This window comes from Notamacropus eugenii, chromosome 2, assembly GCF_028372415.1.
Source record: "Notamacropus eugenii isolate mMacEug1 chromosome 2, mMacEug1.pri_v2, whole genome shotgun sequence".
NCBI lineage: Eukaryota > Metazoa > Chordata > Mammalia > Diprotodontia > Macropodidae > Notamacropus > Notamacropus eugenii.
Window position 1 is genome coordinate 501,441,972 of NC_092873.1, and position 72,089 is coordinate 501,514,060.

Here is a 72,089-nt window from a genome sequence, read left to right on the forward strand (position 1 = left end):
CATACTTTATGTGATAGGGAGTGGACCTGTGATTATATGTACTCAACATAATGAAACAACAAGAATAATTCACATTAAAAAAAAGCTTTCAGTGAATAGGCCTCTTTAAGAAGTAGTCAGGGGATGGTCCCTTGAAATAGAAAAGGAGGAATAAATAAATAAATCAAGCTGGGAGGGGCAGGAGCCTCGGGACCACAATGGATCATGATTTCCTCCCTGGACTCCATGCTTCATTTGGAGAACTCTTAATTCATGACCTTGTCACTTCATGGTTTTTTTTCCTTGTGAAGAAAGGACTTTAGATGAGGTGATTGTTCAAACCTGTTCCATTCTCTTCAGATGATGATGCAGTGGTGGCTTATGAGTCGTGGCATGCAGTAAAGTGATCCGGAAAAAGAGATAGCATCTCTTTTGTTCTGGGCTCCTCTTGAGTCTTCAATATGTCTTTACTAATTATTAATACTTAAGAAGCACTTGACAATTCCTCAAAATCCAGGAACCTTGAGGTGGAAGGGACTGTAGCAGTTACCTTGGTTCTACCTAGGCCAACTGACCTTGAACAAGGATCCCCTGAACAACACTGCAGACAAGTGGGGAGCCATCCAAACAATCTGTCTAAACGTCTCTAAGAGCTGGTAACCTGCTGCCTCCTAACCCCAGCTTCTGTATGACCACCTTTTGAAAACTTGTAGATCTAATCCAATTTAGGAATCTAATCCAATTTATCCAGTATTTTTAATGCCTGCTTCACAATTGGCCTTGAGTCAGCCAGGATTGTAGCTAACTGTCCCTAGCTCCTGTCCTTGCCCCAGGCCCTGCATGAACTCCTACCATGCCTGCACAGGGAACACAGTGTCAACCCCCAGACCCAGCCACTTGCCCTGGGGTTCTTCTTCCTGGGACTTTTCCTGGTTCCCTGACTCTTCCCACACCCTTATAGTCTTCCTGTCTCAGTTATACTGCCAATATACAAACCCCATGCCCTATCCCCAACGGCTCACTCCCTGATCCCATCTTCCAAAACTACCTGTCCTTTCTACTATGCCCTCTGAATTGTGCTTGTTTTCATCTTACACTTTTTCTTCTTTTCTCCTTTCTTTATTTTTTGGCATTCACTGACATCTAACTTTTTCGTCATAACCTATCAACTGCAGACATCCTTTCCAGTACTGGTCGCAATTTTACCCATGGCCCTGATTCCCTGGTCACAGTAGGGGAATCAGAATACTCCATTTCCAGACTGTCTCTATACCATTATCACTTAGCAACCTCTCTTCCTTTATTGGTTTACAGTATTCAAATTTATGACCCAATCCAGATCATGGTGGCCAATATCTATCGACCCCCAAAACATTGTCCTTATTTTATCAATGAGGTTAGTGCCTGGCTCACAGTCTCTGCATCTCAAGTCCTGCCTGCCTTCTACTAGGAGACATTGTGCCCTTAAAAGTTCCTCTATCTACTCAGTTCCCATTACCTCCATTTTATATCATTCTAAGTTGTTGGTCTGGATGGTAGAATGATAGTAGAGCCCATGACAGTTATCAAGAAGCTCAAAAAGGGGAAAGGTTTGAGGGAAAATATTTTCAATATCAGAATCATTTCCAAGTCATCAGGCACAGCTATTTTTTTCATGTGAAAAATTCCAGGACATGTTGTATACACTGTGACCAAGATAACAAAGTGACTGCCTTCTCTGTATTCAATGTAATTTCTCCACAGCTCCAGTCCTCATGGTTAGGTAACCCAAGGTGATTGTCTGTGAGTAGCTTAACTCTCTCAGACAGTTTTTCTGACATATATCCCCTCCATATCCAAGTGCAGAAAATGTCTCTCTCTAGTCTCACTTACTTAATTGTTCATTTTAAAGAAGTGGATGAGATCTTCTAGCATCAAAACTACCAGGATTAAGTGTCATAACATAATTTGGGATCTATAGAAAGAGATGGCTCAAAGTACCCATGTTCAATGTTGCTCCTCAAGGCTGGTACAGTAATGCAAAGTCATAAATGCTGAACAGAAGCCTAAGTTCTACATTCCTTTCTGGTATCTGAGTCTTATTTTATAACACTTCAAAGTTCTTATTTAGCTCTGGTCTTCTCATCAGGAATGTTGAAAATCTTTGATTCCATTAAAGGTCATTCTCTCTCCCCCGCCCTTGTGCTATCATTCTCAGCTTTATAGAATAAATTATTTTGAGTTTGAAATCTATGTAGGCTTTTTGAATATTATATTACAAGGTCTCTCACTTTTAGTAGAAAATGATAGTTCCATTGTGGTCCTGAGTGTGGCTTTTTGGTATTTGGCCTCTTTTCTTCTGACTGCTTATATCTTTTTCCTTTGATCTGAAGTTCCAGATTTTGGCTAGGACATTTGGGGGTTCTTTCCTTTTTTTAGAAATTCCACAGGATGGGATGGGGGATTCTTCCTATCATTAGATTTTCCTCTAGTTCTAGATCTGAGAAGTTTTCATTTATGATTTCTTGAAACATAGTGTCCAGGGTTTTTGTTTTTGCTTTTTTGTTTTGGTCAGGCTTTTTTGTGTGGATTACAGCGATTCTTTTTTCTTTTCTTTCTTTCTTTTTTTTTTTAAGACAGGATTAAATGACTTGCCCAGGGTCATATAGCTAGTAAGTGTCCAGTGTCTGAATCCAGATCTGAACCCCAAAGTCCATGCTCTATCTACTGGGCCACCTAACTGCCCTGAGTACAGAGATTCTTAAATTGTTTTCTAGGTGGGTTGTTTCTGATATTGTTTTCTTATTTTTTCCCCATTTTTCAATAATTTTATTTCATTCCAATATTTCATAGAGTCTTTGATTTTCTTTTCATCTCTTCTAGCTTTCAGGGAATTTTATTCAGTAAGGTTTGTCATTCTCTCTTCCCTTATTTATTCTCGTTGTAATTCTTTCCTTCAGAGATTTAATTTTATTTTGATCTCTTGCTTCATTTCTTATAGATGTTCATGTAGTCCTTGTGGGAAAACCTGTTTTTTTCCTGAGTTTCTGTTTGCAATTTTATAGAGTTATCCTCTCCTTTCAGGCTAGAGTTTTTGGTAGTTCTGGATTTACAGTAATTTTTTATAGGGTTGATGTCTTCATCTGTTCATTCATCTCTCCAGCTTTAGTTCCTAAATTGAAATTTTGTGCCAGAGCCAGGCTCCATCCCTGCACACTTTTGGTTGGGGTGGTCAACTACCTTTATTTAACTTTTAGTTGCCTAGGTTGCTGTGCTGACCTCTGCCTCTTGGACCTTTGAAGTTCAGAGCACTATTTCTTCTACGGTGTTTTAGGACAGAATATTAAAGACCTTGAATCCTTTGGTCCTGGATTGTTGTAGTCTACACTGGTCACTGCTACTCCCAATGACTTCCAAGGCCCTTGCTATGGGACTTGCACTACCATGATACTTTCTTAGGCCTCTGCTTCTGGATTCAGAGCCTGGAGGAATCAAAGGTTTGCCTTGGTGGCCATAGTCTTCTTTGCTTACATTGGTGCTAGCTTTTCTGGAGGCACCATTTGTGATTGTCCATGGAATTCTGACTTATATTTTTGGTATTTCTAGGGTGGGAGAAGTCAGTTATAGTAACATTTCCTTGTATTTCTTGTGCATTATTTGATCTCAGGTAATTTTTGGATTTTTACTACAGTAGGTATTTGGGAACTGGTCTGACTGCTTCCGTTCAGGCAGCAATCTGGAGTCCCTTAGGACTCTTTTTCATCACTTTTTTTCTTCTTGGACTAGAAGTAAGAGGAAGTAGTAGACATTTCTCTCCTGTACCTCACACCAAAGGTAATGGTAACTTGTGCCAGAAGAACATGTCAGTAGGAAATATGCATACCTAGACAAACCTTAGACTAGATCTCAAGTCTAGGGATTCCTTCTGACTTTTTAAAATTTCATTTTCCTAGCCTTGCTCTATGAACAGAAATGATGAAAAACACTTTTCCAGCTGTGGCAGTAATCATTGGGTTGAGAGTCCAGAGACTGAGAGTCAGACACCAGCAGAAAAAGATTTCCTTAACAGAAGATTTCTCAGAGAAGGGGGCTAACACTTTTGCAGCTGGAGGAGAAAAGAAAGCCATGTGATAGCTGGCCAGGAGATACTGTCTTTGTAAAAAGCTCTGGTATTGCAGGCCTGAGATGAATTGAAAATATCTATTCAGTGGTCTCACAAAGTGTCTTTATAAGGGGATTATAATGGAATATTGGTGTATATTTTTAATAACATTTTATCCTGAGTTCACTAATTTATACTTTAACTTTATTTTTTAAATCAACCAAAATATGCCTTCTCTTCTTCCTATCCACTTGCCAATTGAGAAACAAAGGAATAAAAAGAAATTCCTATTATAAGCATATATAGTCATGTAAACCAAATTTCTGCATTAGTCATGTTAAAAATGTCTCAATTTGCACTGAGTTCATTATATATCAGGAGGTGGGGAGTGTATTCAATCATAAGTCCTCTGGAATTATGGTTGGCCATTATATTTATTAGAGTTCCCAAGACTTTCAAAGTTGTTTGTCTTTACAATATTGCTGTCCTCATATAAAATGTTCTCTGAGATCTGCTCACCTTTCTTTGCATCAACTCACATCTTTCCAAGTTTCTGTGAAACCATCTCCTTCATCATTCTTATACTTTATATCTTAATAATATATTCTGTCCACCATAACTTGCTTGGCCATATCCCAATTATAAGTATCTTCTCAGTTTCCAATGCTTTACCAATGCAAAAAGAGCTTTTATTTTTGTCCATTCATAGAGTTTGTTTTACTTGGGAATAATCTCTCCTTTAATCTACTCTCATTCTAGTGCCTCCCTCTTTCCTTTCCCTCTTGTTTCCCCGTTGGGTATAATGCATTTCTATATCCAGCTCAGCATGTATATTTTTTTCCTCCTTTGGCCAGTTCAGAAGAGAGTGATGTTCAAGTATCAGCTGTTCCTCCCATGTCTTCTTTCTTATTGTATTGACTACTACTTCTGGACCCTGATTATGTGATATAATTTTTCCCATCCTTTCTCTCCGTCTTCCCTCATCATCCAGTAAATGCCTTCCTCTTCTCATCACTTTTCATTCTTCTTTCAAAATCATCGAGACATAACAGAGTCATTTCTAAAATTTTAAACTCTCTATGACCTCTGTTGATGATAAGGTTCTGATGGTGCATATGTATCATCTCCCAATAATAGAATGCAAAATTTTTTTTTCTTTTTTGGTCCCTTGATTGCTCATTCATGTTTACCTTTCTGTAATTCTCTTTACACTTATGTTTGCACTTTAAAGTTTTTATATAGCTCTGGTCTTTTCATGAAGAATGCTTGGAAGTCCTCTATCCCACTAAAGATGCATTCTTCTCTCCCTGCCCCCGCTCCCCATTAGATTATACTTGGTTTTCTTGGCATGTTATTCTTGGTTGTAATCTTATATACTTTGCTTTCTGTTCTATTTTTTGCAGCTTTCCACTCCTTTTTGTGGTAGCTGCTAAATCTTGTATAAACCTACTGGCTTCTCTCTACTTGAATTCTTTCTTTCTGGCTGCTTGTAGTATTATTTTTCTTTGACCTAGGAGCCCTGAATATTAGCTATCCTGGGAGTTTTCATTTTGGTTTTTCTTCCAGAGGTGACTCATGGATTTCTTCTATTTCTGTATCACCTTTTGGTTCTAAGAGATCAAAATAGTTTTCTTTTAGGAAATGAAATTTGTGAAATATGATGTTTTTCATGGCTTTCAGGTAGGCCAGTGATTTGTAAGTTATTCCTCCTCAATCTCTTTTCTAGTCCAGTTGTTTTTCTTTTTACATACCTCATGTTTTCTTCATTTTTTTTCAATCTTTTGACTTTTTTTTTTTTTTTACTATTTCTTGATTCTCAAGGAATCATTAACTTTCTGTTTGGTCCATTCAAATTTTTAGGAAGTTTGTTGCTTGGGTAAGGCTTTATATCTCTTGTGCTAAGCTGGTAGTTCTCTTTCCAATTCTTTCTTTCATAACTCCCATCTCTTTGTCAACATCTCTGTCAATTTTTTTTCTCACATTCTCATTTCATTTGCAAAAATGTTGGAACTCTTTTTGTAAACTCTTGCTTCATCTTTTCCAGGAATGCTGGTTGAACTTGTGCCAAAGCTATGGCTCTTTTTTTGAAGCTTTGCTTGTAAAAGCTGCATTTTAGATAATTTATTAGAAGAATACAGATGGGTTCATAAATGAGCCAAAGAAAAAATGATCTTCTAGTGGGATTGGGTTCCTGGGGTAAACTTTGACCATATAGGCCCAGAATTGCTGATTGCCCCTGAGTGAGGGTTTTGAAAATGTCAAGTTTGAGATCCGTAGGGGACATGAAAGGACAATGTCTAGAAGTCATTTGGAGTTGTGGGACTAGAACTTAGAAGAGATGTGGGAATAATCTGCATAGAGAGGACAGTTGAAGCCATGGTAAGCTACTGAGATCTCTAAGAGATAGAATATAGAGAAAAAAGAGAAGGGCCAAGAAACATTCCTGGGGAAACCAGAGTTTGAAGAGAGTTTGGGACATGGTCGATGATGCTGTGGTGGAGAGAGAAATGGATCTGCCAATTAGAAAGAGAAGCACAAAGAGATGTGTCATAAAATCCTAAGGAGGAGACAGTATATAGTTAAAGCTGTTGATGTGAGTAGATTATTTATAGAAGAGGAAACACAAATAATCACTTGGAAAAAGGCCAGCGAAAAAAAGCTTGAAAGAGAGGCAAATCAAAACAACTCAGCACCGTTGCTTCAATAATTCTAGTGTTTAGAGATACCCCTAAAGCAGAAGTTCTTAACTTGTCGTGTCATGGATCCCTTTGGCAGGATGGTGAAGCCTATGAACTCTTTCTCAGAATAAAGTTTTTAGACATATAAAACAAAATGTATAGGATTACAAAGGAAATCAATTATATTGAAATAAAATTTTCAAAATATTTTTAAAACAAATCCACAGACCCTGGATTGAGAATCTCTGTCCTAAAGTGTATGTTTGTGTATATGTATATAAAACACACACACACAAAAAAACCCCAAGATCTATCTGTTTAAAGATTTTCATAATATTGTTATGTGTAATTGCAAAAATCTGGAAACTATCTATATACCCTATGGGGAAAGGATTAGCTAAGTCATGATATATTGATATAATAGAAGATTATAATAATGACTAGTATTTATACATCGCTTTGTGGTTTACAGAGCACTTAAAAATATTATCTCGTTTTATCCTCACAACAATCCTGAAAGGTAGGTGCTATATTACTACCATTTTACAGTTGAGGAAACTGTAAACTGAAGTAAGCGACTTGCCCTAGGTCATATAGCTAGAAAGTGTCTGAGACAAGATTTGAACTCAATCTTTCTGATTTCAAGTCTAGCATGTACCATATACCTGCTTTTCTCTCTTTCTGTCTCTTTTGTACTGTCATTGTCTTTGTTTCTCCCTGTCTCTTTCTGTCTTTCTCTCTGTCTCTATATTTAGAAATTTAAAATTATATATAATTTATAATGCAGTTTAGATTTAAATATGAGGATTAAAAAGTTATCTGAGAGAACCTTCATAAAGTAATATGTAGTCCAGGAGAATCTTGTCTTATTTTGTTGTCTCTGAATCTAGGGGCAGGCATGATGATTTGTAGAGGGGGCCTTGGTGGACCAGATTTTCAGAAATGACTTTGTCTCTCTGGGATCACAGTATTCAAAGGGAAGTTCTCTGTGCCTCTATCCTCATCTTTTTATTTGGACTTCTTAGGGGAGTAGAATGGAGGAAGTTGAGACTGAGCTTTAGCAACCAGCAAGCTGATGGATGGTATAACCAGTAATACACAGAGTCTGGGATGGTGAATCCCTGGTGAGAGAAGCTGGAATTCTTGTCCCTCTTCTTATTCCTTTACTTCTCAGAAAGGAGAGTGAAATCTCCCTCCCCCATTCCTTTGAGAAGGATAATTCCCCCTGTTCGAAGAACATCCAAGTCAGAGAGAAATGGCCTGAAAGACAGATAATTAGCAGTGGCTATCTTTGATCACTAGAGTAAAGGCCAGTGTGCCATATTTTCATTTTTATTTTAATCTGTCTACAAGTGACTGCCAACATTATCTATTGAGTATCTAAATCTATAGATACTGAGGGCAGAAATTGGAATGAATTACCTTATAGTAGACATAATTACATAAAATATAAAAGATCTAGGAGCTGGAACCAAAATATAATTTTATTTCATATTTTAATATTTCATTTTCTCCCCTACCTAAGGATTCAAGACAGTAAGAACCTAATATTCCCTATCTGAATTGATAGGGCAAAGGAGTTACTGCCATTCTGAGACTGGAAGTGCTTTCTAGTATATGCACAGAGATCCAGGCAGATATTTGGAGAGGACTGCTCCTTGACAACAGTGATTGTTTTATTTTTTTGGTCTTTGTAGTTCGTGCACTACCTGGGCAGGTATTTTTTATAGATTGCTATCTGGCGGTTAATGCCAATATTGAACTCTGAGGTAATTGAAATTCTTCGACTAGATTACCTATTGGATAGCATGTGCAAGCCAGTGTTACAAATAAATATTCCCCTCATGTATGCCACATCTGGTGGGGGTTTAGTACATGCCCAGATCATCTAAGATGGTGTTAACCATGTGGAAGACTCTGAAGACCTGCTTCCTACAGAGAGAATTGGTGAATGTGTGGACATTCATCCTTGGCCTAATCTCATAGTGGAAGCAGCCCTTTTCCATCAGCTATGTAGCTAGAACTCTCCCTGACCTTAAAACTGAATGAGCACAGTCTGGCTCTTTCCTGAATAGACATCTAATAAATATGAAGGATGATTTCTGTAAAAGCAGGTGACAGCATTGGGTAAAAGGGCAGGGCCTCAGGACCTCTAACTTAGACCAAGTGGATGCAAGAAAAGGGTTTTGGGTTTTGGTCCTGTTTCATTTGTCCTTTTCAGTTTTAGGTGCAGGAAACAGAGTCACTGACCAGTAAGTTCAAGCCACAAGAATCTGGGAATCCAGGGATCCAAATCAGGTACTTCAGCCAGTATAGTACAAAAGCCCATGAGGAGCATGGGACTAGGATGCCAATCTTGGGGGCTTTGGACTTGAACTCCATGGGACTTTACTTTGTGGGAACTGAGTTTTACTTTGAGCTTGAAACCCTTTCCCTCCCCAGAGACCAAGGTGATGTAGGAGAGGGAATATGCTACCAGGTGTTGAGGAAAATGTTTGTTCTGTCTATCTTTGAAGTAAATATCCCTTTGTAAAAGCTAATCTAACATCATGTAGTTAATTGGAACTGCGTTGCTATCACTAGCCCTTAAAAAAGAGGGGAATACCATTGATGTGGGTTCACTGAAGCTGACCAAAGAGAGGACAGAAACTCCCTAACACTCCACTTCTCTACATGCACATGTTCTACAGGAGAACTCTGAAGGGTAGGGTTAACATTGACTCTCAGACAGTGGGCCCAGAGTCAACTCATTTTACATACAAGTTCAGAGCAAAAACCAGTAAGGAAACTGGGAAAATTAGAAGGCCAAAACACATGATAATAACTTCCTTTTAAATGAGAATGTACAAAGAAACTGAATGGAGACAAAGGCACAGATTATAACATTTTATCTAGAGATGCGTTTCTTGGAAAGCAAATAGTCACAAGTCAAGTTATTTAATAAACTGACATTAAATAAATTTTTTAAATGGTCAATATGATGACATAAACTATGATAATGTCACAGAGGGATAGCCTGCAGTAGTGGACAGGTTACTCGAGTAGAAGTTTGGAGACCTGCTTTAATTTCCAGGTCTTTCAGTTACTAGCTATATGACCTTAAATCACTTCAATTATTGGGGCCTGTTTCTTCATTCTCAAAAATGAAAGGACTAGACTAAGTGACCTGTAAGGTGTGAACTCCTGGGGGGAGGATGCATTGGAGACACTTCAGGGAGACTATCTAAATAGATAGCTCAATAAAATAGATGTAGAAATATGTAGCAGAGGGTGAACTGGTCTCCAGGGCTATCTCAGGGAGCATTCATCTTGGAAACAATTCAGTCTCCACCACACATATCTACTATAGACAGAATGTTTTTCATATATAGGTATTACTGTTTTTCAAATGTTAGCAAGATATGAGTGGTAAGTTCAGTGTATTTAATTCATGGTAGCCTTTTGTCATTGTATACTTTGTCAAAAGATATTACAGTACAATTACCATCACGAACAACTGGTTGGTTGGTTGGTTGGTGTCCTTAGGCACAAGAAATGATGAAGAAAAGACCCATTATTTCCACCTAGAATTTCAAAGTTATTTGCCCACTCTGCTCCAAACCTGGGTAAAAGCAATATAAAAGAGAGAATATGGAAAGAGTTTCCTTCATTATTTTTAATTATTATCACTCCTTTCATTTCATATATATATGTGTATATATGTACACACACATACATATGTATAGTCGTTCTTCCTTCTCAAAGAGAACCAAAATGACATCACCATGATAAAGTGAAGTTTTGGTGTGTCTGACTATGGCTGATCAGAAAAATACAAGCTCAGAATGCTCTACCACAGATTGGGCACAGATAGTGCATGTGAATATTTGGGATGGATACTCCAAATTTGTGCATCCCACATTTACTTTGTGGTGTTTCAGTTTTGCTTGGCTCATAGAGTACAGTACCCTTTCTGATGTGGGCACGCCATGCTGAGTGGTCCTGTGCCAGTATCTCCCATGTCCCACAATCAAATCCAAAGTTCTTGAGAGAGACTTTGAGAGTGTCCTTGTATCACTTCTTCTGATCACCATGTGATTGCCTGCCCCATGTGAGTTCTCCTTAAAACAGTCTTTTTGGAAAGCATACATTTTGTAGTCAAACAACATGGCCAGTCCATTGGAGTTGTGCTCTCTGAAGCATAGTTTGAATGCTTGGCAGATCATGAACTAAAAAGTTTACAAAGGAATTACCATACTGAAAAAGTTTATGGACAACTGCTTTAAGGTCTACTCCAGCTATAACTTACTATCATGACACTGTATCACTTGCTTTATCTATGTTTACATGTTATAAGTTCCTCTCATTCACGGAATGTTTTTTGTCTCTTTTTGTATTCTCAACATTTAGCACATTTGTTGCTCATTCACTTGAGTCTGACTTTTTGTGATGTCATGGATCATAGCATGCCAGGTCCTTTTATCTTCCACTATCTCCCAAAGTTTGTCCCAAGTTCATCTTTGTAGCTTCCATGATGCTATCTATCCATTTTATCCTCTGCCATTCCCCTTTTCCTTTTGCCTTCAGTCTTTCCCCAAATCAGGGTCCTTTCCTCTTTTCATTATGTGGCCAAAGTATTTAAACTTCAGCTTCACTATCTGACTTTACAATGCATAACTGGAATTAATTTCTTTAAGTATTGACTGATTTGACCTCCTTGATGTTGAAGGGACTCTCAAAAGTCTTCTCCAGCAGCAGAATTTGAAAGTGTTGTTTCTGTGGTGCTTAGCTTTCACATCCTACTTTTACAACCATACAGTGTTACTGGAAAAACCATAGCTTTGACTATATGGACCTTTGTCAGCAAGGTGATATCTCTGCTTTTTAAGTATGCTGTCCAGATTTGCCATAGCTTTCCTTCTAAGGAGCATCTTTTAATTTTACGGCTGCAGCTGTTGTTTGTAGTGATTTTTGAGCCCAAGAATATAAAATCTGACATTGCTTCCATTTCTTCTCTCTCTATAACCAGGAAGTGATGGGACCAGTGGCCAAGACCTTAGCTTTTGTGATAGTAAGCTTCAAGCCAACTTTTATACTCTCTCTTCTTTCACCGTTATCAAGAAACTTCTTAATTTTCCTTCACTTTCTGCTATCACAGTGGTATTGTCTGCATATCTGGGATTGCTGATAATTCTCCTGGACACCTTAACTCCCACTTTTGCTTCATCCAGTCTGGCATTTCCCATCATGTATTCTGCACATAAATTAAATAAATAAGGTGAAAATATACAGCCTTGTTATACTTCTTTTCCAATCTTAAATCAGTCAGTTGTTCCATGTTCAGTTCTAACTGTTGCTTCTTGGCTGGAATATAGGTTCCTCAGGAGAAAAGTAAAACAATCTGATACTTCCATCTCTTTGAGGAGATGCTACATTTTGTTGTGATCCATACAGCCAAAGGCTCTAGTGTAGTCCCTTAAGCAGAAGTAGATTTTTTTTTTCTGGAACTCCTTTGCTTTTGCCATACTGCAGTGAATGTTGGCAATTTGGTCTTTAGTTCCTCTGCCTCTTCAAAAACTAGTCTGCTCTTCTATCAATTTTCACTTCACAAATTACTGAAGTCTAGCTTTGCAGAACTTTAAGCATAACCTGACTGGCATGTGAAATTAGTGCAATTGTTTAGTAATTTGAACATTCCTTGGCATTGCCCTTCTTTAGAATTGGGACATAAATTGATCTTTTTCAACTTAATGGCCACTGTTGAGTTTTTCAAATTTGGTGGCATAGTGAATGCAGCACTTTAACAGTCATCTTTTAGGGTTTTAAATGGCTCAGCTGGGAATTCTTTTGCTGCCACTGACCATATTATTAACAGTGCTTCCTAAGACCCACTTGACTTTATTCTCCAGGATGTGTGGACCTAGATTAGTAATCACACCAGTGGTGGATATCTGCGATGTTAGGATCTTTAGAATTCTTTTGTGTATTCTTGATGCCTCTTCTTAATCTATTCTACTTCTGTTAAATCTCTGCCTGTCTTTTATTATGTCCATTTTTGCATGAAACTTTCCCTTGATATCTCTAATTTTCTTGAAGAGATCTCGTCTTAACCGTTCTATTCTTTTCTTCTATTTTTTTGCATTGCACATTTAAGAAAACCTTATCTTCGCATTCACTTGGATATATCTTTTCCTATCTCCTTTACCTTTTGCTTTCTTCCTTTTTTTAAAATTTTTTTTTTTAGCTATTTGTAAAGCCTCATTATACAGCCATTTTGCTTTCTTGTTCTTCTTTCTCTTTGGGAAGTTTTTTGTTACTTTGTTGCTTCCTTCAGTACAATATTGTGAACCTCCAGTCCGTAGTTCTTCAAGCACTCTATCTACCGGATTAAATCCCTTAAATCTGTTAATCATTTCCACTTCATATTCATAAAGGATGATTCCTACTATATGGTCTGATGGCTTTCCCTACCTTTTTCAGTTTAGGTCTGAATTTTATAATAAGAAGCTCATGATTTAGACACAGTCAGGTGATTATATAGATCTTTTCCTTGTTTGGCAGAAAATGTATAATCAGTTGGATTTCAGTGTTGACCATCTGGTAATGTCCATGCATAGAATCACCTTTTAGTTGGATGGATCACTCCCTTGTTGTGGCAGAGGGGCTTACGTAGCTCAATGAACCTATAAGCTACGCAGTGCAGGGTTATCTAAGACAGACAGGTCTTCGTGGAGAGTTCAGACAAAAAGTGATCCACTGGAGAAGAAAATGGCAAATCACTCTAATATCTTTGGCAAGAAAATCCCATGAATGGTACTAACATGCTAACAGATGACATGGGAAGATGAGGCTCTCCGATTAGAAGGTGTCCAAAAGGCTATCTGGGAAGAAGGGAGGACAACTACAAGTAGCCCCTGTACTAAAGAAGCTACTGGACCAAAACTGAAAGGAAGATCAACTTTGGATGCTTCTGGTGACCAAAGGAAAGTCTAATGCTATAAAGATCAATATTATGTAGGAACCTGGAATGTAAGATATGAACCAAGGTAAGCTAGATGTAGTCAAATAGGAGACAGATTAAACATCAACATCTTGGGGGTCAGTGGACAGGATGACTGAATTTAACTCAGGGGATCCCTACATATACTAGTGTGGGCAAGAATCCCTCAGCAGAAATGGAATAGCCAAAAAAGGGAGAAAAAAGCAGTACGGGGGTACAATCTCATAAATGACTGAATGTATCTGTTCAAATCCAAGGCAAACGGTTCATCATCATAGTAATAAGGTCCGTGCTTCAACCCCCGATACCAAAGGGACCAAAATGTTGATTAGTTATATGAAGACCTAGGTCTTCTAGAAATAACATCCCTCCCCTCAAAAAAAAAAAAAAGATTGTCATCTTCATTAAAGGGGATTGGAATACTAAAGTAGGAAATTAAAACATAATTGAAATAACAGGCAAGTTTGGTCTTTGGCTACAAAACGAAGCAGGGAAGAGACTCATAGAATTTTGGCAAGGTAGCTCACTGGTCATCACAAGCACCCTTTCCTACCAACTCAACATGGACATTACCAGGTGGTCAATACTGAAATCAAATGGATTATACATTTTTTTTTTTTTACCATAGTGCCTGCCACATACTGGATGCTTATTGAATGTGTATGGGCTGCTTACTGTGTGATGTAATATATATATACATATATGTGCATACATACATATGGACACAGATTCCTTGCTACATGTGTGTGTATAAGAGGATATGTGTGTATACATACACACACACACACAGATTTCATCAGCTCTTGGCGTGGAAACTCCCTTCCCCATTGCAGACCCACAACTGTCTGTGTGACTGCGCAGAGAAGTTCTTGGGAACTGCCTGAACAGGATGCCTGTTATCGGGCCAGAGTGGGACCCGAACCCAGGTCTTACTGATGCCAGCCCAGCATTCTAGTTCGCTGCCGCTCCATAAAGTGACATTTCCGCGGCACTGTCAAGCTTGCTAAGCGTTTTTCCTCCAGTATCACCTGTGACCCTCACAACGACCCCTCCAGGTGGGTGCCGCAGGTGATCTTCCCATTGGACAGGTGAAAACAGTGAGGCGCAGAGAGCTGGTGGGTGCAGGAGGCGGACTAGGAACCCAAGTCTGGCACAAATTGGACTTCTTTCCCCTAAACAATAGCCCGGAGGACCCCAGGTTGAGGACCCGCTTTATGGCATTTAGATAAATCAGAGGAGAACCTCCCCACCGAGCAGGTGACCCCCCCCCCCGCCCTTCCCAGGCACCTCAGCGGCGGCTCGTCGCCCACCCCTCTAGCTCCCGCTCTCGCCTCCTCTCCGCTCCCGCCCCGCCCCCACCCGTTGTGGGGGAGGGGCCGGGCCGGGGAGAGCCCTGGAGTGACGTGCCCACCGACTTCCCCTCGTCTCCTCCCCCCAGGCCCCGCCCCATCCACGCGCATCTCCGCCAATCGCGGGCCGCGCTCCCTCGCTGACCTTTTCCGGCCCCGCCAGGCTCCCCCGCCCCCGCAGTCCCCGGCCTCTTCATTGTCGCTGGAGGCGCCCGAGGTGAGAGCATCTTCTTCGGCGTCCTTGGTCTTCTCAGCCGCGGGAGCCGACGCTGTCGCTTGGGGTCCCCCGGCCCGAGGCTCCCGCCCGCCATGGACTACGATGAAGGTGAGCCCCCCGGGGAGCCCGCGCCGGGGCCTGCCTGGTCGGGCCGCCTCAAGATGGCCGGGGCTCTTGGGGGGCTCGGTGCGGCGCCCCGGGCCCGCCGGCACCCAGGCCTCGGCCCGACCTGGGGCGCGGGAGGGGAAGGAGCAGGCGAGGCCGCCCCGACCTCCTCGGCCCCCCCAGAACCCGCCCCGGTCCTGCGGGCGCTTTGTTTTCCGATGGGCGTCCGATCCCCGGGGGCTGGGTGACCCTTCTGTGCACCCCGGACCCCTGGGGACGGACCCATTCATCGGAGCGCACCCTTAAACCTACGGTAGAACCCCAAGAATCACGACGGAGACGGGTCCCACGGACAAAGCACTGAAAGAGAAAGGCTCCCGCCCCGCCCCCTCCCCCCAGCTGAGGACCCCCCTCCCTAGACCGCCGCGCGCCCCCCTTTTTCCTCCCCCCCGGCACAAAGACGGGACGCTCCCCCCTTTTTCGCCTCCCTGGGTGGTAGGAATATTGAAATTCGGGAGCAGGGTGTCCCAGGCTTGATTCCTGAAGCGAGCTGGCCCAGCGTTTCTGTGTTCCTCGGAGATTTAGTGCTGGAAGCGACCGTACCCCCGATTTGTGGAGCCCCTTTTGTATGCCGGGTCTGGAGGATCCCGGGACGAAGCCGCCCCTGCCCCTCCAGGCGCACTTCCTTGTGGGCACCTAGAAAACATGCCCCAGGGCGCCCAGGTAGCATTTTGGGGGTGGGGCTGATAGCTGGAAAGGCCTCTCCTTGGGTGACAACGCTTTCAGGGCCATAATGGTGAGTTATTCTGCAGACGGGAAGATAAACCCTAAATGTTATTTTCCATGGTGGTATTTGAAGTTCATCAAGTCTTCTCGCTTAAATGGGCAATGGTCACCTAGTTGGAGGGGAGTTTTTAGAAGGTCCTTTATCGTGGAAATTCCTGTAGCCATGCCAGAGGTAGAAAGACTGTGATCTGTGTGTGCCATCTTGCAGGGTAGCCTTTGAAATGCATGAGTGTTGTAACAGGCTTTATTGCTGAAGTGGGCAGCATCCTCTAGTTTTCTTCCTGGCATAGTTTCCTTGAGTATGTGTGATCTCTAGGATAAAACCTGCTTTGGAAGGGTGACTTCTAGTACAGTACTACTGACAGTGCTGTGCATGAGGTGTGGCATGGACCAGCTTGAACAGCAGCCTCAGTTCAGATTCTTCACAACAGTTTGAAAAAGTGCCCTTCATTGCTAGACACGTTCACAGACAAAGCAGGTCGTTGTTGAGAGCCCAGGGGGTTGTTAGTGTTGGAAAGGGTTAACAGGAAAGACATCATTTTAGTGTTATGTCCTCCCTTCACCCAACCTTTAGAGAAATTTCCAAAAAAAGAGTATTGATGTATTTGAATTTCCCTTAGTCTCTCTGCCTGCCTTCTATTGATGAAGCTTCTTTGCCTAAAATGATCGCTCAGAAGAGGGCCTGGAACAGTTTATAGATTTCTTCTCATATTAGTCCCCGAACAGCCACAAATTTGACTTTTTTTTAGTGGTTTTTCTAGGAGAAAAAAAAAGAAATGGAAAAACTAATCTTACCTGGTTTTCTTTTGCATTGAAAGGGAAAAAGAAGCAGGTTCACTGACAAATAATTCAAAAATTAATTTTTAATATGTCCTCTTTTGTTTGCCTGCTTTAAATTAGTACTTAATGTGAGAGTGTGTCAGGGAGTGCAATTAACATTGTTGTGAATCTTTCTGGAATTATTAGTTGACATAATAGGAAATAGACTTTTTGTGTAACTCCTTTGCAGTAGGAAAATAATTTGCTATTTGTTGGAAAGGAACTCTTGTTTAGTGTTTTATATCGAGAATAACTTTGACGGCTAGAGATGGTTAGAATTAGGAGTCATTTTTTGAAAGTATTTTTCATGCTGCTGTTGGGAAATGGGCCTGAGACCAACTGCAGTTTGAGTACCAACTTAGGCTAAGTACCATTAAATGATCAGTTTATTTTTGTAGGTTTAGAACTGGAAGGGTCATTAGAAATCATCTAGTCCATGACGGTTAGTAACTTTTTTTGTCATGGATTCTTTTGGCAGTCTGGTAAAGCCTGTGATACTCCTTTCCAGATGGTTTTTAATGCATACAATCAACTACATAGGATTACCAAGGTAAACCAACTATTTTGAAATAGTTTTCAAAACATGGAAAGTAGAAGCTGGCAGATCCAAAGTCAGGGACCCCTGACCTAGTCTGACCTCGTCTGTTTCACGCAGGAGGATGAGCCAGAGATGCATAACGACTTGCTTTAAATTTCTCAGATTGGAATAGGGCCAGAATTTGAGCTTCAGGGCTTTTGACCCTGTATTCTGTGCTCTTTCCACTGAGTCATGACAGACAACTCATGAAACTCTCAGTATTTAAGGTTTTTACAAATTGTGGTACTTTGCCAAGGATATGATTTGATCCAGGGTATGTTATATAACCTGGTGCCAAAGGATTGCTTTTGTGGATAAACATAATATTCTTTCATTAATTATTATTCATCAAGGTAACGTGATATTTCTTTGATTTGAGAAGGGATGTGAATTGTAGTCATGATGCAGCCAGGTAGTAACATAATCTTTGTGTGTCTTAAGATAAAAGATTAAAATCTTTAGTAGAGTTTTAGTGGAAAAGAAGGTTAATTTGGAGGACGTACGTTGTAAGTTTTTAAACTGCTTTAATTCCAGTCTGCTTCCCTTTGTCACTAAACAATACCTCTCCCTGTTGGTAATTGTTATAGATCAGGTAATGAGACTAATTTTTGTGTTGTTATATGCAATATTACAGTTCAGTTCTGCAAAATTTATTGAGAGTTCCTCTGCAGGGTACTTGAAGGGGATATAAACCTGTGTTAGAGAATCCCTGCCCTCAAAGAGCTTATAACACACTAATATAATTAAAATCATAAAAATCTGCCACTACTGGCTGCAGGAAAAAACTGTGATATGTTGTCAAAGGAAACTTAATTAACCATTGGGTTACTTGGATTATATTTGTGTGCACAGTGAACTTCAGCTGCCTCATGGTATTTTGTGTATATGTGCCTCCAGTATTACTAGAGGAGACCTTGTTAAAATGGAAAGAAAAGATTTGCATTTCAGTCTTTCTTTTGTTGCTGTCTTTGTGATCTCAGAGGTAGTCCCGTAATTTTCTCTTCTGGAAAGGAGAAATTAAACTAGGGGCTCACATAGATAAATTGTTTTTGTGTTTGAGTATTTCAGAGGCAAAATAGGAGGTTTTGTTAGTGCAGGAAACTCCCAATGTGGTAAACCTTGTTCACTCTGAGCAGCCTGTTTTCAGTGTTGGGATAGTAGCATGTGTCAGAGGCAGGTCTTCCTGACTTCAAGGATAATCCTTTGTTCACTCATTAAACACTCCACAGAAAATATGGGCATCTAGTGGCAAAGTAAATAGAGTATTGGCCCTGGAGTCAGGAGGACCTGAGTTCAAATCCAGCCTCAGACACTTGACACTTCCTAGCTGTGTGACCATGGGCAAGTTACCTAACCTCAATTGCCTTGTCTGCCCCCCTCCAAAAATAAAAAACAAACAAACAAAAAAGTATTATAGAGTGCTAGCATCCTTCCAGACACCTAACCCTCAAGTAATTAGTTGTAGATGTGTTTTTTTGATTGGGGGGGTATGTAATTTTTGATAATATTTCTGTTAAAATTAGACTTTGTATTCTTTTAAATCTGACTCTTTTCTGTCTCTATATGAGAAATGAGGCCCTATCAGAGATACTTGTTGTGGGAACCCCTGTGGGGGACCCCCCCAATTTTTTGCTTTCCTTTTATTTTGGTTATATTGGTTTTGTATGTGCAAAAACTTTTTAATTTTACATAATTAAAATTTTCTATTTTATATTTTGTAATGCTCTGTATCTTTTGGTCCTAATTCTTCTCTTTTCTATAGATCTAAGAGGTAAACTAGCCCATGCTCTCCTGATTTGTTTATGGTATCACTTTTATGTATAAATTATTTACCTGTTTTGGCCTTATTTTGGTATAAGGTGGGAGATGCTGACCTATACCTACTTTCTACCATACTGTTTTCCAGTTTTCCCAGCAGTTCTTGTCAAATAATGTGCGTATTTGAAACTCAGAACTTTTTAAAAAATGTTAAAAAATTGTTTAACATGTAATTGGGGAAAATTAAATATTATGAAGTAAATTTTTAAAAAGTATAATTTGACTCTTTTCTGAAATGTGCCTTCTTTTATTATGTACTTATATTGCATTTAAAGGCTTATGGTTTACAAAGGATCTTATATATATTATTTTTTATGTCTTTCTAACAGTCTGGTGAGTAGGTCATGCAAGTATTATTCATTTTACAGATGGAGAAACTGAGCCTCATGGAAGTTCAAACTTACCCACTCTCACACTTTACTGCAACCAGAATTGAACACTGATCCTCTTATTCTAAAACTAGTACTTTTCTATTACATCACAATGCATTCTGATTTTTAAGGGTTTTTAGGCTAATACAGGAACTATGATTTCCTCAGGTAGAGAGCTCTGTCTTCCAATTTAGATCACCACTAATCCATGACTTACCAAGTTAAACATCTTGCTCCAGGTTACACAGCTAGTGTCTGAAGTGAGATTTGAATTCAGATCTTCTTTACTTCTAAGGCCAATGCTATATCTACTGTACTCACACTGCCTCTAAGATGGATTCTTAACCTTTTATGTCACAGACTCTTGTGATAGTCTGTTGAAACCTCAGGACTGCTTCTCAGAATAATTGTTTTTAAATGCAAAAGATAAAATGCATAGAATTTTCAAGAAAATTATGTCTAAATAGTTATTAAAATATAAAATAAAATCATATTCACAGATCCCCTACTGTAGGAAGATTTTTAACCAAGGCTTCAAATACCTTCAGTTCACCATCTCCATTTGTTATTTGAGGGCTTCCTCCATCTCTCCACCTCACCTCTACCCCCTTCTCCCCTATTCAGGAGAATGCTCTGAAGTAAAAACTTTATTGGATGGTGACCCTTTAAAACCTTAGCATAAACATTGCTTAACAACACAGTGCCTTGGATGTAGTACATAATAAATATTTGTTTGATTGAGTTACTAAATTTAAACTCCACATCTCATTTCTATTTTCTTTCAATTTTTTAGTATTCTTTTTTTTCCCAATTACATTTCAAGACAATTTTTAGCATTCATTTGTACAAGATTTTGAGTTCCACATTTTTCTCCTGTCCTCTCATTCCCCTTTCCTCTTCTGAAAATGGGTTGGCAATTTGATATAGATTATACATGTGCTGTCATGTAAAATGTATTTCCATATTAGTCATAGTTGTGAAAGAAGAAACAAATCAAAAGGAAAAAGCCATGAGAAAGAATCAAGTGACAAAAATATGCTTCCATCTGCATTCAAAGTAGATCAGTTCTTTATCTGGATGTGCATAGCATTTTCCTTCCTGAGTCCTTTGTGTTTGTCTTGGATCACTGTGTTGAAAAGAGATGAATCATTCATAGTTGATCATCATACAGTGCTGCTAATACTGTGTACTGTGTGTTTCTGGTTCTGCTCATTTTACTTTGCATCAGTTTGTAGAAGCTGTTCCAGGTTTTTCTGAAATTGTCCTACTTATCATTTCTTATTGCACAATAGTATTCCATTGCATTCATATATCACAGCTTGTTAACCCATTCCTCAACTGATGGGCATCCCCTCAATTTCCAATATTTTGCCACCACAAAAAGATCTGCTATAAATATTTTTGCGTATGTGAGTCCTTTTCCCTTTTTTATGATCTCTTTGTTATACAGACTTACTAGTGGTATTACTGGATCAAAGAGTATGCATAGCTTTATAGCCTTTTGGACATAGTTCCAAATTGCTGTCCAGAATGGTTGGATCAGCTCACAACTCCACCAGCAGTGCATTGGTGCCCCAATTTTCCCCACATCCTTTTCAGTATTTATCGTTTTCTTTTTTTTGTCATATTAGCCAATCTGATAGGTGTGAGGTGGTACCTCAGAGTTGTTTTGATGTACATTTCTCTAATCAAAAGTGATTTAGAGCATTTCTTCTTACACCTGTAGAAAGCTTTGATTTTTTCCTCTGAAAACTGCCTATTCATTTCCTTTGACCATTTATTGATTGGGGAATGACTTATATTCTTATAAATTTGATGCAGTTCTCTATATATTTGAGAAACAAGGCCTTTATCAGAGACATATGCTATAAAGATTGTTTCTCATCTTTCTGCTTTCCTTCTCATTTTGGTTGCATTGTTTTTGTTTGTACGAAAGCTTTTAAATTTAATATAATCAAAAGTATCAATTTTATATTCCATAATGTTCTCTATTTCTTCTTTGGTCTTGAATTCTTTCCCTCTCTATAGATCTTACAGGAAGACTATTCCTTGCTCTTCTAATTTGCTTACGGTATCATCCTTTATGTCTAAATCATGCACCAATTTTGACTTTTTGGCATACGATGTGAGATGTTGGTCTACACTTAATTTGTGTCCTATTGTTTTCAAGTTTTCCCAGCAAGTTTTGTCAAATTGTGAGTTTTTATCCCAGAAACTGGAGTCTTTGGGTTTATGACAACTAGGTTACTATGGTCATTGACTATTATGTCTTGTACCTGACCTAGTCCACTGATCTACCACTCTATTTCTTAGCCAGTAGTATATAGTTTCGATGATTATTGCTTTATAATGTAGTTTGAGATCTGGTATTTCTAGGCTACCTTACATTGAATTTTTTTCATTAATTCTCTTGATATTCTCTACCTTTTATTCTTCCAGATGAATTTGGTTATTTTTTCTTGCTCTATCAAATAATATTTAGGTAGTTTGATTGGTATGGCACTACATAAGTAAATTAGTTTAGGCAGAATTGTCGTTTTTATTATATTGACTTGGCCTCCCCATGACCAGTTGTTTAGATCTGACTTTATTTGTGTGAAAAGTGTTTAATTGTGTTCATGTTCTTGGGCTTGTCTTGGAAGGCAGACTCCCAAGTATTTATATTGTTTACAGTTATTTTAAATGGAATTTCCTTTTCTGTCTCTTGTTGCTGGGCTTTGTTGGTCATACAAAGAAATGCTGGTGGTTTATGTGGGTTTATCTTATGTCTTGCAACTTTACTAAAATGATTAATTATTTCTAGTAGTTTTTTAGTTGATTCTCTAAGTATACCAGTATATCATCCACAAAGAGTGATAGTTTTGTTTCCTCATTGCCTATTCTAATTCCTTTGATTTCCTTTTTTCCTCTTATTGGTGTAGCTAATATTTCTATTACTGCATCCTTGCTTCACCCCTGGTCTTATTGGGAAGCTCTCTAGCTTATCCCCATTACAGATAGTGCTTGTTGATGGTTATTCTTTTAATGAAAGCTAGCTTTATTCTTACATTCTTTATTGTTTTTAATAGGAATAAGTGCTATGTTTTGTTGAAAGCTTTTTCAGCATCTGTTGTGACAGTCATAATTTCTGGTGTTTTATTATTGATATGGTCAGTTATGTTTATAGTTTTCCTAATATTGAACCAACTTTGCATTCTTAGTGTAAATCCTACCTGGTCATAGGTCATAATCCTTGTCATATATTGCTGTAATCACCTTGCTAGTATTTTGTTCAGGATTTTTGCAATTATACTCATTAGGGAAACTGGTCTATAATTTTCTTTCTTTGTTTTAGCTCTTCCCTGGTTTAGGTATCAGCACCATATTGATATCATAAAAGGAATTTGGTAGGACTCCTACTTCACCTGTTTTCCCAAATAGGTTATATATTATTGAAATTAATTGTTCTTTAAATGTTTGGTAGAATTCACTCATGAACCCATCTGGCACTGAAGATTTTTTTTCTAGGGAGTTCATTTAATGGGATTGTTCAGCTTCTTTTTTCTAAGGGATTATTCAGGCATTTTATTTCCTGATCTGTTAATCTAGGTAATTTATATTTTTGTAAATATTCTTTGATTTTGCTCAGGTTGTCAGATTTGTTGGTATGTAATTGGGCAAAATATTTCCTAATGATTGTTTTAATTTCTAATTCATTGATGGTGATTTCACCCTTTTCATTTTTGACACTGGATATTTGGTTTTCTTCTTTCTTTTTTAAGATCAAATTAACCAGTGCCTTATCTGTCTTAGTGGTTTTTTTCATAAAACCAAATCTTAGATTTATTTACTAGCCCAATAGTTTTTTCTTTTTTAACTTTTAGTCTTTATTAATCTTACCTTTCATTTTCAGAATTTCCAATTTGGTACTCAGTTGAAGATTTTTAATTTGTTCTTTTTCTGATTTTTCTAGTTGCATGCCCAGTTCATTGATCTGTTCTTTTCCCATTTTGTTTATAAGAATTTAGAGAAATAAATTTTCCCCTAAGTATTGCTTTGACTACATTCCATAAATTTTGGTATGTTGTCTCATTGTTGTCATTCTCTTTAATGAAATTATTATTTGTGTGGTTTGTTTTTTGGCCCATTTATTCTTTAGGATTACTTTATTTCCAATTAATTTTTAATCTATCTTTTTATTACCCTTTGTTGAATATAGTTTTTATTGCATTGTGATCTGAAAATAATATATTTCTGCTTTTTTGCATTCGATTTCCAGGTTTTTATGTGCTAAATCATGGTCAGTTTTTGTGTAGATGCCATGTGCAGCTGAGGAAAAGGTATATTCCTTTCTGTTCCTGTTCAGTTTTCTCCAAAGGTCTGTCATTTTTAACTTTTCTAAATATTCTATTTATCGCCTTAATTTCTTTCTTGTTTATTTTTTGGTTGGATTTGTTGAGTTCTGAGTAGGGACAGTTGAGGTCTCCCACTAGTTTTGTTCTCTATTTCTTCCTATAACTCACTTAACTTTTTTTTTTTTAAGAATTTGGATGCTATACCACTTGGCACATATATGTTTAATATTGCTTCTTTGTCTGTGGTACCCTTTAGCAAGATGTAGTTTCCTTCCTTATCTCTTTTAATTAGGTCTATTTTTGCTTTTATTCTGAGATCAAGATTGCTTTGCTTGCTTTTTTTCACTTTACCAGAAGCATAATAGAATCTGTTTCAGCCCTTTACCTTTACTCTGTGTGTGTCTCTCTGCTTCAGATGAATTTCTTATAAACAGCATTTTATAGGATTCTAGTTTTTGACCCACTCTGCTATCTGCTTCTGTTTTATGGGAGAGTTCATCCCATTCACATTTGTAGTTATGATTGCTATTTTTGTATTTGCCTCCATCCTATTCCTCCTCTTTGTCCTCTCTCTCCTTTCACCCCTTCCCTCCCTTCCCTCCCCATCAGTGTTTTGTTTCTGTTTACCACTCCCTGGATCTGCCCTCCCTTCTGTAAGTCCCCTCCCCTTTTCTTTACTTAATTTCCTCCCCTCCTTCTTCTCAGGTAACATAGATTTCTATATCCAAATGATTGCGTGTATTATTCCCTCTTTGAGCCAATATTGATGAGAGTAAGGTTCAAGGGATGTCCATCGCCCGCCTTCCCATCTTCCCCTCCACTGCCTCTTCATGTGAAATAATTTACCCCATCCTATCTCTTCCTTCTGCACACAGTATTCTCATCCCTTAAATTTTTTTTTTATCTCATTTCCTCAGTTCACCTTATATTCCTTACCCTCTGTCTATGTATATTTCTTCTAGGTGTACTATTAGTGATAGAATTTTTTAAGAATTACAAGTATCTTCCCATGGAAGAATATAAAGAGTTTAGCTTTACTGGATCCCTTATGGTTTCTTTACCTCTTTTACCTGCTTATACGTCTTTTGAGTCTTGATATTGGAGATCAAATCTTTGGTTTAATTCTGGCCTTCTCCTTATGAAAGCTTGAAATCCTCTTTCATTGAATGGCTGTTTTTTTTTCCTTGATGTGTGATGCTTAATTTTGCCCGGTAAGTGATTCTTGGATGTAATCTAGCTCTTTGCTTTTCAAAATATCATGTTCCATGACTTCTGATCTTGTTAATAATGTTGCCGCTGCCAAGTCCTATGTAATCCTGATCGTGGCTCCTTTTTATTTGAGTTGTTTCTTTCTGACCACTTATATTTTTTTCCTTGACCTGATAATTCTGAAATTTGACTTTAATGTTCCTTGGAGTTTTTATTTGGAGATCTATTTCCTGAGGTGATCAGTGGATTCTTTCAAAGTGTGTTTTGCTCTCTAGTTCTAGGATATCAGGATGGTTTTCCTTGATAATTTCTTGAAAGATGCTGTCCAGGTCCTCCTTTTGATTATGACTTTTAGGCAGTCTAATGATTCTAATATTATCTCTCTTGAATCAGTTGTCTAGGTCAGTTGTTTTTCCGATGAGATATTTAACATTTTCTTTTCATTTTTTTCATTCTTTTGAATTTGTTTGATTGATTCTTGATATCTCAAAGAGTCATTAGCTTCCATTTGCCCAATTCTAACTTTTAAGGTGTTGTTTTCCTCAATTAGCTTTTGTACTTTCTTTTCTATTTGGCCAGTTGTATTCTTTGAGGAATTATTTTCTTCAGTGGATTTTTGTCTCTCCTTTTCTATTTGGCCAATTCTGTTTTTGATGCAGAGCACCTGAGAGCAGATCCTTGTGGGGATGACTGTAGTTTGAGGGTGGAAGATTAACCAATAGAAGGAAAGGATTGGTCAGACATGTAACATATATTTCACATTTTAAAATAGCGATTCTTTTTTTGTAGGTTTTTTAGATTAATTTTGCAACTTAAAAAGTAATACAATTTTTTTTTTTATTAAAGATTATCAAGCAGAAAATTGTGAAGCGTAAATCAGGGAGGTAAATCATCTTTAATTAAACAGACATTTGGATATTTAGTCAGGCAAAAACACCTGACATTTACATTATTTTTTTCTTATCCAAGCTCACCAATTTATTATAAATACTTTTGTTTGACAACAAATATACACAGTTTTTACTTTTTTAATGCAGCTGTGATCTGCTCATCACCCATCCTTGTATTCTTTTCGTGTATGCTGTTTGCCCTAGTTCACTTATATATTCTTTGGGGGGTAATCACTAAATACTCTGGGTACCTTCTTATATTTAGTCATACATCTCTCTGGAGACAGCCTTTTTGCTGGTTTTGTTCATTTTGTGTAGTTCCTAGGTGGCAGTGTGTTTGCAGGATCCTAGGTTGCAAGTTGGAAGTAACTTTATGTCTCTTCTAAACCAGTTCCCCTTTTTAATACTTAAAAAGCTGAAGTCCAGAGAAGCTCAGTGACTTGCCTGGGCTCACACAGGTAGCTGGTAGCTAACCCCTTTCCAGCTGTACCATGTGCCCACTGTATGGCCCTCCGTTGCCTTGTAGGTGAATTTGAAGTCCAACTCTTTAGAGATTTTGATCATCTGTTTCTTGTAACCACATACCTCTATTGGAAGAATATCATTGTTATAGCTCTTTGTTTTAGAATTATTAAAGGCATTTTATAATTTTTCAAAGTCAATCCAGGTTTCTGTCTGTCTTTCTTGTTAAGTTATGGATGCGTTTCATTGTTTTATTTATATTTTGACTAAGCTCTGTGTTTTCTCCACCTAATTACATGTTGATTAAAGTTAGAATTTTCACCATTGCTTAATTACTACATCATTTTCCAATGTGATTATAGATTTAGAGAAGTGGTGTGATATAGTGTATAAGGCCTGAAAGAACTTGGAATTAGAAAAACCTGTGTTCTCATCCTGACTCCTTTCCAAGTAGCTGTGGCACAAATCACTGGACAAAATCACCTTATCTCATTCAGCCTCTCTTATCTGTAAAATGGAGATAATAACACTTACTTGATGAGTTTTTGCAAAGTTTAATACATTGTATGTAAAAACCTTTGCAAACCCATAAGCCTCTAAACAGGTAAACTGTTACCTCATATAGGAGACTTTGTTGAGTCCCAGGGCTCGGGTGTGGAGCGGGAGTTTTGACCTAGAGTACATGGCCCCAAGTTCCCCACCCTGGGCTAGGCTAATCAGTTTAGCCTTGTGAGAAACATGCTCATTCTAAACAAAGAGCATTACTCACTGTGAAGCCAGGAAAATGTTTATTTTATTTTAGCCAGGAATTCTACAGTGCTAGTGAACGGGTCTCTCCCTAATGGAGAGTAGACTTACTCAGACAAATGTAACACTTTCTATGCTGTTACCAATTCGAATTTCCCGCTTTGCTCTCTGTTGGCTAGATGCTGCCTCCTGAACCTCCCACTTCATGTTCTCCTCCTTGATAGGTTCCCTGTCAAACAATACATTAAGCATGTGTACAAATTTCTACCCTTTTACCTGATCAGAAGCCTGGTTCTGCTAGGTCACAACTCTGATTAGTACCAGTCACCTCTGACTTACATTCTGCTGTCACTGAAAGCTGGAAGGAGTTTTAATCCTGTGGAAATAGAATTCCTCCTTTGGTTTGTCACAGCATTATGCCAGACAGTACTAGGAGATCATTATAGGAAATCCTTTTTCCATTTAGTCTGTGCATTTGACATCCTTCATGACAGTGGCAGATATCTTTGACATCTTGATTATAAATTATCAGAGCCTCACTAAATCTGTAATATTTCATTTTCAAGTAGTATTGTATGATTTTATCTTCTTTTTTTTAAAAAAATAATTTTTAGTTTTCAACTTTCACCTCCATAAGTGTTTGAGTTTTCAGTTGTATGATATTTATTGGTCACCTCAGTTTTTTTCTAAGCTTTTGATTTGCTTTTCAGTACTTTAAAATTTGAGCCTCTAGTGCTCTGAAAACTGTCTTGCCTCCAGTATGGATTCTTATCAGGCAATGGAGTATAGAATTCTTTCTTGTCCTACTAGAAAATAGAGGGGAAGGGGATAAGAGAAGAGAGACGTGTGATAGAAGGGAGGGCAGATTGAGGAAAGAGTAATCAGAATGCACGCTGTCTTGGGATGGGTGGAGGGGAGAGAAGGGGAGAACTCAAAATGTTGTGGAAGTGGATGCCGAAAACCAAAAATAAATAAATAATAAAAAAGATGTTACTTATCTTTCTTTGCGTCTCTGCAGGCTTTTAAATGATGTCAATATACATTTCCCCCTAGATGTTCTCCTCCATGATTTTTTTATGACACTGTACTTTACTTTCCTGGTTCTTTTACCTGTCTGACTACTCCTTCTCAGTGACCTTTGCTTAATATTTATCCAGGGCCCCTGATCATTGGTGTCCCCAAAGGCTACGTCTTGACCCTTCTCTTTTTGTTCTCTACCACCTTATTTGGTGATCTCATCAGCTCACATAAATTTAGTTATTAGCTTTATTAAGATTAAAATATAAATCTTAAAGTATAAACCTGAAGCCTAAGTCTGACCACTCCCTCTGCTAAATGATTTCCTGTGGCTTACTGTTACCTCCAAGATAAAATATTATAGAATTCCCTTTTATCATTTAAAGGCCTTCACAAAGGCCCACTTCCTACCTTTCTTCATCTTTAATCACCTCTTGTAGTCTGAATCCAAATATATTGATCCTCTTGTTATTCCTCCTGTAAGACTTTCTGATTCTATCCCTTACGTCTGCCTTCGAATTGACTGTTATTTGTCTGGAATGTTCTCTGTCCTCACTTCTGGATAGAAATGTTTACATTTTAAAAGAGGATCCCTGAGGGGATTGGGCAATGCTTAACCCCAAGAGACATAATTGATAATGGTAGAACTTCCTGCATCATTCATTGTAGGGAGACTTTTCTCTTTTTCTGGCAGGCAGTTACCCTCCTGGCACCACAAAGATGGCCTTCCACTGTCTGTGGTTAGAGAGCATCCCTGCATTATATTATTATATAGCCTCATGATTCTCATTAACAGGTCACTGGATATCTTGGGTTTTGAATATAATATTTTTGTATTTAAGAGTTTTAAACAGAGATAGATTTGAAACCACAGGATGTGGTTCCAAATACCTGATCTTCTGTTGACTAGCTCTGTGGCCTTGGTATTATGTTATGCTTATCCCTTTTATCTCCTTTTCTACCTCTCTACAAGGGTTGCTACAGAAATAGGATTGAGAATCATTTAGTATGAGTTGTCATTGAGTGAAAAAGAGTCAGGAAGACTTCTCAGTACTTGACAATAGACTTCTAGTAGTTAGGCCTAAGTTTCTATCTATGTGACCTTGAAGAAACTTGAAACTTAACTCCCTCCTCTTGGAGTGCCACCTCAGCATACTGCATGTCAAATAAGGTTATGAACATTGTGTTCGCTTTACATTGGTTGTTTTACTACTTCCTTGCTCCTTATTTCTGAGGTAAATTGCCGCAGTTAGATTGTGAGCCTGCCTCCCAGCCAATGGGAGTAATGGCCAGCAGGGAGGTTGGGGGAATCTCCACGTTAGGAGTATATAATCTTTATCTTTATTCTTGCCTTCTGTAGGCTCCTCACTCTCCTGATTACTTATCAGAGAGGAGTTGCTATTTCTCACGAGTTTGTAATAAAATCTTGCTGCTTTGCTTCCACCTTGAAAAGTCTCTGATTTTCATTTGAGTCAGTGGTCTCTGACCCACACAGTTTTGGGGGTTCATCTGGGACCCACTCATTTGTGAAGACCCTCCTTTTCTGAGTCCATGGGCAGATGCCCACCAGAGTGTTCTCTGGCAGTCCTTGGAACTTGGGAAGGGTAGCACTCCTCCCCAAGCAGGTAAGATCCTGAAGAGAGAAACTTTATTTGGAGAAGCTAAACAAAAGCAAGTGGTGAAGCCCCAGGGCATATTAGTAAGGACAGAGAATCGGCCTGATTCAGTCAGGTAAGTTGATTTAGTCAGGTAAGTTGTGCATGCATGACCCAGGTAAGCAGAACCAGGGAAACTTAGAGGTCTGTGAGCACCTGGGTGACTGATAAAGGGAGGGTGACTTCTCTTGATAGACAGATTAGGTTAATTAGTTCAGTCTCCAACTGGGAGGGGAGGGTGATGCCCCTCAGTTAAAGTAATTTTGAAATTATAGCCATTATGGGACAGGATCCGTCCTGGACTACTGGTACCAGGAAATTATGTGACATTCCAAAGGATAGTCCTTTGGGAAACAAACTTGAGAATTGGGATGAATTACCAAAATATAAAGGGAAAGATAAGAAGAAAATGATTAAGTGTGGTTGTTTTGTTTGGGCAGGGATCCTGCTTAACACCTGGCCCAGGTTTTTTTTTTTTTAATGTAAAAAAAGGAAGATAAGAGAAAATGAACATCAGGCAGTCTGCAGGAAAAAGTTGAGTTTTGATTTGATGAGATCTCAAAACTAAAATTTGTACTTCAGGTTTGAATTGGGTCAATGTATCTGGTACCAGCCAGCGTGTTTAAAATTGCAAGTTCACTTTGGAATTTCAATGATGTCTCTTGGAGGGATCAATTCTCTCCAGATTCTGAAGGATGAAGATAAGGAGTTTCCTTGGGTACCTGCCTGGATTTTGTGCTAGCCTAAGGAGAGCAGTGGAATTTCAACTCTTTCTAGAGCCTGAAATTCCCAAGGCAGAAGGATATGGATGAGACAGCAGTATCCATGTGCATGTCTAGATCATGTGCTCAGGGGAGGGAAGGGGATCCCGAAGATGGCTTTTCAGCTCTTTAAGAAAGTAGAGTTGAAAAAAAAAAAAAAAGAGGAGGGCTAAAATGTTTATCACTAGTGATTACAAATCCAGGTTTGACAGGATTTCAAGTTAAAATCTGTCTTGAAGAAATCATATTTGTCTTTTGTTGCCGAAGAAGACCATGCCATCAGAGAAATGATGACATGACTTGCTCTTGACTTTGTTTTGAGTGAGGGAGGGCTGTGCAGGTCACCAACCTCACTTCTTCTCCAGAGCCATATGAATCCAGTGACCTGATATTCCTCAGGCTATATTGAAGGAATAACAAGCAGCATCTGAGAATGCTTTTCCTATCAGGATTAAGCAGAAAAAGATATTGTTATTTGGCATTTATGATTGTAAAGGGTGTAAGGATGGGTATGTGTTAGATGCAACATTAATCTGGTGCAATTGCTACACAATTTTTAAATTTGGAGTTTGTTATATAGATTGGGGTTTTAAAAAGGATGTGGTAGAAATGTGATAATTTGAAACTTATATTTGGTTATAAATAAGCAGTGAAAATGCTGATGTTTGCTATATAATGGTAGAGTTAACTTTTGCTTTGTTTAAGCTAGAATGAGAATCCAGTGCAGATAGCTATAGTGAAGATGGGGAGGAACTGGATAATCTGAGTAATGGAATTGAGAGACTTAGAAAGATGAATAAGGGTTTTGATTGCAAATATGAAAGGCAGATAGGAAGGTCTGAATAGTTCTGGATGGGTCAGTTTCAGATGGTTTCAGTAAGTACTGAGGGTGTGAGGAAGTATTTTAAGAAGAGAGAAAGAAAAATCACTTAACTTGATTTAATATAAGTAATAGCTCAATCAAATTTGAGCTGACTATCTGATGAGGTGATAGTGTGCCCACATGGTGGCGAGTGATGTGGAGATGCATTCAGCTGAATGGGTAATGGCTTATTTAAAGTTTTAAGTAAATGTAAATAGTTTTAAATTTTTACGTGAATCTAAATTAGATTAGAAGAGAAAGCTGAGGGATCAGTACAACTGATGGTACTTAAGAAGCAGGGCTGGGTGTCAATAGATCAAGAAAAGCCCAGTCCTGATGGACTAGATGAAGAAGATAAAACAGCAGAGGATATGTACCAACAGTGGTGTGAGAAGTTGTCAGAAGGATAAAATAAGAGGAGGGATTGAGTGAAAAAGAGTCAGTGAAGACTTCTCAGTACTTGACAACAGGCTTCTAGTAGGTAGTTAGGCCTAAGTTTCTATCTCCTAGAAATTATGTGACCTTGAAGAAACTTGAAACTTAACTCCCCGCCCTCCCCACTCTTGGAGTGCCACCTCAATATACTGCATGCCAAATAAGGTTATGAGCATTGTGTTAGCTTTAGATCGGTTGTCTTACTACTTCCTTGCTCCTTATTTCTAAGGTAAATTGCCACAGTTAGATTGTGAGCCTGCCTCCCAGTCAATGGCCAGCAGGGAGGGTGGGGGATCTCCACGTTAGGAGTATATAATCTTTATTCTTGTTTTCTGCAAGCTCCTCACTCTCCTGATTAGTTATCAGAGAGGAGATGCCCTTTCTCGCGAGATTGTAATAAAATCTTGTAATAAAATGCTTTGCTTCAAGCTTGAAAAATCTCTGACTTTCATTTGAGTTGGTGGTTTCTGACCCAGACATCATGATTCCCAAATTTTTCACCTGGTTGCCCATCTACTGGTAATTAGTCTTCTCTAGTTAGCTAGGTTGACTGCTCCTTAGATCAAGACAGCCTGTTACTGGGACTGCATGTGAAATCTTTTCCAGCTTGGTAGAACCTGCCGGAACTTGTTGATGTTCCACTTGTAAAACCTTTCAAGAACTGAGGAGGTTCCTTCGTGTCTCTAAGGCATCAAAAAATAGGAATTTTTTGGAGTTGACAAGTGATGTATTGTGAACTCAATTTCCTCTTCTCTATAAACCGAAGAACAAATAATTTTTATTTTATTTTTAAGGCATAAATGATTTATCGTTTTAGAACGAATTTCTTTCAAACAAACATCTTTTTCTTCTTACACAGAGGTTAAATATGATCACATCACTTAGGAAATATTTCCTGAGTCATTTGCCCATGGTTATTGTAAAGTGAAATGCAGAACTTTTTTAGAGGAAAAAAGGTTAAATTTTGTATGGCAGGGACAGTTTTGAGTAATTAGAATCTAAGGTTTACAAAAATAGGATTTTTTCAAAAAAACCAAAAAACAAAAACCCTTGTCTTGTTTGTGCTGTTCTCTAGTAGCGAGGTTATTAGAGCTGGAAAGAACCTTAGAGATCATTTAGCCCAACACATAACCCTGAACTATATTAGTTCCTACAATAGAGGAAACATTTTGCTTGGGGCTCAGTTTTCTTTAATTTTTGAGTTTTGACTTGGGGAATGAATATTTGCTACAAAAGAAGATGGGTGAAAACGGTATGTAAAACTTTTTTTTACAAAGTTTCAAGCATATAAATTATGATCTATACATTATGATTAGAAGTTACAAATCTCTATTGAAGATGAAATACTTGAATATCAGTGTATCTTAAATAAAAATTTGTTTTTTTGTTTATAAAGATCATTTTAATAGAAATCATATGATTAGGAAATTTAAAACACAGTATTTTATTCGATAAATTATTGCTACTTTCAGTTGGCACGAGAGCTTTGTCCATTATCCAGAACCCAGGCAAACATGCCATCATGAAATTGACATACAATGCTGATGAACTTCTCTGGGCAACCAAATTTTGACATAATTTTCCACAAGCCCTCATGACTAACAGTGTCAGAGGCCTTGGTCAGATCTACAGACATTGTGTACAGAACTCTGTTCTGCTCCTGGCATTTCTCCTCGAGTTGTTGGGCAACAAACACCATATCGACTGTTCCTTGGCACTTTTTGAAGCCACACTGGCTCTCAGGTATATGACCATCTTCCAGGTGAAGGGTCAGCCTATTAAGGAGGACTCCAGCAAGAATTTTGCCAGCAATGACTAAGAGAGAAATCTCCCAGTGATTGTTGCAGGACAATTTATTCCCTTTACCCTTATAGAGATGGAAAATGAAGGCATCCTTGAACTCCTGGTGTATAACCTCCTCTTGTCATATAACCTGGAAAATTTCAGTCAGCTTTTGTATGAGCAGTGGTCCTCCTACCTTGTAAGTCTCACCTGGAATAGAATCAGCACCAGGTGCTTTGCCACATGAAAGAAGCCTAATGGCCCTCAAAACCTCTTCAGTTGGAAGTTCAGCTAAGGAGGGATTGACTTCCAACTTGAGGTAGATGGTCAATGACCTCAGCATTGATTGATGATGGTCTGTTGAGAACACTATGGAAGCGTTCAGCCCATCTCTCTAGGATCATGTCTTTATCACTACTCAATGTAGCTCCATCAACACTGAGTAGTTGTGATGCACCATAGGTTTTTGGTCCATAAATAGCTTTCAGGGAATCGTAAAGGTGCCTTGGATTGTTACTGTCAGCATAAAACTGAATTTCATTTACTTTCTTACTGAGCCAGGAATCCTGCATCTCGCTAAGTTTGGCCTGTACTTTGCTTTTGATGGAATTAAATGCTGCCTTCTTAGAGCTTAATAAACTCTATCCTGCTTGTAAATCCTGTGGAATTCTTGTTCATCATTTAGCAACTTCTGAATTTTCCCATCATTTTCATCAAACCAGTCTTGGTGTTTGCGAGTGTTCTGACCTAGATGAGCAAATGTAGTGCTGTACACCAAATCTCTGAGAGCTGCCCTCTCCTTTTATGTTCCACTGTTGCCAACTGTGTGTTGGCTCAACTTTCCTTCCAAGTCATCAGCAAACTGTTGACGCTCAGAGAGTAGCTCTAATTTGTTGACACTGATTCTTCTGGTAGTCATTTTGCCTTGGAGAGCGGCGCTTTTGATAAATGTGAACATTTAGCTTGGAAAGGATAAGTCTATGATCACTCCAGCACTCTGCACCACACATTGCCTTTGTCACTCTCACATCTTGTCTGTCTCTTCTCCTTACAATCACACAATCAATTTCATGATGGCATGTTTGCCCGGGTTCTGGGTAATGGACAAAGCACTCATGCCTTCCCAGTCACCAATGGAACAAAACAGGACTGTGTGCTTGCTCCCATGCTTTTTAGCATGATGTTTTCTGCCATGTTGACAAATGCTTTCAGAGAGAATGAACACAGCATCAAGGTCAACTACTGTACTCATGGTAAATTCTTCAATTTGAAAAGGTTACAAGCCAAGACCAAAGTGGAGGGAGTGTTGGTGCATGATTTTCTATTTGCAGATGATTGTGCACTCAATGCAGCCTCTGAAGCTGAGATGTAACAAAGTATGGATCACTTCTCTGCTGCCTGTGCTAATTTTGGCCTAATAATTAACACCAGAAAAACACAGGTGCTCCATTAGCCACCACCACACTATCCATATGTGGGACCATCAGTTATAACAAATGGAGAAATTTTGAATGCTATGGATAAGTCACTTACCTTGGTAGTGTACTTTCCAGGGATATACACATTGACAATGAGGTTGATGCATGCATTGCCAGAGCTTGCTCAGTGTTTGGGAGGTTCCGAAGAAAGGTTTGGGAGAGAAGAGGTATTAGACTGACTACCAAACTGAAGGTCTATAGAGCCGTTGTGCTGACCTCATTGTTATATGCTTGTAAAACATGGACAGTCTACCAGCGCCATGCCAGGAAACTGAATCATTTCCATTTGAACTGTCTTAAGGAGATTCTGAGGATCAGCTGGCAGGATAAGGTAAAAGACACTGAAGTCCTTGCTTGAGCTGAACTGCCAAGTATTCAAACTGTGCTTTGAAAAGTGCAACTCTGATGGGCTGGCCATGTTGTTTGAATGCAAAATATATGCTTGCCATAAAGACTATTTTATGGAGAACTTGCATGGGCCAGGTGATCACATGATGGCCAGATGAAACAGTACAAGGACACTCTCAAGGTCTCTCTCAAGAACTTTGGATTTAACTGTGCAACCTGGGAGACACTGGCACAGTATTGCTCAGCATGGCGTGCCCACGTAAGAAAAGATGCTGTGCTCTTTGAGCAAAGCAGAATTGAGACAGCACAAAGTAAATGCAGAATGCACACATTTGGGATATCCACCCCAAAAATTCATTCTGACTATCTGTGCCCAGTCTGTGGTAGAGCATTCCGAGCTCATATTGGTTTGATCAGCCACAGTCGGACACACTGAAATTTCACGTTACAATGGTGATGTCATTTTGGTCCTCGAAGACAAAGGACAGCAACCACCACCACTACCACCACCACCACCAACCACTGCTGCTTTCAATACAACTTTGATAATATATGCTTCAGTAAAAACTGAAGAAACAATGTCTTATAAATGAACTATTACACACAAACAATAGAGATATGTTTTCATTAGTAAATTATGTGGCATAGTGGGCCAACCAGAGTTCTTGTCTTAAGACCTAGATTTCTCGTTCCCCTTCCACTGTTTACTGGATTGTATGACTATGGGTAAGCTGCGTAACCACTCATTTTCTGTTTCTTCATCTGTAAAATGGGGATAATACTACTCACACCCTCATTTATAGGGTGGTGGTGAGATGAAAATGAAGTAGTTATGTGACAGTGTTTCATAAATTGTAAAAATCTATGCTGGAGTTATAGAAGTTATATCACATAAATCTTATTAATGAAATTAGCCTTCTTACCTCATGCTACCCGCAAACTTGATATTTTTATAGCACTTTTGGAGTTTGCCAAGTCTTATATTAGTACAATATATGCAAATTGTGTAGGTGCTTAAGAAATGCATCTAGATTTGACTTAACTTTTTTATTTGTTCTCATCTGAGTCTCCTAAAAAGTGTTTTGAGATTGGTGTTATAGGTATTATTATCCCAAATTTCAACTGAGGAAAGAAGCCTAACTAAATTTTAGGTGCTTGTGCAGAGTTAACACAGCTTAGAGTCAGAATGGTGATTTAAAACCCTGTTCTTTCGTATTCCACATTCAACCTTCTTGTCCAGTTATGTCAAAATCGAGTTGAAACAGGGGCCACTAAGCCTGCATATTGATTTGCAACACCACATATTAGCATCCTCTATTTTATTTTTACTAATATTTCCAATTATATTTTAATCTGGTTCTGGCCACACTCTCCATCTTTGATACCTTCTTTAGTTATTATGCCACACTTTCTGAACCAACAAAGGACAGGATTAGGGTACTTAATATAAGAAGTACTGGGGAATATTATTTTGTCCTAAATAGATATTCTGTAGCAACATTTTTGAGGACTGATGTAGGTATTTTTAAAAATTAATTTATTTGTTACCAGTTTTCTACAATCACTTCCATATAGCTTAGATTTTCTCTCCCTCCCTTCTTCTTCCTCCCCGAGACAACTTGCAATCTTATATAGGCTTTACACATGCATTCTTATTAAAAACATTTTCACCTTAGTTATGTTGCATAGAAGAATTAAAATCAATGGGAGAAACCATGAAAACTAAACAGAACAAAACTAACACAAGAGAAAATAGTCTGCTTCATTCTGTGATCAAATTCCATACTTCTTTCTCTGGATGTGGAAGGCATTTTGCCTCAAGAATCCATTGGGAATTTTTTAGGTCCTTGCATTGCTATGAAGGGCTAAGTCTGCCAGAAAAATTCCTCGCACACTCTGGTTGTTGCTGTGTACACAGTTCTCCTGTTTCTGCTTCTTTCACTCAACATCAGTTCATATAAGTCTTTCCAGGCCTCTTTGAAGGCTTCCTGTTCATCATTTCTTATAGCACAATAGTATTCCATTACATTCATATACCACAACTAGTTCAGCCATTCCTCAATTGATGGACATCCCCTTGATTTCCAGTTCTTGCTCACCACAAAGAGAGCTGCTATAAATATTTTTGTACCTGTGGGACCCTTTCTCATTTTTATGATCTCTTGGGGATACAGTCCTAGAAGCGATTCTGCTGAGTTAAAGGGTATGTGGCCCTTTGGGCATAGTTCCAAATTCTCCAGAATGGTTGGATCAGCTCACAGCTCCACCAACAATGAATTAATGTTCCAGCTGTCCCACATCTTGTGGGACATTGATCATTTACCATCTTCCTGTTTGGTCATGTTAGCCAGTCTGATAGGGGTGATGTGGTACCTCAGAGCTGTTTAGATCTGTATCTCTAATCTATAGTGATTTGGAGAAGATGTGGGTATTTTAAAGTGGAATTAGAAAATGTCATAGAGACTTGAATTGGTCTGTCTGTCCCCCTCCTGCTTGTTTTTAAAACACCTTCCCTCCCCCAGGTAAGTGAAGCTAACTCTAAGAATATTCTTTGAAGTGAAATGCAGAACTTTTTTTAGTGGAAAAAAGGTTGAATTTTTTTTTTTGTCAGAGGCAGTTTGAGTAATTAGAAAGTAGGGTTTATAAGTAAATTCTCATTTAAAAAAACCTATATATTTGTCTTGTTTGTGCTGCTCTCAAGTAAGGGAAGATTATAAAGCATAGGCAGTCATCCAATCTCTTGCATTTAACAAATATATAAAGTTGAAAATTATCTCTTCGTTCTTTTTTCATTTTTTTTCTTTAAATGGGGTTATAATTTAAATAGTGATTTCAAACATGGTGTCTTATTCATTACTTCCTCTCAGGATCAGAGGTGGTTTTAGGTAGGATTCTATTTTCACATACTCCTTGGAACCTCTAGTTTGAATCATCATCACCACCATCATCATAACTAACATTTATATAGTGCTGAACCCTTTTCAATTATTATCCCATTTGATCCTCATAACAACGCTGGAAGGTAGGTGTTGTTACCCTCCTTTTATATGTGAGAATATTGAGGTATGAGAGTGATGTGACTTGTCCAGGGTCACACAGCTAGTAAGCTTTTGAGACTGGATTTGACCTTGGATGTTCCTGACTGTGGTGTTATCCACTGGTATGGTGTGCCACTGCATCACCTAACTACCTCAGAGTATGGGCCCTTGAGATCCTGGGGTTCCTGGAGTCAGGGTTTTAGGGGTTCTATTAATTAAGAAAATTGTTATTCACATAATAATTATGAGATATTTTAATTTCTAATATAGTAAATGTTGATATAACCTACAGAAACAAATCCTTTGGGAGTCTTCAATAATTTTTAAGAATGTCAGTGGTGTGAATTGATTCTCTAGTCTTTTGTGGAATCTTATTAAGATAACTACATTGCTAAAAATCTTATTCTCAGTCTGTATGGCCTAAAGATAATAGATGATGAAAGTTGTAAATTTGTCTAAAAGGAGGTTTTCTGAATGTATCAGTCATGACAGTTTGAACTGTTTTAATCAATTATAAAGTAAAAGAGAAAGCATAGCACTTGGGACAATTTATTTTACAGATAGATAAATTATTTAGGAAATTCTTATGGAGTTAATTTTCTTTGTTTAATTTGTTTTAAATTTATTGTTTTTCTTTATTGCTTATCAGCATGCTGGGGCTGAGCTATGTGCTTTTAATTTTTGAAATTCGTAAGCATAGTAATGAGCTGCAGGGTCAGATGCAGAGGACAGCTTATTTTATGCTGGTCTTGAATTTGTATCATAGAGCTAGAAACAAACTCTTGTCTTTGGAGTGAGCAGTAATGACTTTTTTTTTTCTCTTTTAGGAATAGATCGGGATTATGGCCATGGATTTTATGGAGGTCTGACATTTAAAGTTATTAGTCCAAAAATCCTTCTTTTGAGTACCAGTAAAGGTGAGTTTAATTTAGTTTCTTTTTAATTTTTTATAGGAATGGATTGTGACTATGGCCATGGCTCCTACGGGGGTCCAAGATCAATGGACTCCTCTCACCTAAACCAGTCATATGACATGGACAGTCATAATGGTAGTGGTGGTAGTGGCAGCGGCAGCAGGTAAATCACTTAATCACTTGACCGAATGATTCAACAGCTTAATTTAAGATTCAGAGTAAATTCTTTTAACTTAAGTGTTCCTTAGGTATGTTGCCTGATATTTATTATCAACAAATTTGCGTTAAATTGAAGACATGTCATGAATAGCTAAAAGGTGTAAGAAGTAAAAAAAATACTGGCAGATAACTCTTTGTTTATGGGCAATCCTGAATAACTAAAAAATAGGGCTGTTTACAAAATATTTTAATGAATTTCTAAAGTAGAACTTTTAACCATTGTCTTCTTATCAAACCAAGTGCCTCAATCAGCTGTGATCAGAGATAATTTTGGTCCTTTTATTACTGGCATTAATATTTTTTGAAGATTTATTAATTATTTTTCTCAATCTACTCTAAGTGGAAAAAGCAGCAAAGCATTTTTAACTAGTCAATTTGTTTAGTTGTCTTCCACATCTAAGGAACATTTAAGATAACTTCGTATTCTTTTGATGTTAATGTATTTTTTTAAGAGTATATTGTAATGTTCTTTCTTTAAATCATATCCAGGTTATTTTATTGGCAGGTACTGTTTACACCAATAACACAAGCTCTGTGATAAATGGCATACTGGCATATTTTTAATTAGGTGCAGTGTTATTGATATTTAAATGTTGTTACTATAGAAGACTTAAGCTTTAGTTGATACCCTGCAGGGTTTAGGTTAATCACATTCTGGAATAAAGGATCTGCTGTCCCTTAAGGCACAAAGAATCCTATTGTATGTAAGTAGAAGTAGATGGGAGGAAAGGGAAACTGGTGTCCTCATTCCCAAATTGTAGGGTCTGGGTTCCTCAGCAGTAGACTGGGTTGATACTCATGTTTCCCCCTAGGCTTAATGGGTGCTTCCTCTTAGTTGTCAGTTCTTTTTGAGGGAAAACATACACTTTCTTGGACTTGCTGGGTTTCTGAAGTAAATAGTACCTTCCATTTAGTAATCTGTAAATGATTGAAATAACAGCATGCTTTAGTGTTTTAAAGTGTCTGTTATTACCATATTGCATTGAAAATGTACATAGACCATTTCTGCAGACATTTTGTGTTGTTTCTGCGTGTAACTTGGGGCTTTTCTTCATAAAACTAACTTCTGAACAAAATATCAAGCAATACTCGTAAATCACATTTCTAATAAAAGTTTATTGGCAATTCATTTGATTATATAAATATGAGTGATTTGTAAGTCTAGATTTGTATGATGAAAAAGGGTTTGTTTGATTTTTGTTGAATTTCTGTTTATTAAAAACGTGAAGAAATTATGTACTCCTTTTCTCAGGACAATTTCAGGGGATTATATATATATATTTTTTTTTTGTCGAGGAAATTATTTTCATTCACAATGCATAGTTTTTCCCATCTTCCTTGAAATTTCCTAGGTAGAGGGCATGTATTGGAGATAGGTGTCCTTTTTCAGTCCTGTATCACGTGCCTTAATCTTTTTTGAATTTGTTATACTTAGTAGTCTACAAGTGGGAAGAGGCTGAGGCTTGATTACTGACCTTGACCTCGAAGATCATCAGATTGTTACAGGGATAGCATACAAAATTTTAGACTGTTTCAGAGGCAATCAAATAGTTTGGTGACATGGACTTTTGGCGTGCATAAGGTTCAGTTCTGTGTTCCAAATATAAATAGCCTATGTCTGTAGCCCAGGATAGTTTCCCACTTGAATATTAAGGTGTTGAAAATGCTGTGTATATTTCAATGTTAGGCATGTGTTTGAAGAAGGAAGAATTCACTGAATATCTGGTGAACTTTAGTAGGTGACTTTTTTTTTTTCTTGAGACTAGGGCTGGGCTTAAATAATGACAGGAAAACATTTTCTTTTAAATAGAAAAACCACTGAGAAGTAGATACATCGAGTTAAGGCTTATTCAACTTGACTCTTAGAAATTGGCTGCGATAGTTTTCTATCTGGTCATGTGCCAAATTGCCCAGCCCTAATCCTGTTGAAACAGAACCAGAATTGTACAAATCAGCATAGCATAACTGAATTTTAGTTGATAAATGTCAACTGATAATTTGTCTTTTGAAATGTCTAACATTAGTAAGCTTACCTTTTTTTTTTCCCTCACTGTGCAACTTTTCCAGGTTTGGACCTTATGAGTCTTACGACTCCGGGTCTTCTCTGGGTGGGCGAGATCTGTACAGATCTGGCTATGATTTTAATGAACCCGAACAAAGCCGCTTCGGAGGTAGTTATGGTGGTCGATTTGAGAGCTCCTACCGGAATAGCCTTGACTCTTTCGGAGGTAGAAACCAGGGCGGGTCTAGCTGGGAAGCACCTTACTCCCGTTCAAAATTGAGGCCTGGGTTTATGGAGGACAGAGGAAGAGAGAGTTACTCTTCCTACAGCAGTTCTTCTTCACCCCATATGCAGCCTGCACCTGTAGGCTCTCGGGGGAGAGGAACGCCTGCTTATCCTGAAAATACGTTTGGAAGCAGAAACTATGATGCTTTTGGAGGACCATCAACAGGCAGAGGCCGAGGCCGAGGAGTAAGTACAACAGAATCTTTTCAGATTCTTTTTGCTAGTCACTCTTATAAACCTTTCAAGACCGTAGTTTTAACGTGGATCACATGCTGTTTTCATCCCACTGTACTTGGCCCCAGCACAAGCTGAGTTGTGTGGACAAAGTGTGCTTTCTGGTATCTCTTTGGAAATGAGTGGTGAAAGGAGAGGAGTGGTTCATCAAGTTTTTGCCCAATCCTTTTATTGGAAAGATGAGGATGATACAGGCTGGGTCTAAAAGGGGTTAAAAGGAATTGCACTTTCCTTGTCAACACGAGCATTTTTGCTGGTGTGGTATTCTTGGATTATTGTAAAAGGTAACTGAAACCTTTTAAGGTTTGAGTAGGTTAAAGGTGCAATGTATGATCCCAAAAAGTTTTGCAGATAAGCTCTGACAAGTGCAGTTGTCAACAGATTCCACATTAAACTATAAAGACTAAAAGTTGGAAACATTTCATTTTTGCTTAATCATATTTCTGCATTGGGGTGAGAGGGTAGTAGGATGCTTGGAGAAAATGTGTAAATAGGTTGTATGATGTAATTCTTTGTTCACTTTTAATTCTTTAATGCATTCTCTTACTACATATGTCATTGGTTGATTCCCCCTCTACCCTGCTCTTCCATATAACTACTTTTACCAATGACAGTTTCTTATGTATTTTGATTGCCTTAATATGTTCATATTTTACAATAAAAAATGTATAGGGCAGCTAGGTGGTGCAACTCCAGGCCTGGAGTCGGGGACACCAGAGTTTACATTTGACCTCAGACACTTTCTAGCTGTGGGACCCTGGGCAAGTCACTTAACTCTGCCTCAGTTCCTCATTTGTCAAAAGAGCTGGAGAAGGAAAATAGCAAACCGCTCCATTATTTTTGCTAAGAACCTCAAATAATGTCACAGAGTTGGGCACAACTGCACGATAACAAAAAGCAGAAATGTTGTGCATTAAGTTAAAATTTAGATGAGTACGTTTTACTTGGTCTCTGAATTATTGAATTTCAGAATATATAACTTAGTAGTTTCTTATTATTTGTACCTGTATTCATAATTGATGAGATGTTGATTGAAGAGAAATTTATTATAGTAAGAATGTAGATTTGGGGGTTATAATGTACTTTGGTCTATAGCATATATAGAGTTGGGGGGGATATACTGTAGCTTGGTTGTATAAGAATATTGTATCTGTCATTGTATTAAAGAAGTGAATTTTTAAAAGGTCAAGTGTTCTTTTTTCTTTGCAAAGGAAAATACTTTTGAGCAAATATATAGGAAGGCACATGTTTTGCTTGTTAATAGCCAATGGGGTACATCAAGAAAACTTGGTGTTCTTATGTAGAAATTTTGTATTTGTAACTGTTAACTACCATTATGTAAAATGCATTTCACCTTTAATGGATAATCAGTGAAGTTTTTTTTAAAATCATGAACCTGTAAGTTATTTTAGAAACTTCATTTGTTAATTAGGTTAGGTTCACATGCATAACAGGCATTTGTAAACAATATAGCTGTTTCATGTACCATTACATTTTGTAAATAGGAGGAATTGAAAATAGTGGAGATAGATATTAGATTTGAAACATCAAAGTCAGTGACTTTACAAAACTTATGTTAAAAAATGATAGAATATTGAGAGTATTTTCTGCCTGATTTGGTTTCCTATTTTACTTTTTAATTTAATTTTAAAAATAGTACTTTTAAGAAATCAGTTTTGTTTTCATGGCAGTAAAACAGATATTTCTGTTCTTTGGATTCACCAGTCCAGTCTGAATGGGCTTTTCTTTCTTCTCTTCTTTTGATGAATTAAATAAATCGAGAAGACTTTTTCTTTTTTCCCCCATAGCAATTGTACAGTTCCCATTGCTTTCTTCTCTTCAGATTACTCCTGTGTTTTGTATTTGAAGGTTGTAGTTTAAATAAAACTCTGTGAGGTATTTGGCTTCTGGGGGTTTTGGTAGTGGCTAGAGAAAAGGAAGGGAAAGGAAGAACAAATTCGATGGATTTCTGTTCATCTGTAAGCTTTTTTTCTACATGAAACTACTGTTAAGAATCTGTTTTCCAAGGGAGGAATGCTGTCAGAATAGATGATATGTGATTACTCTTTACTCAGTGCTGGATCTGAAGGGTAATAAATGATCCTGTTTTAAAACTCCATGATCCTAGAATTTCTCTGGGATCTCAGTCTTTTCAGGTGTAAAAAGGGGGAATGGGAAGAGATGTTGAGCTAGTTTGTGTCTGGGGTCCCTTTCAACTCTGAATCTTTAGCCTATGAAGATTCTTATGGATTTTATCACCCTTTTTCTTTCATAAAGCTGCAAACACAAGCACCTTTTCTGCTTAGCTAAAGGCAGAGTTTTAGCAAAGTAAAGATTCACTGTAAGGTATTTTCTTGGGATACTTCAATTGGGAATTCTGAAGAGAGTTGTCAGAGAGAGTTGTACAAGTTTTAGCCTTTTGATAGGCTTGTTCATGATCTGATTAATCATTGTGAATTTCGGAAATCCAATGTATAGGTAGGAAATAACCATATTTGTTCCACTGGTGGTAAAAATATATACTGATCTACTGAATGTGTTTCTTGGGTGCTGCATATGTCAAAATATGCATTCTGGGGAATTTTCAGGAATAAGCAGAAGAATAGGAAATGTGTAACTTATTTATGAATTGATATTTTTATATTTGGTAGTTTCCTAATAAGTGCTGATTTCACACTTTTACAGCATATGAGTGATTTTGGAGGCAAGCGTAGACCTGGAATTGTTGTAGACTATCATAACAAACCCAGCAGTGTAGCCGTTGATTCAAGAGGAATGAAGAGAAAATTGATGCAGCCATCTAATAAGCCTGGAGGGACGTTTATCAAGAAGCTCAAACTGACAAAACTGATTGAGAAGATAAACCAGACAAAGTCACCTAGTAAGTAGTAAAGTGAAATGATCACTTAGGCCTTTTTGTTTGTAAAGGAGTTTGTTTTTTTTTTTTTAAACTTTCCAGCTTGGATTGCACAGAAGTTTTATTCAGAAAATTGTATCGATTGTTGTTTTATACTCAGTACTGATGATCGAAATTTAGTTCTTGAACTTGTCAAGTACTTAAGATTTCTAAAACATTTTCAGTTTTGTTATAAAATTACAACAGTTATTGAATTGGTCTCACTGAGTCTTGAGGGACTTTTCAGTGAATTAAGTTTAATAAACTTAATCTGTTCAGATTTTCAATTCTACCTAGTTTTAGATATATTTTGATTGTTCAGATGCAATAAAATATTTTTATTTACATGTTTTCATAGTTGTTATTCTGTATTACCACCTAAAATTTTCAAAAGAATTATCTGGATAATTTTTACTTTGGAAGATTAACTTTTTTCTTGAAGTTTCAGTAGGGTATCTGTGGATCATCCCTTTGATCATATATGCTTGATTGCTTTAATTAATTTGATAAATAGTTCACCCTCAATTTAAAAAAAAAATGAAATTCTTGTAATAGCAAAGAATAGTCAGAGTGAATCTGCTGAATGGGTGTATTTAAAGATGTCTGTCTCCTGTACCAGTTGATCAGAATTCCTAAATCTTTTGAAGTTGTTCATCTTGAGGATGTTTGTCCTTGTAAAAATTATTGTTCTGGTTCTCTTCCTTTCACTCTGCATTACTATCCAGGATTCATCCTGCTAAGAGCTCTCTACATTTGTCTTTTCTTACCATGCAGTGATATTCTATTACTTTCACATAAAGTAATTTATTTAGCAAGCATTTTCCAAAGGATGAGCACTTCCTTGGAGTTGAGCTCTTTTCAGTTCTCCCTTCAGATCGTGGAAGGCAGTTCTTTTTCAACTTTTCCTTCCTGTTATTATCTTCTTGCTTAATTTCCCCATCATTCCTGCTTGTGTTTCCCTGTTGAGTTTGATAATAACTCTCCAACAAACTGTATTTCTGCATATATTTTACCCTCCTTTGTCCATTTCAGGCAAGTATACAGTTCATCTGATGTACATTTTCCCTGTGCCATACTTCATGTTTGTATATTCTCATATACCAAGTTCTACTCTCATCTTCCTCCTTTCTACCCTAGCTAATCCTTTTACTTTCCCTTTTCTTCCTCCTCTTAAAACCCTTACTACAGGAGCAATGCACTCCCTGATCCTGTTTTTTCTTATTTAACTGCCTCAGTACCCTTGGAGAACATTTAGATTCTGAAAGATACTTGTTTTTTCCACTGTCTTCCCCCATTAGATCATTAGTGCTGTGTCATCCTACAGCCCTTTCCAGTTTTTCCAGTAAATTTGCCTGTCTAGGATTCCCCTTATTCTAATGATTTTGCATTTTAAAGCTCCTACTCAGCTCTAGTCTTTTTGTCAGAAATGCTTCAGAGTCTAAAGGTCCATTTTTTTCCCCCATAGGATTATACTCACCCTTGCAGGGAAAGTTACTCTTGGTTGTAAGCCTTTATCTTTTGCCTTTTGGAATATTGTATTCCATGGTCTCTTCTTATTTTGAGTTGAAGCTTTGAGATCTTGGGTGATCCTGATTATGATTTCTTGGTGTTTGAACTATTGCTACTGCTGCAGGTTTTTTTTTTTTGTTTGTTTTTTGGAAAAGAACAAAAAGTCAGAAAAAACCTTAACCCCAAGCTCTCCCCACTAAAAGAACATTTCCATACAGAACACAGACACATTCTAGCCAGCACAAGGAGGTTAGTTTGGAGTGTTATCACTGCTAGCCTAAAACATTGTTTTCTGAACCTGTTGGCTAGAAGAGAGGGAAGAAATTTTGTCAAATGTTCTTTTAGTTTTAAGTGTTGTTGTTCTTATGCTGTCCTAGCTAAAATGGCTCCTAAAAGTGAAGAAGAGAAGCGACGAGTTGAAATCAGAAGAGAGAAACAAAGGCGGAGAAGAGAGAAGATCAGTGAGAAGTATGGCGATGAGTACAGGTCTGTGCTCAATGGGGTAATGTCATCAGACTGTGTTTAAGCAGGCATTAAGTGCCTCCTATGTGGGAGGCATCATGGTAGGTGCTAGAAGTTTGTAAAGTAAAAGGCAGTGGAGATTTCTGAGAAGCTAATAGTTCCGTTATCTAGTATTTTTCGACATGGTTCTGAAATAGGAAGGGACCTCAGTGGCCATCCCTTTTACAGTATACCTGGGACGTGATTACAGATGAATGAATGAAGAGGCATTTATTCAGTGTGCAATGTGCTAGACAGTTTGCTAAACCTTGTGGGAGACAGTCCCTTGCGTGCAGGAGCTGAGACCGCACAAGTAGGGGAGCATTGGCATTGTGATGGGTAGTCCTAGCAATGCTGGTGGAATCCTAGGACTGCTGACTGTCACATCCTTTCTATCAGCAGTGAGAGGCATTGTGGTGCATCTGGAGAAATTGTCCAGGCTTGGTGTCTGAGAACAAGTGCTTAGATCTTGGCTTGGCTGCTGCCTGCATCATTCTGGGCAAACTCCTCAGCCTCTCTGAGCCTCCCTTTTTCATCTGTAGACCCTGTGAGCTTTAAATCTGTGATCCTCTCCTTTGGATTGCTGTTCCCCATGCAAGAAGTAGAAAGTGGGAAAGGGGAAGGAGGGGCAGGTACATGGCCTGGAGGGTGCATGGAAATATGTCCCCAAATGTTGAGGTTAGACACATAGGAAGCATGGTCTGGGTTCATTAAGAGACAGTTGATTAGTGAGTTTGTATTCATTCACCAAAGTCACCTCTAGGCTAGAGTGCCCAAGCTGAGTGTGTTAGGTCACCTGGGGAGGAAGGCAGGGTTTCAGGTCCTAGAGAGAGGAGGTTGCTGTTCAGGTTGAGTGGGAGAGGAGTGGCAGTGGCAAGGCCAGTGTCAAGATTTCATTCAGCCTTTACTTACAGTTTTCTGGGTAGCTTTATTACCTTCTTGTAAATTGTCATCTGGCCCCATTATGTTTGGTTCCCTTATAACCATGATCCCAAATTCTAGGATTATTTCAGAGACTGAGTGAATGCATGGGTCCAGCCTGAGGCAGACTCAGTGAACTAGCAGTCATTTTGAAGCACTCTCTTTAAAGAAAGTTTCTGGTCTTCAGAGACACCCAAAGAAATGACTAATTTTTGAAACTTGAGTGATGCTACTTTGGTCCAGATTCTCTAGAACTTCTCTTAATTCATCTAGAAGCCTAAGCATGAAATCAAAATCAGGGTGAAGAATTTATGATAACCCAGTTAGAGAACTGGGAGTTCTATTGTGTAACCTTGACATGGACATCTCTGGACTTTGTCCTAACTTAAGAGCTTAGTTATTAGACTTTTCAGTCATGCATAGATTGAGGGATACAGACCAGAAACACTGAGTTGTGTAGTTATAATGACGAGACCATAGGTGATGGTGATGAACATTCCTTCACTGTTGTAAGAGTAGTGTTGTTTTCCCCTGCCCTCAAGGGGGACTTCAGAAAATAATGTGTATGGTATCATTTTCATTGGTATAGTGTTTAGAAATCTTAAGTATCATCATTTTCTTAATATATTGCCTGATTTTTTCCTCATAGGCTGACATTCACATGTTCGTTTTGCAAATTCCGAACATTTGAAGAGAAAGAAATTGAAGGTCATCTGGAAAGTTCTTCTCACCAGGAAACCTTAGATCATATTCAGAAACAAACCAAATTTGATAAAATAGTTATGGAATTTTTACATGTAAGTAGCTTTTTTCTTGGTTACGAACATTTATTCTCCAATTACAATTAAGATAGTGGAAATAATATTAAACTAGTAATGAGGATTTTGAATTCCACTATCTTAATTGTGACACTTCAGTTAATGATTCCAGCCTGTATTGGCTTCTGTTTACAAACAACGATAATAACAAACCAAGCCCAAAATTCCTTCTGGGTTTGTGATCTGTTCAGTATCACCTTGTACTTAATTATATAGTTTCTTAGTTATCTTGTATCCTTGATGACCTTGTACATTTCTGTTCATTTTGGAGTCACAAATGATTGGTCTGGAATTCCACCTCCAGTATAGATGAGCTGTTTCATTATGGCTAGGACACTTCAGTTTTTTTCCTCTTCTTTAAAAGAAGGTGATAGTACCTATAGATCCATCTCACAAAACTCAAGTCCAATCACAGATTTCAAGTGCTTTGTGAACCTTAAAGTACCGTATAAACGTTAGCTGTTATTATACATTTATACCACTGGATCTTATTTCTTTTCTTAATTGCCTTCTTTTTAGGAATGTATGGTGAATAAATTCAAGAAAACATCAATGCGCAAACAACAGACATCCAATGATTCAGAAGCTGTCAAAGCAAATGAAAAAGATGTCATGGAAGGTAAGTATTTTCTGACCAATTGTGTTTTCTGAATTTGTTGTTACAAACCTTTGATAAGCTTGGGAGCTTGTTGTGTGCTCTCTTCTTTTCTGTCTCTTTTGATTGATATTCAAAATTTCATATGTTTCAGTTTTTTAAAAGAGAATTGGGACAAAGTCATTTTTACCCAATTAAGAGCAAGATTCAGGATGTGAAGAGAAAGGGCATTTGCTAAATACTGAAACAGAAAAATCACTTTAAAGGCAGAGATCTTACTTTGCTCTATGTATTAGATTTTCACATCCCCAGGATGCAAATGGTGGAGTATTTTGCAAAACATGCCTAAAAACTCTTTAAGCCAAATTGATTGAAACTTTCCAAGATAAATTCAAATATTTAGATTCACAGATAGGAATAAAGAAGAAAAATGAAGAAGCTTGGTAAATAATGAATTGCATATTGTTATATGCTACTTAAAGCAAATCCCAGAGATGTGTATACATTGCTTTAAGAGCCTCATTACCCTCCATTTTCTGATCCTTTTGGCCTTTTCTGTGAATTTAACTTGGGTTTATAGTTCTTATTGTGTAATTGTAGTTATAGAGTATCTCTTATTTTTCTTTTTGGCTCCATCTTATGTTGTACCTCATCCTGTAATTCTTCCCATAATTCTTTGAATTCCTTTCTTATGTCAGAGTGATTTAACCACCATGGTTTGTTCTGCAATTCTGCAGTGACTGGATGTTTGGTTTGGGGCTTGTTGTTACTATGAGTAATGAGTGCTGCTGCTGGGCAAGCTTGTATATAGACCCTTCTTTTTTCCCCTATCATAAGTTCATGGTGATACAGTCTCAGGCATGGGATCGTTGGTTTCAGGGGTGCGTGTATAGTTAAGTTATACCACTTATAATATAATTTCAAATTGCTTACCCAAGGGAGTAAACTGATTCTCAGCTTTACCTACAATTCTTGTTTTTGCCCCAGTTGCCCTGGTTTGTTGTCTTTTGCTAATTTGATGGATATCAAGTCGTATCATAAGAATTTTAATTTACATTTCTCTCACTGATCGAAATTTTTGAACTTTTTGATGTATTATTGGTAATTTATGGGTTTCCAGAACTGCCTTTTCATTTCCCCGTGATATAGTGGGACAAGAGCACTGGATTTGGAGTCAGATGACCTGGGTTCAAATCCTGGCTCTACCGCTTTGTGACCTTGGGTAAGTTAGTTCATTGTTTTTTGAGCTTTTGTTTCCTCATCTGTAAAGTGAGGTAGTTGAACAAGATTGCCTCTGTGGGTCCATTTAAGGCAAAAATATTTTTAGTATTTTTTCTTTTTAATTTTTAAGGGATCAAATGAATCTATTTTGTCTTTTATTTCCTCTAAGTAGTACCTTGTTGAAAAACTTTATTTTCCCCTACTCCTTTTAAAAAATAATACTTTAATAATATGACTTTATCCCCTCTGTAATTTTTTCCACAGAACATTGTGAGTACTTTTTAAGTCTTTAAACAATCCTTTTTAGGCTTTATTTCTAAAATTCTTTTTAGTATTACAGCAATAAATATTTTGGTGTTTTAAATACTTCTAGTTTATCATCTTTTAAAATAAACTTACAGTTTAAAATAAATTTACCAGAACGTGGACTCTCCCAAAATGAAAGAAAGTACTTATTTTTCCAGTTCATAGATTATACTCACTTGTTCAAAATGATAAGATTAGGGATTCTTAAATTTTTTGTGTCATGAACCCCTCTGGCAGTCTGATAAAGCCAATGGACCCCTTTTCAGAATAATGTTTTTAAATGCAGAAAATAAAATGTGTAGCATTACGAAGGAAAATAATTATATTGAAATACATATTAGAAAATATTTTAAAAAACAAAAAAATAAGTTCATGCACTGTCAGGTAGAGAACCTTGGGTTAGATGATTATCACTCCTTGCACTTGGCGTTAGGCATGAGGAAGGAATTTTAACAAATGCACATTTGATATTGGGTCTCTTAAGGGGTAAGGATTTTTTTTTTTTGGAGGAGAGGTTAAGTGTAGATGTCCCTAAATGAATTGGTTTATTCTGGAATGAAGTTATGTCCTAGTGTTTTGTCTTTTCCTGGATAGAGAAATACTACATGAGGGATTTGAAGGGAGTTAGAGGTGAGGCATTGGAGCCCTAAGAGAATTCTCTTTTGTACTTTCCTTCAGCTTGTCCTTTCTTTTCTTTCCTGAATCCTGCTGCAGAAAAGCTCCTCATCTCCTCTCACTTCACTACTTAGTCTTTCTCTCTGTCTCTGTCTCTCTCATTCTCTGAAATTATTGAATCACTAAAGAACTCACAATATTCCTTTTTCTTTTAGTAGGGAAGTTAGATAGTAATGATCCTATGATCCATAATACTGGGTCAGACCACCAGGGTCTCTCCACATTGTCTCGATTTGCTTCATAAGGACACCACAGAGAATTGTGTAATAAAGCAGAGTTGTCCTGTGTTAGCATCGCCTTTAAATTCCTAATGTAACCCCAAACATACCTAATTCCCTTTCTAGCTTATTGTTGCTCAGTTGTTTGTGAATTTATATAAATCTTGGGTTAATCCTATTTTGGTTTGTCTTTGGCCTCTACTACCTTTTAGAAGACACTGTCCTTGCCCTACTTTTTAATTTAGTAGTTGGCATATGATTTGAAAAGTTGTATATTTTTGTGAGTGTTAAGCTGTGCCAGACTAGTATACTGGGATTTGGTGAATTTATATTCACCATCCGTACCTTTTATGACTTTATGCAGTTTGATTGTATTTCTTTGTGGCCTCCACCTTTCCAAATTTAAGCATTGTAGTTTTTTTCAGTTTATCCTCCGTGTTAATGGGATAACCTTTTTCTGCCCTGCAGAAATGAGGGAATGTGGGAATGAAGCCTTATTTGTCTGAGGTTTCTTGTGTAGAGAAAACGTTTACGTAAGGCCTGCTCTTTTCTGATGTGTATGTTCTTTGATCAACATATTTCTCATATTTATTGAAATAACAATCTTTTACACATGATTTTGCCTACTGTTCACAAGGCAACATTTTAATGTTGCACTCTGAGTTATTAATTCTCTTTAATAGTTGAATGTATTTTTTAGGGGTTACTGCAGATGACTACATGATGAAAGTAGAGACTGTACACTGCAGTGCTTGCAGTGTGTATGTACCTGCCTTACACAGTTCGGTTCAACAGCACTTAAAATCTCCTGACCATGCCAAGGGGAAACAAGTATGTTTGAATCTAGTCTAGTAAACCATTGACTTCTCTTACATTTGTGCTACTAAGGGCTGGTGTTGCTTATTGGGTCTCTGCCTTTGATCACATTGATCCCTGTAAATATCTTCAGATGTATTGCATCTGAAAGGTTACTCAGATTTATAATTTTAAAAATCATGATGAATGTTTTGAGACTTTTATTTTTCAGGAAAGGAAAAATAAGAATACAAGTAATACTGTTAAAAATTGTTAGAATTTTCTCTGCGACTAAAAGTCCACATAGCTCCCAATTCCTAAAAATATCCCTTCACAGGAGAGTAAAAACATTAATTTTTTAACTGCCTCTGGTGACCTGTAGGTAGGGAAGACTTTTTAAAAGGAGGAAATGCATTAGTGTTATTAGATGCTTGGTCATTATATCATCTTTGAAAATTTTGAGTTACATTCTGATTCAAGTAGTTTTGCTTTTCTGCTGATCTAGCATTCAGCCATGTTGTATTTCATGGAAGGTCATTATCAAGGTCAGTAAAAGATGAGTTTGTGGTTTTGGGGTTTTTGAGGTTTTTTTAGAAAACCTCTGTCCTAAGTATAAAGAAATTTAAAACATCTCTTTTTGCTTTCATGCCAACAGACTTTGAGAATATATATCAATATTTTCATATTGATTCCCTGGGATAAGACCTAACACATCATTGAACCCACTTTTTATTTTGTGAATTTCACTTTTACCATCCCTTGTTCTGGCCACCATCCCTTCTTCCCTCTTTGCCTTTACCCATCTTCCCCTGTTCTACCTTTTTGCCACTAGAATCTTCTCTTTAAACGCCTTAATTCCTATACCCAAACCCAATTTTATAATGACTAGCTTTAGTGAAAGTTTTAATGATAAGAAATAAACAAAGAAAAAGAAAGAGATAGAAAAGGGAAGGAAGAATAAGAGGGAAAAAAGAGGGAAGGTGGGGAAAAGGGTTGAGAGCACAAGAATCCCCTTACAGCATTGATCTCTCAAGACACATCTCCTTAAGCTTTTGTTATTGGGACATTATCACAAGTGGCATAAAAGAGAGGTAAATTTATTTTTTAATAATTAACATATGTGGGTTCCCAGTCAGAAATAGGGTATATTTATAGAATTAGTGGTTTTTACCATAATATGTTGAGGTTAAAAAACAAATCTTGAAATCCAGAAATCCTATAGATTAACAATTAGCTGTTATAGTTACCATTAGTCTTTGTCAGCAGTTTTCAAATGTTACTGAAAAGGAATGATTTGAATAAATGTACTTGTGCTTTTGAATACTTTTACATGGATTAGCTCTTTAAGTATTGATGGTTTTTTTCTTCTTCTTGTAGGCATATAGGGAACAAATACAAAGAGAGAGCATCTTAACTGCTACCAGCATTTTGAATAATCCAATTGTAAAAGCACGCTATGAACTTTTTGTTAAGGTAAGAGTTTGAAAAGATTTTCCAAGTGTTGATGTAATGCTCTGTTGGTTAAATCGCTATAATGTTCACGTATTCCCATATTTAGGTTTAGTAAATGATGTTGGGGATTTATACTGAATGTTTGGAGTACAGACAGATATATGTAATTGTTTTCTTATTTCTGAACAGTTTTGTGATATTTGGATGTGGCTTTGCATTATTTATTGTCCACTCTTCCCCCCAAAATTGAATTGCTTCAGAAATGGGTTACCTCTTTGTTATGGTAAGAAAGTAGAGTAGAACTTTATGAAGGGAGATCAGATCCCTTTTTCCAGAGAGTTATCTGATATAACAGAGAATTAAAAAGAGAAAGTTCAGTAAAGCTCAACTACATTGAAAGGGTTAAATGAGAGCATGTATGTAAAGTGTTTTGCCAACCTTAAAGTGTACATAAGTGTTTGTTATTCTTGCTTTTGTTGTATCAGTCCACCCAAAATATAAAGCCCCTGCAGTGCCATTCCCAGACAAATGGTTATACCCCTGTCCATTGGAAGGCCTCCAGTGACAAGGAAGTCATACTTTGTAGAGCTTTCCATTCCCATTTTAGATAGCTCTAAGTTTTACTTTGTTTCTGTGTATAATCTGCCTTTTAAAAATTTCCATATACTGTAGTCTTTTTGCCTTCCTGAGTTTAGCAAAAATAAGAATAATCCTCTTCCATGTGATTTTCTTTTGAAGGAAGCTATCAGACTCTACCTTGTTTTCTATTCTTTAAGTCAAACATTCCCATTTCTTTAAGTAAATTTTTTTATATGGTTTATTTTTCCAGTTTATTTTCATCTGGCTCACTTTTGTCTGGGTGTGCTGCTGAAGCTCTCAGTGTCCTTTGTAAAATGGATTCAGTTTTGGACACAGTACTCTAGGTATGGTTTGACCAGGGCATCTTTCTCTCTGTGACTTGTGATTTCTAGTAATGCAGATTTAGAGGCAGTTAACTTTTTTGCCTGCCACGTGACAGTGCTGACTCCTACTGAGCTTGCAGTCTCCTAAAATTGAATTGGCCACTAGAAGTAACTTACCCATCATATACTAGCAGAATTGATTTTTGAACGGAGCTTCAGAATTTTATATTTATCCCCATTAAATTCCAGACTTTGAAAACTTGTTTCATACATCTGTTGTGTTGGCTATCCTTCCCCCTAAGTGAGGCGCCTGGGGTTTTCAGGAGAGTGTGGAAAAATCTGAAAGATTTGCTGTAGGAGGTGTGATGTCAGTTCTTAATTATGATGTTGACTGATTATACCTAAGTGGCAGACTCTTATTCTGTCTCTTCTTTTTTTGTCATTGCCTCAATTTTTGTAACATTTCCTGTCTTAGGTCTTTTAGATGAGAATTTTAGGTGAATGACTAATCAATGACTAAATTGTTAGGTATAATTCTTATGTAAATTATCTAATAGGGTTGATACAAAATTGTGTAAAGGCACAAATGCAGGATTTGTAGTAAATACCTGTATAAATAAAACTTTATTTCAGTCAATACCCTTAACTTAGTTCTTAATCTCAAAAGCATTCATGGAATCTAATAGAAAAAAACCCTGAAATTCCAAATTATTTTGAAGACTTTCTATAAGCCACTTAGTGAATGTATTTCTGTCTACATCTTATTCATTCAGTAGAGGGACATGAGAACAGAATACTGTGAAGTGACTGGATTTTGTGGGCCTTTTCTGGGGCTCCCAGCAGAAATCCCTTGGGTTTCTTGATTTTAATGACTTCTTGTTCACATCTACTCTTAAATGTTCTTGCAGTTGGACTGTAGGCTGGGCAGGTGGAACTGAAATCCTACTGGTGAAGCAAAGTCTTACTTTTTATTCCAACCAATGTAGTAATTTGTAATCTAGGTTCCTTTCAAACACTATAGTAGCTCTGAATTGGTACTATTATTTGGAATGGAAAGCCACCTCCTTAGGCTACTAAATGAAGGGAAATAGGCTTGCTTAGGCTACTAAATCTTCATTTTGGTCAGGTCACTTGAATATTCTCTTGTTTTTGATAGTCTGTGTTTTTATTCCATTGTGAGCAATAATTGAGATATCCAGATTTTTTGTCTGTCATAAGTTTTTAGTAATTTTGAAAAATTATGAAACTTGAAACATTCAAATGAAGTTGAAGCAGACTCTTATAAAAACACCTTGACTCTAATTAGGAGTTTGCAATCAGTTAGCCTTGATAACGTTTACTTTTTTTATTTTTTACCAAAAATTAATTCATACATTTAAAAACTTTCATATGGGTGTGTCTAGAATTTCATTAGGAACAAAGCATAGGCTGAAGGGAAATGGGAAAGCATATCTCCATGGTTGTTATCTGTTGGTAGAAATTGAGATAAAAGGCACAAACATGCCTTCTTCATACTGCAATCATTACAGATCACATGTATCTACAATTTTCGAATGTTCTGCTTTCTAGGAGTTTGATTCACAGAGAATGAATATATCACTTCTATAGACAAATTGTTATTTTGGTTTCAGGGTAAGAATCCCTTTGAAGCTGCAGATCAAAGTCAGGAGCAACAGGGGGAGTCTGAGGAGGAGGAGGAGGAGGAGAAGATTGATGAACCTGTGGAGGAGGAAGAAGAAGGAGTTGAAGAGGAGGAAGAAACAGAGGAAGGAGCAGAAGAACAAGCAGACTTCAGCATTGAGCAGCCTGAAGAAAATTAACTACAGAAGGGATTGGATGGAGCCAGTGTTTTTCTTTCCTTATTGGTTAAGTGGAAGATTTTAAATAGTATAAACTATGAGTTGTTTAACACTCTGTGCATGCATTCCATGATCTTAATATTTGGTTATAGAAACACAAAATGTTTTGGATTTGTTTTACAAAAAAAAAGTGAGACTATTTTAGTGAGGCTTTTATAGCAACCAAACTTAGATCTGGTAAATTGGCTAATTTTTCTTTTTACTTTATTGGATGTTGAGACTGAGATATGTAGTATTAATGTGTCCATTCTAATCATTTTGACAGAAGATGCTGTTCATGGGAGTGAATGTTCAGAATGTATAAAAAACTTTTTGAATAATTTCCCTTTGGAGAGATGAATGGGCCAGAACTTTTTGCTATTTTAAGAGAACGTTGTTCAGTGTATGCTAGTTTGTATTAGGGTATACACTTTATAGCTTTTTTGTGACAATGTACCAATTTATAGCAGAAAATGTTTTCTAGAAACATTTTTTTCCTCAAGTAAAAATTTTAAATCAAATATGATTTCTCAGTTGTGTGGTTTTAGAATCAGGATTGTGTAGTAGCTTCAGTATTCAGATGTTGAAAAAATGGTGGAGAGAATTTCATTTATCTCAGTAATCAGATTTTTGACAAGTATAGTTTTTTCCAAATTTCATTTTAACCGACATATAAAATTGGTTTTGAATATGTTGCTGATGCTTAGATAATTTTTTTCCGTGCCAAATCTTGATTTCTCTTCAATTATATGTTTGAATACAGAATTTTTTCATAGCTGCTGTGAGTTTTTTTGTCATGCCTCTTCCTGGGTGACACATTCAGAATCAAACTGTCGTATTTTTGTGAATATTGTCTCTTTTTGGAATAAATTATCACTGAGTTTCAAAAAGATGTTCTTATGATCACTTTCTTTAAAATAGCTGTGGTGAAGGGGGTGGGGTGGCTCCCTTTAAGTTCTTTCTTTTAAACAGTTTTTTGTTCATTTTAGTGAGGAGTAAGTAAATTAGAACATGAATGTTATTCATAACTATTCATCATTGTTAATATTAAAAAAGTACCATTTGTCTCTAAATATATGTTTTTTTCCAGTACTCTTCATGTAATTTTTAATTTAGGGATAAGAGCACTCATTTTTTCCCAGAGATTTCAAACATTTTAGATTTGGGACACTAAGTAGATACCAGTAATGTGGCATAGGGGACAGAATTAAGGTCTTAGAGTCTGGAAAAATTGGATTACAATCCTAGTTCTCACCCTTGTCCCCCCTGTAACCAGGGACAAGTAATTTAGTCTCTAGCCTTTAGGCAGCTCTGAGACTCTTAAGTTGGAGATGGTTTTGTGAGCTCTGTAAGTGGAAGAATTTCTCACATGAAAGAAGAAGCAGGTCTTTGAAGTATTGCTGTAATGACATTTGTAGAATTTGACAGGCCATTAACTCCTTTAGCACTTTCAGTTCCATGCAACTAGGAGCTGAAAGTTTCTTGAGACCTGAAGGGCCATGAGCTGCCCTTGCCATGGCATCCTGTGTGTCTCTGTTAGATCCACACCATGCTTTGCTTTCCTTTCAGAATCAGCTGAGCCCTGCTACACAGCTAAAATGATGGCTCGGTAAGGAGAAATGAGTTTAGTCCTTTTGTTGGAACTTGAAATTTATCTTAATGTTCATCTTTGTTTGCTTTAGCTTTCTGCTGAAGCCATTTGCTTTAAAGCCTCTTCAAATTGATGGGATGAATTAAACTTGTGTACGGGATAGAATGAGGGTGTGTGTAGTTCAGAGCATATTGAGTGTCCAGTAATAAACGAGCATGCCCATTTCTGTTTGTTTCCGTTGGGTGTTGGTTAGACAAGTGCCCATATGTAGGTGACTTTTAGGATGCAGAGGTACCTAGAAACACTACAAGTAGGGGTGCTTATTACATGTTTAAAGATTAATGTTTAGAAAGAAAAGCCCTTGAAGTAGTACATCTGGAAGGCTACTTTTGGGAAAATATATACATCAGCATTCTTACAAAGAAAATGAATCAGTTGCAAATATCAGATGTGTTCATGTTTTCCAAGACTTTTCAGTTTTTCTCTGTGTTTCGCGAGGCTTTATTTGATGTATTGTAGATGGAGTGTCCAGTTACTCATAGGTCTTCTTTGTTTGCCTTCATGATTTCTATTAGTGTCATTTGTGTGTCAAGATTTTTTCTGATGCTTTTGCCCAATTTGGCTTCAGGTCACCAAAAATATGCTTACATGAATGTATAATCTTATTAGTGGAGAGAGTCCCTGCTTTGGGACTTTTTTGGGGGGGACTTTGATTATAGCCCATTCACACTCTCTTATCCTGGGTAGTTCTTGACCATTTCTTTCCACGAATTCATATAATTCCTTCCCTTTTTTTTTCCAGTATGTCCTGGAGAACAGTTAGGGTTCTCAGCCTATTATTCCTTTTCCCTATCATTTTCATGCGCATGTGTCCTTGATGAGATGTTTTTTGTCACTTTTTGTGTGCACAGGTCACTGTTAATAATAGACTGTAGTCTGCTTAACCCTGCCATACATCTTTCCATTCCTCATTGGTTCACTTGGAGTTTTTCTTGTTCTGAGATGGGATTGTTCCTAGATTTGCAGTCAAATAGGATCTGCAGGATATCACCTATTTGAATGTTTCTGGGACCTGTAATTTAATGGTTTTGGCTGCTTCCTTCATTCATAACATATTATAACCCTTCTGTGATGTAATAAATGATCTTAGAAAATTGTTATGAAAAATTCATAGCCCAAGACTGACTTGGTGATTAGCCTACTTAGAAAACGTTGGTGTTTTAAAAAAAGTTTATGTTTCTAGGCTCACATATCTACATCTGTTTACATATGTAGACCAATGTGTACCTACTAAAAGCAAGAAAACTGCCTGCTTTTGTGTGACACCGACGTACACTGCATTCACAAATTGTTTCTGCTAGCTTTCATGTGACATAAACCAGTGTCTTCAATATACTTTGGTGGCGCAGTGTGTGTGTGTGTGTGTGTGTGTGTGTGTGTGTGTGTGTGTGTGTGTACGTGTACGTGTACCACCACATTAATCAATCAGAAGAAGAGCCTGGACCTAACAGTCTCATTGTTCTCTGAAGTAAACTTAGAGATTACTTCTTTTTATGTCAACAAGGTCAGATGGGGCTCACTTAGCATTCCTTATGAGACCCTGAACCTGACACACTATCTTGAATAGTAGGACTTTTTAAAATTATCTTGTGGACTTGTACTGTGTTATGACATGTTAATGACAGAGAAAACACAGATGTTCTGAGTTGTCATTTCAGTCGACACTTTGTCAACTCTCTTACCTTATTGCATTCACAGCCTATGCGATTAAGAAATTCCTTTCTTGTGGTATCATTAATCATTCATGGAGACCATAAATCTGAAGGACACAGACAACCTTGGATTATCCTAAAACAGATTTAAGTCTGGTCATTCTTGTATTAGGAGTCAGAAGTTTTTCTGGCTCTGTGATCATGTAACCACTTGCTTTAAGGGAATAAACGATATGCATTTAGCCTGTTTGCCTTTTTAACCAAACTTTCAGGTCGACGTACCTATTTTTATGTTACAACATGAATTCTGACCTTATTGTTTGATTCTGTTTCTAGATGCCTGAGAAAGGATGCATTTTGTTTTGACATCTCAATTAGCATACAAATCCCAATAAGTATGCAGATACCACTGCCAACTATATTCCTGCCCACCAACTCTTAAGCAAAACCACACAGTAGTGATAACAGATAAAATGTCACTTTTTACATTTGTTTATTTATTGTTAAAGTTGTGTTGCTTTGTGTTTTTTGGGGGTTGACCTCATTTTAATTAAACTCTTCCCTCTGTAAGGTTTTGCAGCGGCCTTTGGTCAAATGTCCTATAATGATTGGCATAGCCATATAGTATAACTTGACATGTGAATGTCTTAAGTGCATCTGAATCAGAAGGGGATTTTGAGATTTTCTCCTTTGGATCAGAATTTCTCACATAGCATCAGTGATGGCAGATCAGCAGTGCTAAGGTTCATGTTCTCAAAGTTCACCAAGCTTCAAAGGGTTAAGTCATTTTCCTCAGCTGGGATTTGAATTGCTTGTCAGGGCTCAGGTCACTATCATTGCTAAGTGACAGATGTCTTCCTGAAATCCCTTGCATCTTTTCTTGTGATGTAAAGTTCAGTGACTGCCATAATAGGGTGTTGTACTTTAATAACTGTTAAATTTATTCTTCAGAGAATTTGCCAAGAAGTCCTATTGCTCCTGGAGGACTCCCTTGACACCACACTTTGCATTTTCTTTTGCATAATGCCTACAGATTTAGAATCACTGCATTCCCCGTTGTCTAGCTTCTGTATCCATAGTTTAGTACTGATGAGATACTTGTAAATCTCCTTTTTTCTAGTAGCTTTGGGTAACAGCTGGGGCATGGCAGTGAGCCCCCAAGAGTGAGCAGATAGACCCATCCAGAGTGGCTACTGCAGGTAAAGTGATGAAGCTGGCACAATTTGGTGTCCTCAAGAGGTCATGTAATGTTTTCTATTTATATATTCTTCATGAAGCTCTTTTTGCAAGTTAGAGACTTCCTGTAGGGAATGGCCATACCTCACTCAAGGATGCTGAACATTTGACTGTATTTGACACTGAGAAGGAATAAGCCAAGTCTAGGGTAGCATCTGTTTGAGAATTTCAATCCCACAACTTCTATTGAAGCATGACATTTTAAAACATGAGAGGGCCACTGCCTTCATGTTATTTCTAATTAAATGATGTTTTCTTAATATGAAATGTGATTCCATGTAGTAACAGAAAGCATGTATCACTGATTTTAAAATGTGAATTATATGTAATAAAATGTCCTTTTTTCCTACAGTCACATCTCTGTTAGGACATTTTAATTGTTATTCATTTGACCAAGTAGACTCTTAACAAATAATATATTGGTGTTATTTTTTCTCACTTACATGATGTTTAATTTCTTTTTATGTTATTAATACATTTTAAAGGTAACATGGAATGGATTTGGAATTGTTAGACTGTCTTTTGATTTGGAAAAAATATACACCTAAGAGTACAAAAATTTATTCTTCAAAGTTGGGTATTTTTGGAGGGCCACTGTAGTATTATGTATGTAAATGTACATGCATATTTGTGCATATATTCATGTTCATATAGTTTGGTTGTGTTTTTTTCCCATCTACAGTATGTCAGTTTTCATAAACTGTACAATTTCCTTATACTCATAGTACTTCTTTTTTTTAAGTTAAGTGAGTGGTTCAGGGATGAAAATCCACCAAATATGGCCTGCTGCTGATTTTTACCTTTTTTAAAAAAAGTTTTATTATATTTAAAAATTAACATTGTTCTTGGTAGTTTGCTAACACTTGTCCAGATGAATAAGTCAGAAGTCTTATCACCTAAAATTAAGCTGTTACTTCTTTGCTAATGACTTAAATATACAAACCTGTCCGCTCATCGAACTCTCTTTTCTTTTAGGCTTCTCCATTTAGATGTCAGAATGAGTTAGGTATTTTGTTGTGGTTCAGTTTCACTTGTGTCCAACCCTCCACGATCCCTTTTGGCATTTTCTTAGCAAAGATACTGGAGTGATTTGCCATTTTCTTCTCCAGCTCATTTTATAGATGAGGAGGCCCCGGCAAACAGGGTCTCACAGGTAGTCAATGTCTGAGGCCAGATTTGAAATACGGTACCCTCTCAAGAAGAAGAGTCTTCCTGACTCCAGGCCAGATGCTCTTTAACTTGCATCATCTGCATGCAGAGTTTAAGTTACAGTTACTTACACTAAACTTTACTGCTTTTCAGATGAGGTCTACCTCAGTTCCTCTCTTTCAGTGCTCCTTGTAATTTTTATATTTCTCCCAGTCAGAGCCTTGGAATTTTTAGTTATCTCTTTTCTATTCTCCAGACACATGACAATGAAGACCTACTTTTCTCTGAACTCTGTCTGTTCTCTGTGCCTTTCATAAACTGCTTAGTTCAAATTTTTATCACGAGTTTGAAGTGACTTTAGATATCATTTAGTAGGATCTCCTAATTTTTCACATAACAAAATTGACTTTCATTATGAATTGTTAGCTTGTTAGTGTCAGTGCTGGGATTAGAATGGGAGTTCCTGACTTGAAATCAAATGTCTTTTCCTTCATACCCCAATGCCCTCTTTTTCTTCCATTCCTATATCCTCTTTTAGCTGACTTCCCTAACTGTAGATTCTCTCCCTCTCTAACGCTGTGTGTTGTGCACTTGAGGAAGGGGAGGGATACTTGGGATAACTAAGATGATGTAGGAAACAGAAGATATCGATAAAAACTTAGTAAAAATACTAGACAAACATATGGCTCCCAGTTATTTCTTACATAAGCCCACCTCCTGACCCTTAAAACTGGATTTTCCAGGATGTCCATAATCTGGGATCTCTTACCTATTCAACATTTCCTATCACTCCATAATATTCACCTTATGCTATGGTTTGGTCAGTTGCCTCACTGCCCCAAACATGCCCTACCTCCCAGCCTTTTCCCTTGTTGTTCCTGCAATATCCTCTCTTATCCTGCTCTGGACATTTAATCCCTCCTTTTCCCTCCAATCCCCAGCTGTCCTCAGGGTCTGGCTCAAATCATGTCACTTCATAAAGGATTCCAAATTTTTCTAGCCCTTACTCCGTTCTGTTTGAACTCCATTAACATTTATACACCATACAGTATAATTTAGCATTTATTGTATTGTTTACTATTTTTCATGTCTTAATAGGCTGCCCTCTCTTTTAGAGAGGGTACTTTAATTCCGTAGTCTTCTTGATGAGAGAATGATCTCATTTCCAGATTTCACCTAGATAAGTGTATTTCCCTGAAAGGGAGGGCCAGGGACAAGTCATTTTTTCCCCCCACTGTTAGCATAGGGAATTATACGGTAGAATAAGCTACGTATTTTATTTTAACTAGTCTTTGGGAAAATTGAAACACTGACTCAACTCTTACATTCTGATGTTAGGAAATTTTATATTTAGACTAATTAGTTGAATGCCCTTTATGTGTGAAAATTATGCCAGTGACCTTGTGAGAGGTAGTATAGTGATATTAGAGTTACTTTAAAGCTTTCTACATCACATAAGAAATGTGATCAGTTCCAACGACCCCTTTCTCAGTTGGTCAGTTAAAGTCTGTTTTGAATCACCAAACCAAAAGGACATTTAGTTGTATTATTCCAAAGACATGATTCAAATAGAAAAAATGTTAGCACCAGGATGCATTCAAAGTTACTAATGAAAAACAATTAAGAGAATAAAGGTTTTTTTTGAAAAGTGTTAATTGAATCTATGGTCATTTTTTTCTTTTTAAAAATAATTTAAAAAATAAATTTAGTAATATTAGCAAATGTGAGCTCAAGTAAGCAGAACAAATGTTAAAATTCAAATGTGAAAACAAAAGAATGGGAGCAAATTATTTTTCATGTCCATTTCCAGTCCCTTTTCTGCTTGTATATGTATAGTGTTTTTTTGCTTATTTTCTATATTATATTATTCATAACTTTACATACTTGCATTCATATTTGTCAATTTTATGGTAATTATAATCTGTTACGGTAACGTACCAGCTTATCCAGTGATTTCTCAGTTGTTGGACACATAATTTCCCCATTTTTAATTATTACAGAGTGTGTATGTGTGTGTGTGTGTATCTATTTCATAGGATCATAGATTTAAAGTTGAAAGATTTAGAGGCCATTCAGTGCAACCCTGTCATTTTACAGATTTTTACATAGATTTTCCCCATTTATACACCTTTTTCCTGTCTTTTAATAACATCCTCAGGATGCTAACCTATTAATAAGACTTATATTAACGAATATTTCAACTGTGTAATTCTTAGAATTAGTCAGTTTTAGTGATATATGCTTGTTTCCCCACAGTTCTGCCAGATGTTGAGTTCTTGATTTTTAGTATTTTTGTCTGATGTGAACTTGTACCTCAAAGTTGGTTTGATTTGCAGTTAATTTTTTTTTTTTTGAAATTTTTTGTCTTTTAATCTGTTATTTTGGAACATTTGCTGTACAGGGCTGAAATGTTTTCTTTTTTCTTTTTAATTTTCTTTTTAGTTTCAACATTCATTTCCACAAGATTTTGAGTTCCAACTTTTCTCCCCATCTCTCCCCTCCACCCATCCCAAGACAGCATGCATTCTGATTACTCCTTCCCCCAATCTACCCTCCCTTCTATCATACTCCTCCCTTCTCTTATCCCCATTCTGTTTTCTTGGAGGACAGGATAGATTTCTATACCACATTGCCTATATATCTTATTTGCCACTTGCATGTAAAAACAATTTTTAACATTCGTTTTTAAAACTCTGAGTTCCAACTTCCCTCCCTCCCCACCCATCCCCACTGAAAAGGCAAGCAATTCAATATAGATTATACATGTGTAGTTATGCAAAAGACTTCCATGAAAGTCATGTTGTGGAAGACCATATTTCCCTCCATCCTATCCTAGGCCCCATTTATTATATTCTTTCTTTTGACCCTATCCCTGCTCAAAAGTATTTACTTCCAATTATGCTCTCCTCCCATTTGACCTCCCTTCTGTCACTACCCACCCCTGCTTTATCCCCTTTTCCCCTATTTCCCTGTAGTGTAAGATAGTTTCATAGCAAATTGAGTATGCGTGTTGTTCCCTCAAGCCAAATGTGATGAGAGCTTTCCCCTCTTACCTCCACTCTCTTCCCTTCCATTAAAAAAGCTTTTTCTTGCATCTTTTATGTGAGAGATAATTTGCCCCATTCTATTTTTCCCTTTCTGCTCCCAATATATTCCTCTCAACCCTTAATTATTTTAGATATCATCCCTTCCTATTCAACTTACCCCATGCCTTCTTTCTATATGTATATAATCCCTCCAATTACCCTAGTACTAAGAAAAGTCTCAAGAGTTATAAATATTATCTTTCCATGTAGGAATATAAACAATTCACCATCAGTAAGTTCCTTATGATTTCTCTTTCCTGTTTACCTTTTCATGTTTCTCTTGATTCTTATGTTTGAAAATCAGATCTTTTTATTCCGCTCTGGTCTTTTCATCAAGAATGCTTGAAAGTCCTCTATTTCATTGAATGACCATTTTTTCCCCCTAAAGTATTATACTCAGTTTTGCTGGGTAGGTGATTCTTGGTTTTAATCCTAGTTCCTTTGGTTTCTGGAATATCATATTCTAAGCTTTTCAGTCCCTTGATGTAGAATCTGCTAGATTTTGTGTTATCTTGATTGTATTTCCACAGTACTCAAATTGTTTCTTTCTGACTGCTTGTAATATTTTCTCCTTGACCTGGGAACTCTGGAATTTGACTACAATATTCCTGGGAGTTTTCCTTTTGGGTTCTCTTTCAGGAGGCGATTGGTGAATTCTTTCAATATTTATTTTACGCTCTGGTTCTAGAATATCGGCAGTTTTCCTTAACAATTTCTTGAAAGATGATGTCTGGGCTCTTTTTTTTATCATGGCTTTCAGGTAGCCCCATAATTTTTAAGTTGTCTCTCCTGGATCTATTTTCTAGGTCAGTTTTTCTAGTGAGATATTTCACATTGCTGTTTTTTCATTCCTTTGGTTTTGTTTTATAATTTCTTGATTTTCATAAGGTCTTTCACTTCCATGTGCTCCATTCTAATCTTTAAGGAATTATTTTCTTCAATGAGCTTTTGGACCTCCTTTTCCATCTGGCCAATTCTGCTTTTCTCTTCATTAGCTTTTTCGATCTTTTTTGTCATTTGGGTTAGTCTAGTTTTTACAGTGTTATTTTCTTCAGCATTTTTGAGTCTCCTTTAGCAAGCAGTTGACTGGTTTTTCATGATTTTCTTGTGTCACTCATTTCTCTTCCCAATTTTTGCTCTACTTCTCTTACTTGATTTTCAAAATTCTTTTTGAGCTCTTCCATGGCCTGAGACCAATTCATATTTTTTGAGGCTTTGGATGGAGGAGCTTTGACTTTGTTGTCTTCTGTTTGCATGGTTTGATCTTCCTTGTTACCAAAGTAAGATTTTATAGTCTGATTCTTTTTCTGGTATTTGCTCATTTCCCTAGTCATTTACTTGTCTTTTGAGCTCTTTGTCAGAGTAGTTCTCTGCTTCCAATGGGGGTGAGGGGTGTACTGTCAGCTGCTGGATTCCCCCACAATCTACGGGCCTAGAGCTCCAGAAACAGCGGCTGCAGCTGCCCCTGCTGCTGCTGTGACTGCCACAGGTTTCTCTGCCCCCTGACCCCTCCCACGTCTGCTGCCTTGGGACTGTAGACCAACCACTCCACTCTCCTGCACTGGTCCCACAGGGTTTTTCCACTGACCTTCCAACTTGTTTTCAGTGTTTTGGGGTCCTGAAGTCTGGAAACCACCACAAGTGTGAGATTCAGTCTCCTCAAGGCCTGCTCAGGTTCTGTTGGTGCTGGTATGGCCTGCACTGAACTACGTCCTTCCCCCCAGCATGGCGTGATAGACACTTCCCAGTGACCTTCCAGGCTGTCTTGGGCTGGAGATTTGCTTCACTCCATCATTCTGTGGGTTCTGTAGCTCCAGAATTTTAGAGACAATTTTTACAGATATTTGGCTGGGCTTGGGTGCAGTACTCTAGAAAGTCTGTGCTGTTACTCCTCCATCTTAGCTCCACCCCAATTTGCATTTAACTTAATCTTAAATTTTAAAAGTTTTCAAATTTACTAAGCATTTGTTTCTGCCTTTATCCCTAAACTAACTTTGATATACTTTTTATCAATTAAATGAGAATTACTCTGAAATTTTGTCAGTTCATTAGAGATTGTGAATGTCTGATTTTTATTAACAGGTAGATTTAGCTATGAATATTTTTTCCTACCGTAAGTGTTTTTTTCCCAACCTATTATTTTTTTAAATACTTTTTTTGGTTATTTTACATAGTTAAATAAGTTTTTTTTCTGATTATTTTCTGTATTTTAATTTTTTGTCTTCTATAGTGAATGTTTAAAAATATTAAAAATTAGATTGTGATCCACTTGCAATTTATTTTAACATATGGTGTGCTGTATGACTCTAAATTTAATTTTTTTGACTTTGCTGCTGGATTTTTTATTGAATAGTATTTCCCCCAGTAGTTTCAGTTTGGGGTTTATGAAGCACTAAATGTATACTTTTGGTTTATGAATTCTCTGTGTGCCATTAATTTTTCCAGTTTTTATCCAGCACCCTAGACAATTTTGATAATTGGTTTTTCATAGCATGACTGAAATCTGACAGAAGCCCCTTGGTCATGTTCTCTTCCACCCTCCCAAAGGTTTTCCATATTCATACCTTTTTTGGTTGTCTCCTTGAATAGAATGTAAGCTCACGGAGGGCCTGCTTTTTTCTTTTGTACCCCCAGTGTGTGGCACAGAGCCTGACACATAGTATGTGTTTAATATATGTTGATATTTTTCTAATACAATTAAGCAAAACCTCAGAAGTTGCTGTTGAAAAGCATCAATAATTTCATTGTTTACTAAAACTGACCATGAGCTAGCAGATGTCCCTTAAATTATTCATTTCCCCCTGTATTTCTGTCAGTCATTTCAGAGTTGCTATCATATTTGTTTTGTATGCCTTGTTAGGTCGTTCCCACAATGTCTGATGCATTTCGTTATTGTAGACAATATTTCTCGTAACAATTTTTTGTTATTTTTTCTGGATTTTTAAGCCGATATATAAAAAGTACTGACGATTTTTATAGGTTTGTCTACTATCCTTTTAAAAAACATTTTATTTTTCCTAAAGTCATTTATTACCTCCTTTGAAGAAATGATCTCTTGAATTTTGTAGGAAATCATCTTCAGCAAGTAAATGTTTCCATGCCACTGTTTATTTCTCTTACTTTCTTTTTCATGTCATATGGCTGTAATTAAAAGTTCTAAAAGTGGGAAATCAAAACGATACATGTGAAGCAGACATAGTATGTATTTTAGTGGAAAGTCCTGTGCCATTATCTATAATGCTAGCTCGTGTTTTCAAATAAAGAATTTTTTACTATTAAGGAGAAATACTATTCCTATACTATTAGATATTTTAATGTGATTGTTGTATCTTTGACAAAAACTTTCCGTATTCATTATTTTCGAATCTTTGATGTTTTAAAAAATTTGTATCTTAATTTTGAATCATCCTTGTGTTTTATAACATTTTTGAATGAAGGAAAATCAGCGTAGTAAAATACCAAACACCCATATGATCACTGTAGAAGTTGTATGATACTCCTTCTAAGAGGTCTTTTGATAAACGAATACTCATATGAGAGAAGAGGTATTTTTTTTTAAATAAAAGTTATGATTTAGAATTTTTTCAGACTCTTTAGCTGGCTTCCTTAAACTAACTATGTAATTTTCATTTGTCTGATGTTTAAGACAGTCTGGTTTTTTGCATTGTATTGGCTTCTGATCATCAGTGAGAATGGGCCCAGCAAGCCCCAAAGAAGAATTTAGGGAAGGTCAGACATATTTGCCCTGTATCATCTGATGGTAAAGTCAGTTTCCAGCTTTGGTCTATGTTCTGTTCTAACACAGCGATGGAAAGGAACTGAAACTATCCTACTTCAAACTGTTCAGAATCCAGCCCTTTGAAGTCCTCTCCTGGTGAGTGTGTGTATGTAGAAGATGCTGAATTCTCCCATTTGAATTTAAGTGCTCAACATACTTTATACTTTGTAGTGATTAAAGCCATTCCCTCATATTAATTAAATCAAACATCTCTGAAAGTGCCTTGATTCTATCTTGTCACTAGGAGACTAATTAGTGTAGTTGTTCTCATCCCGTAACTGTGTTCAGCCCGAATAATCCACAATGTTCCGACATTAAAGAAAATAAGCCATTTTCATGCTGTTGAGAGGGGAATAGAAACAGTGACTTTGATGAGGGTCAGGAAAGGTGCAGGAACCACTTGAGATCCCTGGCAACCTAGTCTGGAAAAAATTCACTGGACTCCGCAATCTGAAATCAAGTTGGCAAAAAAGTTTATTATTACACCTTTCAGCAGGCAAGAGTTCTTAAGGAACCTGCAATTTAAAGGAGTCATAGATAAAGTTTTATAGATAATTCTGTGGTAAGATGTGCCAAGCATGTTAACTAGGCGTTTTGGGGTGGGGTTCGGGAGTGGTTAAGGAATGGTCAGTTCTTAAAGGAACATGCACTTTTGGTATCTACTCTGCAGGGTTTTTACCTAAAATTCATTGGGAAATAGCCCAAGGGGGTCTACATGGAGGTGTGGTTTTAGGCCTGAAACATCATGAAGTCAACTAACAGTCAAGGCTGACCAGGGAAAATCAGGCTTCTCTCATCAATGTCTTGTTAGACAAGATTAATGGAAAGAGAGTACACGTACATCTAAGTATAGAATACATATGACTGGTCAGTGAATGTTGTTTGACCCAGTGCACAGCCTGTTCAGTCAGTAGGCAGCTGGCTACTGTGGCAGGAAGAGAAATAATGCTTCCTGCTGGGGCAGGCTGTCCTGAGCTGGAGGGAGACTGCCTGAGATAGGGTTTTGAGGTTAGAGAGAAATGTGATTTTTAAAGAGAAATGTGATTTAAAATTGGGGTCCAAGCACATGCACCCAAACACCCCATCAACTTCATTTCACTTATTTCAAAAGTGATCTATCTGCTTAAGGTGAAAAAAGAGGAGGAGAAGGAGGTAAGGAGGAAGTTACTTAATAGTGGAGAATAAGGCAAAGTACAGGTGAAATTTTTGGATTCTGTGGAACTCTTCCACTTGTGTATGGTGTACAGTTTCATCCAGCTGTAGAAATATTGACTTAGTGTATGGTAGCAGGAATATATTAAACTAGTCCCTAGTAGCTGGACAGGCTGACTGTAGCTTCTCTCCCTCAGCAATTAACTTTACTTCTAGGGCAGGTCTTTAGACACAGGAGAATACAAAGGCACAATGTAATTGTAGACAAGTCACTTACCCCACCAATGAGAACTGGCTGTGATCTGGATGCTGAGAAGAGATTTTGGTGTAGCAGTAGAAAGTTAATCAGGAAAGTTAATGCAGAGTCATTGCTCTGTCCTTACTTTTCCCTACCTTATAAGGAATGGATAATGCAGACTTGAAAGGGCCAAGGCAAAAGTTGCTAGTAATGGGCTTACCTAGATCATGGGAAGAGCAGCAGGTAGGTGTAGTCAAGCAGTAAAAAGAAATGTGAATGATTTCCATTTTGCTACCCCTCTCCAGATGTCATTAATGAATTGACCTGAAGAGGGGACTTGCTTCTGTTTTCACCTTGCTCTGATCAAATCTATTGGCTAGTGAGAGTTTTCACTTCCAACTTTTAGGGTTGTAGAATTTCAGAACTGAGAAGGGCTTAGAGATCATGGAGCCAGATCCCTTCATTGTACAGGTTCCTCACCTGTCAGCCTGAGGTGCAGAGTTTAAATGATTTGACCTAGATCCGCTAGTGAAAGGGTGTGCATAGCCAGGTCTTGAATTCTACTCCATGTTCTTTCTTCAATACCATTCCACCTTCAAAAGTTCCTAAAGATAAGATAATTTTGCTAATTAAAATGCAGCTGTAGAACTCACCATTTTATTTTGCTGTATCCATAGTTTCAAAGAGGTAGGAATTTTGGATTCATCAGTTACCTTTGAAAAGAAAATAGTCACCTAGAACTTTAGATTACATGGAAGAGAGTGGTATGAGGTAGGGCTTGGAAAGGTACCATGGCTTCAGGTCATGAAGGCCAGACAAAAGAATTTAGACTTGATTTAGCATCAGGCACTTCTGAAGATTTTTAAGCAGATGTGGCATGACTAGGGTCATGCATGAAGTTAAATTTCAGCAGAAGAGTTAAAGATGAATTGGAACAGGCCAGACAGTGGAGAGAGGAAAACTTGTTATAGGTATTACAGCATTAATCCAGATGAATGATAATGAAAGTTTGAACTAGGACTGTAATAGTGGGAACAGAGAAGTGGATACAGGTATTAGAGATATTGAA

The 72,089-nt window shown here is 37.3% G+C and overlaps 1 protein-coding gene across 2 annotated transcripts; it reads left to right on the forward strand.

Moving 5' to 3' along the window:
* The first annotated feature begins 15,181 nt into the window (after positions 1 to 15,181).
* On the forward strand, positions 15,182 to 57,968 carry LOC140529972 (DBIRD complex subunit ZNF326-like). Of its 2 annotated transcripts, XR_011975752.1 has the most exons (12): positions 15,182 to 15,391; positions 39,605 to 39,640; positions 39,731 to 39,854; positions 41,978 to 42,383; positions 45,117 to 45,312; positions 47,214 to 47,322; positions 48,908 to 49,055; positions 49,596 to 49,695; positions 52,792 to 52,922; positions 54,264 to 54,359; positions 55,168 to 55,261; positions 56,872 to 57,968. XR_011975752.1 is itself a non-coding variant. In XM_072649045.1 (11 exons), the coding sequence occupies exons 1-11, from the start codon at positions 15,376 to 15,378 to the stop codon at positions 57,058 to 57,060; spliced, it is 1,551 nt and encodes a 516-aa protein (XP_072505146.1). In that variant the 5' UTR covers positions 15,182 to 15,375; the 3' UTR covers positions 57,061 to 57,968. The 2 variants fall into 2 exon arrangements, 1 of the variants encoding a protein (XP_072505146.1); XM_072649045.1 differs by lacking the exon at positions 55,168 to 55,261.
* Positions 57,969 to 72,089: the final 14,121 nt, after the last annotated feature.

Bases quoted from the DNA above. Each gene is read 5' to 3' on its own strand.
- LOC140529972 (XM_072649045.1), top strand. The intron at 42,384-45,116 runs GTAAGTACAACA...ACACTTTTACAG, and splicing joins GCAGAGGCCGAGGCCGAGGA to CATATGAGTGATTTTGGAGG. The intron at 45,313-47,213 runs GTAAGTAGTAAA...ATGCTGTCCTAG, and splicing joins AAACCAGACAAAGTCACCTA to CTAAAATGGCTCCTAAAAGT.